This window comes from Sminthopsis crassicaudata, chromosome 3 (genome assembly GCF_048593235.1).
Source record: "Sminthopsis crassicaudata isolate SCR6 chromosome 3, ASM4859323v1, whole genome shotgun sequence".
NCBI classification, from domain to species: domain Eukaryota; kingdom Metazoa; phylum Chordata; class Mammalia; order Dasyuromorphia; family Dasyuridae; genus Sminthopsis; species Sminthopsis crassicaudata.
The window spans coordinates 58,707,444-58,779,532 of NC_133619.1; the positions used below are offsets into that span (position 1 = coordinate 58,707,444).

The window sequence follows — 72,089 nt, forward strand, 5'->3', positions numbered from 1 at the left end:
ACAGAAACAAGATTATAACCCTTTTGGGATTTTCTTAGCAATGACACTGAACTGTTTTGCCATTTCCTTCTCCAGCTTATTTTACAAATGAAGAACTGAAACACAGTTAAATAACTTGACTAGAGTCACACAACTAGAAAGTATCTGGCTTTGAACTCAGGTCTTCCTGACTTCAACTTTGGCACTGCTTCATCCAGTTGTCCCAGTTACCAGCTGGCAAATCACAACTCTTTTGAATCTCTATTTCCTCATCTATAAAATGAAAATAATCATACCCTTGGAACCAGGATCATTATGCAACTAGAATAGAATGATGTATTTAAATTATGTGTAAACTTTGATCTAAAAACATCAATTATTATGAAACACTTATAAAGATAATTCAAACTGTAAGAGTAATGATCTTACCAAAATTAGTTTTAATGGTTTGAATTTTGGCCCCTGCAGGAACCCAATTTTGTCTGCATTGGTTTTGTTTCTATAAAACTTGTTAACTTAATATATTCAAAATTATCTATTTTGCATTCCATAATGTACTCTAGTTCTTCTCTGGCCACAAATTCCTTCTTTCTCCACAGATCTGAGAGGTAACTTATCTTTTGTTCTTCTAATTTGCTTATAGTATCACTCTTTATGTCTAAATCATGTCTTGGTATAGGGTGTTAGGTGTGGGTCAGTGCCTAGTTTCTGCCATACTAATTTCCAATTTTCCCATCTCATTTTCATCAGGCTTAAATTATTTTCACCCAAAATATTATTTTCATGGAATCAAAACATGCAAGATGGTTTAAAGTTGGGAGTAGCAAGGTGATGCTTTGGATAGAGCACTAGAGTCAAAGATCTGAATTCAATTCCAGTCTCAAATATTTATCAGTTGTGTGACTCTGAGCAAAACATTTAACCATTATTTACTTCAGTTGCCTCATTTGTAAAATGGAGATACTGGAAAAGGAAATAGCAAAGCACTCCAATAGCTTTACCAAAAAAAAAAAAAAAAAAAAAAAAAAAACTCCACGGAGTTTGTCTACAGGGTCATATGTTGGCCAGACATGGCCAACAATAAGATTCTAATTTAAAAATAATAATTGATATTATGGCTCTTTAAAAGTTGTGATCTTTAACCTCACTCCCTTCTTTAATTATTCAAAGAGCTATTGCCAAGAACGCTCCAAAGGTAGAACCAGAGGGTACTTTGAAAATAATCTAGTCTTAGAAGTAGGACTTAGAGCTTGGAAAATTTGAGAGATTCTCCAATCTAGAGGTTATTTGGCAGCAGATTGGGAAATTTGCAGACCCTTTCTGAGAAGAATGGTTTTAAATGTATGAAATAAGATACACTAGTTTATAACAGAGACCAGTAATGTTGGAACACAATTCACAGATACCAGGTTAAGAAGTCCAGATCTAGTTTGGTCATGTTAATTTCAAATAAGGGGAAAAAGCCCAAAAGAAGGGGAATGATTTGGTCCTGATTAAATTGTAGTAAGCAAGAGAGTCAGAATTGGAATACAGGTCTTTTATAAAAGGATGTGGTTGGACTAGGAAAACAGTAGTGTTCACAGACAGTTCAAACTGTCTGTGAAATCAAAACTTGGCCATATTGGTTTATGAAGTGGTATTGTAAAGCAGTTAGATCTGAAGACAGAAACCTCTAAATCCTAAATTCTCCTTTGGGACCACATAGATAGTTAATGACTGAGCTGATCATTTGTTTCCAAGTTAGTTATTTGTGGACCACATAGATAGTTAATGACTGAGCTGATCATTTGTTTCCAAGTTAGTTATTTGTGGAAAATGGTGCCTGTTCAGGAGCAAGAATCAGTGATTTTTGTGTATGAGAGAAGAGAGGAGCAAAGACCAAAGGCTTGAAATGGGCTTCAACAAGAAGCTGATACTGGCTGGTATTGAAAGAACTGACCATGTCACAGTAGGGATGTCTTATATATTCATGATTATATTGCTAATGATGCTGATTAGAGTGACATCATTTCTGTACTCTTCAAAGTTCCAAGTAACTGACTAACAAATGACCAACCCCAATACCAAAGGAAATATGCCACTCAATTTGAGACAAAAAGGTAATGAATGAAAAATAAGTATTTTTGACATGACCAGTGCAAGCATTTACTTTCTTGGACTATGCAAGTTTGTTACAGATGTATGAGTTCATCCCTCTCTCCCTCTCTCTCTCTTCCTCTCTCTCCTCTCCCTCTCCCTCCCTTCCTTTCCTTCTCTCCCTCTCTGTTTCTATTTCTCCCTGTCTCTCTGTCTCTCTCTTTCATGCTCTCTCTCCTATTTCTACCTTTGTGTGTCTCTCTCTCTTTCCCTCTCTGTCCCTGTCTGTCTGTCTGTCTCTTCAACTGAGAGGGAATGTTTTTATTAATTGAAGAAAATTACTTGAACTTTAAAAATAAGTTCTGAGTAAAAATGGAGGATATCCCCATAGTTCCTTTTCAGGATGGTGAAAGAACCTTCAACATTAGCCCAAAGCTAAAACTGACCAAAACTTCGAAATAAATTCAAAGAGCATTCCAAATTTAAGTATGCTGAACTGTATTGGACTAGGTTCAATCCAATCAATATTTATAAAATGCCTGCTATTTGCGGAGAAGTGCTGCTAGAAATTGGAGAGTTAACAAATTTAAACAAGACATAATCCCTGTCTTCAAAGAGCTTTCATTCTATTGGGGCAACATGGTACCTCTACAGATAATTGGTACAAAGAAGGGCAAGAAAAAAGGCTGTGGTTTGGAATTGACCCAGAAGATCCCTTCCAACTGCATTAGTCTACAAGCTGGCAGATTGAGCAAGTGAATCCATAAAAGAAGCATCAGAAAATTCCTCCAAGTATCACCAAACAGGGCATCAGTCCCTTAATACAATCTATTTGTGAAGAAAGAACATTCCACCAAGTGATGCTACATCTGTTCAGAACTGGCACTGGAACTTTATCCTCTACATAGAGGGGAGGAAAAGAATAAATACTGGAAACTCTGGGCAACACACTTGGGCTTCTTCCTGTTTAATTAGTCTCGTTCTATTTATAGTTCCTTCTTTTATACTTACATTTCCAGTTATATCATATGGCAGCACATTTAGGGGATTTTGCTGAGTGTTTCTGCATATTTAGCTCCATTGGTTCACATGGGGTGATGACTACTGGGTTTGTTCAGGGGAAACAGATCCAGGAACCCCAGGGTTCCTGGATATTGAGTGAATGAGAACAGAATGAGTAGCAGTCACTTAAATGTGCAGGTCACAGTCTGTATTAGGCTGTATTAGCTGGAGTGCTCAAAAATACTATTAAGGCAATCTAGAACTTCCTCTATGGTGCATATTGGCTATTCCCAGTGTAATAAGTTCAAGTTAAATGCTAATATGGGAAATCTCAAGGAAAACTCTGTGGAAGAATCTTTCATTGAATAGTTGATACAAAAGAGATTAAAGCACTTTGCATAATGATTAATACGGAGGGATACACTAGGTAACTCTCTAGACTGAAAGGATTCAATAATTTCAGTTGCAACTTCTGAGAGGGACCAGGTATGGCATTATCTGAACCCACATTATTACATACAATTTCTCAGCCCTTATGCAATCATATGCTTTGTCAATAAAAACATATTCTTATGAACACAATATCTTTCATGATGTTTTTACATCCTCCACAAAAGCCAATTTCTGATGTTTCACCATGAAGGTGACTCTAGAAGCTCAATGACTACATTCAGTCAAAAAGTTGTTCAATTGTGTTCAACTCCCTATGATCCCATTTCTTAGCAGACTTGTTGAGGTGGCTTGCCTTTTCCTTCTCCAGCTCATTTTACAGATGAAGAATTGAGACAAGCAGAGTTATGTCACTTGCCTAGGGTAAGATAGCTAGGAAGTGTCTGAAGCTGGTGATTTCAGATATTCTTGACTCCAGCCCAGTGTTCTATCTACTATGTCACTTAGCTACCCAATGACTATATTTGCAGAGTAAATAAGCAGTCCAAAATGTTCTGTCTAGAACCTGGCAAAGTAAGAGTTAAGCAATGGATGACATACCTTTTGTGTGATGATCAACCTCAGGATAAGCTAGGAAGGTTTGTCACCATGTTGGGTTTAGAATCATCTGTTGTCTTGGCCATTGCAACTCTTAAAAACCATATACATCATTATAAAAGAATTAAGAGTCATGTAAAATTCATGGATAGAATGTTAAACTCAACGTGAGTCAGGCCAGGTTTTGAATTGTGCTTCAGACAATTACTAATGGTATGTCCCTGGATAAATCATTTAGCTTCAGTTTACTCATCTGTAAAAAGGGGATAATAATACCAGCAGAGCCTTTTTTCCCAAAGGTTACTGTTTGGTTCAAATGAGACAATGTATGCAGAGCATTTTGTAAACTTTAAGAAACTACCTAAATATCAATTATATTTATCATTGTCCCAAAACTAGATAAAACATAATTGTCTTCATGAAACTTGTTGGGGAACAGCTAGTTGGAAATATGACACACATACAAAAAAAGCTAAAACAAAATGGGTGATGATAAATGTCTATGGTTTTGACCAGAGAAATTTATTTTAACTGTATAAGTCTATACAGCAACTACGTAACACAGTGGATAGAGTGCTGAGCCTAGAGGCAGGAAGTTCAAATATTAGCTATGTGACTATGGGCAAGTTACTTAACTTGTTTTCCTTGGTCTCATCTATAAAATAGTAATAAAATAGCACTACTCTCCCCCAGGGTTGTTGGGAGGAGCAAATGAGATAAAATCTATGTAATATCTAGCACAGTGCCTGGCATATAGTAGATGCTTTTTAAATGCTAGCTGTTATCATTATTATTCTAAAAGGAACTTGTGTGCTATTGGGGGAGATAGCCCAGGACTTAGTAGATGCTTTTTAAAATGCTAGATATTGTTATTATTCTAAAAGAAACTTATTGCTATTGCGGGAGATAATATAGATGCAAGTTAATGGGAGAAGGAAAGTATCAGCAAATAAGTGTGAGTCAGGAAAACCTTAATATAGAAAGTGATCCTTAAACAAAGATTTGAATGCTATAGGGGTGAAGAGGTAAGATTGAGGAAGAAATACATCCCAGACATAGAAGATAGATAATGCAAAGAAGTGGAGATGGGAAAGGGAATGTCATATATAAGGAAGAATAGAAAAAGAACCAGCACAACTTGATGATGAAGTGAATGAAGCATAGTGATGTTAAACAAGCCAGGAAATGTTGGCTGGGACCATGGTTATAAAGAGTTATAAATGTTCGACAGGGAAATTTTGATCCTAAAAATAATTAAAATCAATAATTTATAGAGTAGTGGGGTTACATAGTAAAGCCTGTGTTTTAGTAAAATAACACTTTGATGGCTAAGTAAAAGATGAATGAGAGTAAAAATGAGATGAGTCAAGGAAACCAACCAAAAGGGCATCGCAATAGTTTAAAGAGCAGTGATGAAATCCTAAATTAAGATGATGGTTGTATAAATGGACATAAAGGCACAGATGTAAAAAATGTTGTGTTAAGTATAAATGAAAAAAGCAACTGACTAAGGAAAGGGGAGATGAGAGAGAGACAGAAAGAAAGAGAGACAGGGAGAGACAAACACAGAGACAGAAAAGATGACACCATGGTTTCAAATCTAGACAAATGGAATGTGGTAGTACCTTCAACAGTAATAGAAAAATTCAGAAGGCTGCTTGATGACACCATGTATTAAAACATTGGGCCTGGAGACAAGAAAATTTGAACTTAAATTTGACCTCCAACATGTATTATCTGTGTCACCCCAAATATGTCATTTAACCTCTGTCTGCCTTAATGTCATTATCTGTAAAAATAGGAATTATTATAGCACCTACCTCCCAGGATTATTGCGAGAATCAAAATGAGATAGTATTTGTAAAATGTTGAATATTGTGCTGACACAAAGTAAGCATTTAATAAATGCCTGTTTTCTTCCTTCCAAAAAAAGAGGAGGATTAGTGGGGAAAGATAACAATTTGTATTCTGGTGATATGAATCTGAGATACCTATAGGACATTTAGTTCAAAAGGCTCACTAGATAGCTAATCCAGATTACCTACAGAAAAGGAGAATCTTAATGAATTGTAATATCTATTTAGATGTGTTGCTAAAATTGAGTTTAGGATGTGAAGGACAGGAAGGGAAATCCAACTCCAGGAAGTTGTGAGGAATAAACGAATGCTCATTCCCATCTGCCCATATCTCCTATTTATAGCTCCTTCCTTAATAGTACAATTTCTGGTTATAACATATGGCAGCACATTCAGGGAAATTTGCTGAATTAATTCTGCTTGCTCAGCTCTATTGCATCATATGGGTCAGTGACCATTGGGTTTGATCAAGAGAAATGGAGTCAGTAACCCAAGGATTCAGTCAGTCTATTGAGTGAACAGAAACTAAATGAGCAGCAATCACTTTATACCGAAAGCTACAGTCTACAGGATCTAGTTGGAGGTGGGATGCTCAAAAGCAATTTCAGCTTTCTTCTTCATTGTATATCAGAAGATCTTTGGCCACATTGAAGTCAAGGCCTATGTTGGAAACCCCCTTGGCGTTTTTCAGTGGACAATTCTGAAGGGAAATATGAAATGGGTTTGAGGGCAACACTGAATAGAACCAGAAACTCAAGTTCAGGTACAACAATGTACGGCATACCTGCAGCCTGAAGGTTTGCTGAGATAACTGGGACTAAGTGACTTGCTCAGAGTTACACAGCTAGGACATATTAAGTGTCTGAGGCCAGATTTAAACTCAGGTCTTCCTGACTATAGGACCCTTGTTCTATCCACTTTTAGCCTGAGGCTTTGAAGAAAATGAGTGTTGTTCACCATTAGGTTGGCCTTAGCATGATGAACCTTTTGAGACATAGAAATTTCTGAAGACCATCCACTATGTTCTAAAGGGGAACCCAAGTTATATCAGTAGGCTTACTCAAACTAGTGAAATAAATCATGGCACCTTGAGGTACTGACATGGCTAAGTACCAATATTTCTATTACTTTAGGCAAGAATTAGAATCATATAAGGAACTAGGAAAGTGTGTTTTTATATACATTGTATGCATTCATGGAGAAAGAGGAGAAGTGAAAGAAAGGGAAAGGAAAACAAGGCAAGGCAAGGCAACAGAAGCCAAAGCCAGGGAAGGAAAATTGAGAAAAGGAAAGGAGAAGAAGGAGGGAAGTTGAGAGAGGAGATGGAATGGAGCAGAAAAGAGTCAAAATAGAGTTATGTATGTGCATGTTGTCTCCCTGATAGAATTCAGGTTCTTCAAGAATAGAGACTGTTGCTATTTCTTCTTTGTACCTCCAGTATCTAGCACGGTACCTGAAACATAGTAGAAGTTCAGTATATGCTTATTGAAGGACTGGCAAAAAAAAAGGAACAGTTTTTTAATGTCACCCCCAAGCTCAAATAGCTTATATTTATATGATGCTTTAAACTATTCAAAAATATGGATGCAATACCACTTGGTGCATATGTCTGGTATTGATATTACTTCATTGTATACGGTACCTTTTAGCAAGATATTTATATGGTACTTTTACATTTTCAAAGCACTTATCATTATTAATCTCAGTTGATCTCCCCAGATTTATTATTCTCTTTGTTTTGTAGATTTAAAAATTGAGGTTTAAAGAGGTCATGACTTACTGGATCATATGGGATAATGTATGTAAAGTAATTTGCCAACCTTAAAGCACAATCTTAATGGTAGCTACTATTAAGATGATTATCATATCATTAGGCTACCTTACTATCAGGTCCTCCTGACTTCCTTCAAGGTCCATTCTAGTCACAGACTTTGATGCTGCCATGTGGCCAAGTCATTGAGTGGTCCAAATGAACCAAGTTGTCAGATTCAATGATTCACTGGGTGAAGTAACCTTGGCTTGCTATCTCCATGGTAACGGCTCATATAACCATTTAAATCCCTAAATGTCATTGTGTGGGAGGAAAGGGTTTGGTAATGGAGCAAGGAGAGATTTTAACAGTGGTTTTTTCTTCTACTACTATCCCTTCTGCTCTGGCAAATGGTGACCTTTCCCTGACTACTTTGCCCTCTTGAGAAAGCTAACTGGCTATGGAAGGAGAGGATGTTTCTGTGGCTTACTTTTGTTTCCTCCTGGCTGGAATGTACATTTTTTAAAGTCTGAAGTTGATTTTGTTTTCATTTAGCTTCATGCAATATTTAAAGATTCTTAGGATACTTTGCCATGAAATATTTTTAAAATTATTATTAATATCTAACCTAATAAGGCAGGCCAATCTGGTAATCCCTTATTTGTGCTGGAGCTAACCAGTGAAGCCTGCAAAACTGAGATTGCTCTAGCATCCCACTCCAAGTTTGGAGCAGGGATGCTAATGAAACTAAGCTTTTATAGTTCTTAATAAATCAGCTGCAAGTCCTGTTTTTCATTCCCTATCTCCATGCCCTCTCATTCTCCAGTTCCCACCCCAATGCCCCTGCTAGAACCAGAGCTTGGAGTTGTAAAGCAGGGGGTGGCTATTACAAAGGGGAAACAAATCAAGAGATCTCTGCTCTCCCCAATCACAAAAATATTGAGTTTTAAAGCAGGGAGTTCCTGTTCAGCTTTATGACCCAAACCATGGCCTCTCTAGCCCAGTGGGCCTAGGCTGTAAGTCTGAAGATACAAAGCAAATGCATGTTCCATAAAAATCCAGGCATGGAAATTCTATTTTATGCTCAATGTACTCTCTGTTCCACGGTATTTAAGGACAGAGCAGCATTTTGGAGGATGATAAATGATTTATTTCGGCTGCAGTCTGGATCGGTATGCCTGACCGCGAGAGCCTCTAGAAAGCAGCTCTGCACCAAAGGAGGCCGCACGCTTTCCAGCTGAAGCCCAAAGCAAGCCAAGAGCTCTGATTCCTGGCTTGTCTTCCTTATTTCCCAGTAGTTTAAATCCCATGATTCTCTCCATGGAGGAGATCTTTTCTCTGTAGCATCTTTGCCTGGGTCTGACGTACAAAGGTGTAATTAGAACAGCATGGAGCAGAGAGAACATTCCACTTACCTCATCTTTAACATTTAAGCGTGTTTCAAATATGTTTCTAATATATTAGGTGCCGGGGGCCAAATTCTGCCTTTGGTTTTGTCAAAGCATGAGTAGCTCTGCACAGTTTCAGTCCCCTGAGATAAAGGTTATGCTTTATGTGTGTGTGAGAGAGTGAGACAAAGAGGGGGAGGGGAGACAGAAACAAAGAGACGGAGGGAGGGAAGGAAGGAAGGAGAGAGGGAAGGGGGGAGAAAGGGAGAGAGAAAGAAACAGAGACAGAGAGAGGAAGAGAAAGAAGGAAGAAAGAGAGAGATTTTATGAATCTGTGGCAAATTATGCACATGCATTCAGGTGGTCATTCAAAAAAACAAACTTGCCAAGAAAATGACCTATTATAGTCCATTAATATTTTAGATAAACTGAAGTTTGTAATTGTATTTTTTCTTTTGCTTAAGGTGAAATTACCTTAACTAGTTTTCCTCAAATGATTCAATTGAAGACAATTCAACAAGTAGTTAGGAGGGAGAGTAGTACAGTGGAATGGGCAGTGGATTTTCAGGGAGAACATCCAGCTTCAAGTCCTAATTCTGCTATTTACCACCTGCTTGATCCTCTCCGAATTTCAGTTTTCCCCTATATAAAATAAGGGATTTTTTTTACTAAATATTCTTAGAGTACTTCTCAGTTCTAAATCTATGATCTCCTCAAGTCCTTGTCAAGTGCCAGGGATTGTGCTAAGGTGAAGGGAGATCCACAAAAGAAGAGATATTCATTCTGCTTTATAGCACTAAAGTGGGATAAACTGAGAAACCTTCAGCTCTTTGGCTTTCTGGTCTTCAGATGAATGTCCTTGTTTTACCATTGAAACAAGAAGTTATTGGTAGATTTTTATTCCTGTGGCATCTGTATAGCATTTGGGTTCAACCATATCATTGTCAGACTACTTTATAAGTAGACAGTTCTTTTCTTACCAGATGGAATTATGAATTTATGGGAAACATATGATAGGAAAAGCTAAGAGCTACTTCCTACCAGCTTTCACTATGCAGAGATGACCAGAGAAGCACCTGCCCAGACTTCAGAAGAAATCTTAAGTTTCCAGAATAACTTCTTGACCATCCTAAAAACTGATAAGATCTCAGTCTACATCCAATTCTGCCAAAGATAACCCAGAGGGGATGAGCCTACCTTCTGGGGTAAAGGGCAAAGAGGAGTGAAGGGCAGAGATTATCTTTAACTTGCCTCATATTCCTGATCCATTCTCCACACAGATACCAAATAATTAAAGCACATACTACCTTACCACGTCACCTCTCCTGCTCATGAAGCTTCAGTGACTGCCTCTTGCCCTAGCATTAAATATTAACTTTTCTGTTGGATTTTGAAAAGCTTTTACAGCTTCAGTCCAACCTTCTCCCTTTGACTCTCTATGATTCAGTTCAACTGATCTGCTTTCCATTCCTCACACATGATGCTCCATGACTTTAAACTGACTATCTCTTCGGGTAGAGAATGCATTTCTTCTTTACTATACATCTTGCTATCTCTAGTTTTCCTTCAGAGTTTAGCTAAAGTGCCATCTTCAGCATGAGACCTTTCTGGATCCTTCCAGATATTTGTCCCTCTCCCCATTACGTTTTAAATATATGTTGCATATACTTATATACATATACAGAGAGAGACAGAGACAGAGAGACAGACAGTGAGAGAGATAAACAGAGAGACAGACAAAGAGACAGAGACAGAGAGAAGTTACAGAACAGACCTTAAAACCAGAAAGACCATCCTGCCTCTGTTACCTTTTGACTATGTGACCCTGGACAAGTAACTTAATTTCTCAGTGTATTAGACAATTCTCTAAGACTTTACATTTATGAGAAGATGGCAACTTGCATGATAGTGAGAGATCCCCCATCTGATATTTTCCTATACAAATAAAATTCTAGAGCTAGTCCCAGTCCCTATATAAACATTTTCTTTCCCCAAGGGAAAATATTCTCTTGGAGGTCAGACACTGTTTTATTTTTGTCTTTATATCCCCAGCATACAGTAAGTGCTTAATTAGTGCTTGTTAATTAATTGACTGATCAGGGATCTATCCCCACACACACCCCCCAATGGGATTGACTCTAAGCAGAGCTTCTTGGAAGCCTTGTGTTTCTCTCCATCAGCCCACACTGCTGCAGCCACAGCCACGGATAACATTGGCCAGACCAACATTCAGCTCAAACTCTTGCTCACAGCCAAATCTAAAACAACATCTTGGAGGCACTTGCATCTTGGGGCAAACTGAAAGCCAAATGGGGCAGCAGCCAAATGAGAAACAGGGAGGCCATCGAAAGAACTTTTGCAACTTGTTTTCCATCAAAAGCAAAGGATATTGAAGGATGGAAAAGCAAGCTCTTGTTCAGCCTGGCTAAGGGAGAGATGAGATACATGGAAGAGGGGACTGTCTTTGGAAAGTGAGCGAGATGCCTGAAGGAAGCCCCAGACCCTACTTTGCTTTTCTTGGACCTTGGGATTGAGCTAAAAAGGACTGAACAGAAAAAATTCATGGCTTCCCAGAAATAGGAGGAAAAAATGTGTTTATTTAGTTAAATAAAAAAACTTTGTGAAAAATGCAAACTGTTAAATACAAGAGACAATTCTATACAACTCAGTACAATCATAAGTATGTACACCGTATTTGTTTCATAGGCACAGCTAGACTTGCACCAAACCTTAGGGATGAAGCAAGTAATGGAAAATGTGACAACTCACAAGTCTGTCGGTCTCAGTAAAGTTTCAGAATTCAAGTGATTCCAGGCAAGGGGCCAAACTTATCTTGGCTTCTTTCAAACTTAAACAGCCCCCTTTGGAGTAAATCTACCCTTTGCGTTTTAAGTGACCAAGAGAGCCCTTTTTTCCCCTCCCAAACATAAATTTCTTGTGTCTTTCTGACACAGCAGAGTGACGATCCAACTTTTCAGCTGTTAACCCTTGCACAGGGATGCAGTGGCTGCAGCCTGTATCCCCCATCCCTCTCATAGCAGTCTCCTTCCTGTCACTCCTCCCTCCTTTTCTCATCCCCCCTCCTTTCTTTGTAGCTTTCTTGTTCCCATTATTTTTCCTTCTTTCTTTATTCTATGTCTCACATGTTCTCCTTTTCTTCTAGGCTCAGAACACCAGAAGGGAATGGTCACAAAGTTATTTTAACACAAAAATATGTGAAGGCATTTAAGGAGCATTGCTGGACGCCATTCTTTCAAACTTCCAATTCTTTTTGCTTGAGGCACTGGCAGACTCATCGAAATATCAGTCTCACTGTTCTGTGCATACCCCATTCCCAGGGAATATCAGGACACTCTCCAGACCAAATGAATTGTCAACTCCTTAGATTTTTTTCCTGGGAAAACCAAGTTCTCTCGGCATCAGGAGCCTTGGATCTCTATCTATTCCTTTATCCACAGAATCCACGCCCCCCCCCCAAATCCAACACTAACTAACTATGGGAAGAATATTTTGTACTCCCCAAAGCATCCCTCACCCCAGGCAGAATATTTATTGCAGAGCCTTAAAAAATCTAAAGAAATCCTCCCCCATGTCTCTGGGGAGTAAGTATCATTATGAAACTCATTTGCCAAATGAGGACGCGGAGGCTTTGGGCCAATGCCCAGGACCACACAGCAAATGAGTGGTAGAACCAGGAACCAGAGGCCACGGGATTTGGCCCCCCATTCCCGTGCTCTCCGCGTGAGAATGCCCTTCCTGTTCCCAGCTACGTGATAAAGAACCACATTTAGAAGGCCCCTATTACGTCTGTCTTGTAAAGAGAGTTGGCTAGAAAGGCAAAGGGTGTTGACAATAGTGCTCTGGCCTCCATAGTGACAGCCAGGAGGACACATCAAGAACGTTCCCCAACCATGCCGGCCAGCTGCAAAGGAAATTAAGGCTTCCTGGTTTCATGCTACCTCCCCGAAAGAAGCTGATCTCCCAAATCAAAGAACCCAGCCAAATGACCTCAGAAAGTCAGAGGTTACAGGTTAGGACCCAGATGGTAAATTGTTGAAATGGTCTCAAATGGTTTTAAGTACAGACAGAGTTCTTACAGTACATGTGATAGATCATCGGGTTCAGGTAATCAATTTTTCCACAGTCAAACTTGGAAAAGTCTTTCATCTTAACCCTCCACAACCTTTGCAAGAAGTCTGCCCTGGTCTGTGAGTTGATGACAAGAAACACAGAAGAGGTACTAAATAGTTAATCAGCGATCTAGGAGAACAAAGTTCTAGAGGCATTAGGGAATCAAAAGAATCCCTTATATTAAGCAAACTCTCTCCATTGTTCCCAGAGGCTGGGTGGAGTCCTGGATTGGAGGCCAAACCCAGTTTTTCCACTTACTACCTGTTTGATTTTAGACCAGTCACTTTAAGCTTTTCTGAACCTCAGTTTCCTTTTCTACCAAAGAGAAACTTGGATTAATGACCTCCAGTGCTGAAGCTTTGGCCCTAGACATTGCATAGTACTCTGAGCAAAGGCAGATGATGCAATACCTTTTACAAGCATCCAGGGAGATAACAGAAACGTCACCATACCATATTCTGAACAGGTATAATTAAAAACCCAGGTATGGCATTAAATATACAAACGGTGTCTCTTGGCGGGACTTTTTCAATGCCAAGTCCAGGTCTCATGCACATCATTTGATTCCTTGATCCTGCCATCTCAGGTTGAGCCACTATCCTGGGACCCATGACAGGGGTCAGACATGAGTCTCTCTAAAGTGGCAGCTGCACTGGAGAAGTGGAATCGGATGCTAGACATATCTCCTTCCTCGTGCTAAGTGTGCTGGCTAACAGGGCCACCTCTGGAGGTCACCGCAGAGTGCTAGGAATTCTGAGGGATGTTCTCCGAAGACCCCTCGCTGCTTTCGTGGAGGGGTGTCTCTGAGGTCTCTCCTAGTTCGTCATCGGGCACTTCCTCCTGGATGGTAAAATGCACATCAGGTGAGGATGACTCGGAGCTCACACTGCCTGCTTCCATGGAGCAGATGGTGCACGACAGAGCCGGTCCCATGCTCTCCTGAAGCATATTCAGCATCAGGGGCACCTGGGTTGACCTCAGCCCTGACACAATGGGCAGAGGCTTCATGGCTTCTCCCCAGAGCCTCTCTTCATCCTTGTAGAGCAGAAGTAGATTAGATTTCTTCTCCCTCCTCTTAGACTTCATGTAGCCCAGCATGATTCCAATTAAGAAGATGCCATAGAAGGACATGACAACCAGAACGTAAAAGTACTCACTCCCACTCCCACCCACATTGGTGGAGGGCTGGGGCTTGGGCAGAGAGCTGGAGGTTTCAGGTAAGGAAGTGTTAGCCACTGCATCATCCATCTCGGCCATCAAAGTTGAGCTTTCACAATCTGGATATGACAGAGAAATCATGCAGATTAGTTCTTCCTAAAATCCTCAGATAATAAAAGGCTAAAAACAAGTTTTGCTGCTTTGCATAAAGAAAAGGGGTGAGGGAACCCTAGAAAGTACAATTTTAGTATAATGCATTTCTTTCAAAATGAGAAAAGACCATCTCAAGAGAATAAAACTTGCAGACTTGCAAAATTCATCTCTCTAACAGTGCTCTGTGCATCTTGCCAATGTTTCCTTAGATACATTTTTTAAATGGAAAACTATAACAATAATTTGTTAGACATGCCCCCTCAAATATTTTTCCATGATAAATATTACTTACCCTAAGAGACAGGGAGGGAAAATCCAAATGAAATCCTTAATTCCTTCTAATACAAAGTCCAACAGAAATCTTTCTCTCCCAGATGTCTGAAGTTCTGAAAGCTTTTTGCTCCTGCAGCTGGGATATATATTCAAGAAATGTATTGTCACGTGTCCTGGAGGGAAAGTTTACAACAGAAGTTGGTCATTTTGGAGTGAACGGATGAACTCAGAAGTACTGCAGTTCAACTCATGAACTAGACAGCTGTGAAAAGAAAGACTTGGGAATCCGCATTTACTTCTTATTTCTGAACTGTGAGCCAAAGTTTTCAGGTGGCAATGAAAACAAAGCAAAGGGGATAGGGAGGGGTAGATGGAAGGAGGGGGGGGGAGAGACAGACACTGAAAGACAAAGAGATAGAAAAATGAGCAGAGCTAGAGAGATGAAAACATAGAGATATAGACAAAACACACACACAGAAAGAGAGACAGAGAGACTGGGAGACAGACACAGAGACAGAGAAACAGAGAAGGAGGAGGAAGGAGGGAGAGAAAGAGGAAAAGAGAGGGAAAAAAAAGAAAGATAGAGACAGAGGAGGAGGGAGGAAAGGGGAGAGAGAGAGAGAGAGAGAGAGAGAGAGAGAGAGAGAGAGAGAGAGAGAGAGAGAGAGAGAGAGAGAGAGAGAGAAAGAGAGGGGGGGGGGAAGAGAGGAGACACAGACACAGAGACAGCAAATGACAAACAGACAGAGATAAATAGAGATATAGAGAGAGAGACAGAACTACAGACAGAGAGACATACACAGAAAGAAAATAATTAAAGCTGTTACAAGTACAGAGTTGTTTGTTTTTTTTTTACATCTGTCCTTTGGGAGCATTTCACCAGATGTTTTCACCTTCCCTTCTCACAGCATGCTATATATTATAATACACAACCCCTAAAATAAAGTTAGCTCTTGAGAAATAATCACCATGTGTCAATAATGCCACATGAGAGGGATCATAGCCACCTAAACACAGCAAAACTATGAGTTAGAGTCAGTAAGGTTAAAGTTCACCCTTGACACTTACTAGACACATGATCTTGGACAAGATTTTTGCAGCTTCAAACTCCTATCAAATAAGAGTGTAACTGTTCCTCTTCAAAAACAAAAGATGAACAACAATAACAATAATTCTTGCTCTACCTACCTCATAGAGTTGTGAAAAGTATAGAGCTTTGTCAACTGTCCCGTCCTAATAAATGTGAGTATCACAACTAGTTAGTGACTCAAATCTAGGTGTTTCCCAATTCCTGGGCCAGAGTTCTTTCCACCAGACCTCCTTGCCAAAATTCGTGTCACAAGAGTGATGACACATTAAGGTTTGCAGAGCACTTTTAAAAGCATTACATTGGATACTCACAACTCTGAGAAGTAGGTGCTACTATTATTCCCATTATACATATGAGCAAGAGCAGAGAAAGTAAGTGACTTACACAAGATCAATCTAGGAAAAGTTAGTGGTAGAATCTGAACCCAAGCCTTCATGACTTCAAGTCCAAGATATCCACTTCAGCAGACTGCCAGTAATCCAAAATACCCGTGATCTCATTGAAAAACTGAATTATTTTGACAGTGGCTATACTGGGAAGAAGACTGCATGAAGAGTCAGGGAATTGGATCCTAGCCCTAGTTTGGTAGCTAGGTGGCCTTGGAGAAGACACTCAGCTTCGCTGAAATAAGAACTAGAAAAGGCTTTGGATTTGGAGTCTCTGTGACTTCAGGCAAGTTAATTAATGTCTCCAGACTACAATTTTCTCACCTGTAACATAAGTACATTGAACAAATTGGCCTCTAAGGTCCTTTCCCATTCCTAATCCATATTCCTATGATCAAAATTTCCCAATCTGAAAAATAAAAGACTTAAGAGTAGGCTGATCCCAAATGGAAAACTTTATAATTTAAGATTTCTCATGTTTTATGTTCTTCATTTCACCAGGTGATTTTTCACCCCACTTCCCCTTTTTACAACATGCTTTGGGATATAACAAATGTTGCCTAAAATAAACTTTTATTCTTAGAAAGACCTATAATTTCACAAATATAGATACTTCCTCCAATAGTACAAAGAGCAAACCATCCACAATTTCTCATCCCATGTGACTCTCATTCTTGTCCTCCTATGACTTTCTACAGATCTTTTAACATTGGACACAATGGAAGATACAGGTCCTCCACTGGGTTATCCCTCCTGCTTCCTACAAGACTGGTCCAGTTACAGAATGTTAGAGCTGGAAGAGGCCTCAGGCTATCCTAGTTCACTTTCCAAATGAGGAGAATGAGTTTGTTACATCTTTTTCATGGCCATAATTAGGCTCTCAGTTTAACCAAAACTCTATATTAAGGAAGAACATTGGTGTTGGGTTATAATTAGCTATATCCCACTCTGTGTCATCTGCAAAGTTATTAAGATTTTAAGTTTCATATTAGGTACCAATTTACATTGATAGAATTTTCTTAGCAGAAGTTCCTTATATCAATAAAATCATAGGTCCTGACTTTTTTTGGGGGGGGGCCTGAGGCAATTGGGGTTAAGTGACTTGTCCAAGGTCACACATCTAGGATATGTCTGAGGCCAGATTTGAACTCAGGTCTTCCTGACTTGAGGGCTGGTGTTCTATCTACTGCACCACCCTCGACTTTTTTTAAGATAGGAAAATGAAAATTACTTGAATATTAAACATTTGTCTAATGTAATGTTAACTTCATTATAGTATTAACACAGTATAATACATTTATAGGAATATCAAAGCACCAGGAGACTTATTACAACTCTATTTCTATAGTAAATAATAATACTAATCATAAATACTTAACAATTTTATCATTTCACTTCCTAAATCTCCTATTTTCTTACCCTTATCCACATATTTTTTAAAATATTCTATCAATTAAGATGATTCTGCTCATTATACTAATTAAGGGCATCTTTTCTGAATGGAAAATTAGGCATATTAAGGGGAAAATGGTACCCAATACCTATTTTAGTTTAGACTAAGTGTGAAAGTAAGCTTTTGTGCAATTCAAATTTGTGCAATGCATTAACTAAGTGAGAATTCAAGTTGATGCCTCCTACTTATAAGCTATTTTACAAACTATTTATAAGCTAACACAAAAATAGGACACTTTTTAAAATAGTACTCAACATATTTGAAAATCCAAGTGTACAACCAAAGGTATTATCTATTTAAAAACACATCTAGTCATTATACCTAAATATATTTTAATTGTAAAGAAATTGTGTGTGCAGATAGCTAGAAAAATGCTTTTGATTGATAGTATTTGATTTAAACTTCCATCTCTTCTTTAGAAATTTCCTTCAGATGATGCAAAACCATTAAAGCCTACTGCATGCTAAAGCCTCTATTTTAATTCCAATAACCCATATAAAATGCTGGATTATAAATCACTGTTGCACTCTACAAATCTAGTCATATTGTTTACCAAAAGGACTGGAGGATGGTTTTCTGAACAATATTTTTAAAGCTGACTAGTCAGGAAAATTTCCATGAGACTTTTGTAAAACAATGGCTAAAAATGTGAATGTTTCCCTGTCCACCTCAATATAACAAGGAAGAATTATTGTTTTAAAAGCTTTAGAATTACATCTATATAAGACTATCTGTCTCTCTGATCCATTAGATTCGAATGACACAACATATTTGGAAGCACTTTGAAAAAATGCAAGAAAGGGGCAACTAGGTGGCACATTAGATAGGCCAGTGACTCTGGAGATAGAAGGACCTGAGTTCAAATTCAACCTCAGATCTTTATCAGCTGTGTGACCTTAGTTAAGTCACTCAAACCCAATTGCCAAGTGAAAACTTATAGTTTTATGAAAGGAAAAGTATATAATAAATTCCAAAAAGAAAAGAAGAAAAATACCAAAAAAAAAAAACAAACAAACAAACAAACAAACAAACAACAACAACAACAACAAAAAAAAAACATGAAGAATCTTTAATTTTGTCATTGTGGGGAAATCGCTCCATCAACATAGATCACAACTTATCTATAATTCACTTGATAGTCAAAGGAAATTGTCTGAGACATATAGAGCTTCCATGGTTTGCCAAGGTAACACAGCTGGTCAGGATTTTAATATAAGCCTTTTTTTCTTTATTTCAACCCCAGCATTCTATCCAATATATGTAGAGCATAACTGAAAACTGCGAGACATTAGACAATGATCATAGAGGTTATTGTGGGATACAGTATTAAAGACTTTATAACTATTCTAGGATAGTTATATTATTGTTTAGTCTACAATGAAAAGCAATGAGAAGCAATATGAGGCAATAAGAATTAGAATCCAGGAAGAAACCCTGTCCATGCCAGCCTGTAACACATTTCTAGCTCTCTGTAATTGTGAGTTAACCTCTTAATGTTCTAGACCACTCAAAGTGGCAATGAATGGACTGACATAATGAAAGAGGGAGTTTCCTCATGAGGAAAGTCTCTATGGTGATGAAATCACACTGTTATTCCTATTATATGATCTGCCTTGTTTTCTGCATAACTATTACTGCCGTTCAACAATTTTTTTCTTAATCTATGGAGGCATATATATAAGCACAGCCACAGATCATTGCCTTCTTTCTCACTGTATTATCGTGAAGAACAAAATCACATCTTAAAGGAGGGAAAGGGACCCACATGTGCAACTCTTTTTGTAGGGGCTAGGAACTGGAAACTGAGTAGATGCCCATCAACTGGAGAATAGCTGAATAAGTTATAGTATATGAATGTTATGGAATATTATTGTTCTATAATAAACAAACAGCATCATGATTTTAGAGAGGCCTGGAGAGATTTATATGAACTGATGCTGAGTAAAATGAGCAGAACCAAGAGAACATTATATATGGCAAAAAGAATATTATATGATGATCAATTCTAATGGACGTGACTCTTTTCAACAATGAGGTGATTCAAGCCAATTCCAATAGACTTGTGATGGAGAGAGCCATCTGCATCCAGAGAGAGGACTGTGGGAACTTAGTATGGTTCATAACAAAGCATTTTCACTCCTTTTATTGTTGTTTGCTTGTATTTTATTTTCTTTCTCATTTTTTCCTTTTTGATTTGATTTTTCTTGTGCAGCAAGATAACTGTCTAACTATGTATGCATATATTTGTATTTAACATATATTGAATTACTTGCCATCTAGGGGAGGGGTGGGGAGAAGAGGTGGAAATTGGAACACAAGGTTTTTCAAGGGTTAATGTTGAAAAATTATCCATGCATATCTTTTGAAAATTAAAAAGCTTTAATAATTTTTTTTTAAATTCACAGTAGATACTTCTGCACATTGACTGGAATATTAGAGAGCCAGAGACTATTTCCAAAAACTTTTCCGGGATAAGAATATAATTTGTTCTCAGTATTTAGCCCCTTCTTATAGAATAAGGCTATGAATAGATAATGGCATTTAATAAATATTTTTGATAATAAAAAAAACAGAGGCGCATCAGGGAGATAATGGAACAAATAGGAGTATTACAGTCAGAGGACATGGGTTGGCTCTCAGAGCTGTCACTTATTATTTATTACTTTTGTAAGCTTAACCAAGTCACTTAAATTCACTGACCTCCACCTTCATTTCTTCCTTTATAAAATTAAGGAGTCAGATTAAATGAAATTCCCTTCCAACTGAAAACCTACAGTTCTATGAAAGGAAGAGCATGTATTATGTTCACTTCATCTAATTTTTCCTGAGGAATAAAAATTTCTAGTTGCAACTCTGAGCCATAACTTGGGGAAAATTTAGACAACTAGATTTCGAGATGGGAAAGAGTCTGCTGTATTTAGTCTGTAGTTTTGCATCAGTCTGTGATGTATTAGCATTGTGTGGCAAGCAGGGGAGAAGTGGAGCAATGAAGCAGAATAAAACATCGAGATTGTTTTCCACATCCCCTGAATAGTCTATATAATGATACTTTGTCTTGGGGGATGGGACAAGAGGTTCCTGGAAGATCAGACACTGTTGCATTTAACTCTAATTGCAAAACAGCAATGATTCCTGGATGATGTGCTCTTCTGTGTGATTAGACACTGACTCCATCCTACTTTTGCTTGCTCTTGAGAGTATCAAAAGCTAAGTGTCATATCCTTCTTCCACACTTTTTATACTGATAACTCTATGTTTGATATATTTTCAAATGATTTTTCCCCTGCATATTCCTGGAACAAACTTTCTCCACTGCCCAGAGCACTTTCATTTCCTGTCATCTTCACCGTTTTTCCCCAGGGAGCCTGGCCATACATCTCTGAAATTATAACAGTGTGTCCTCTGACTAAACCAATATCGTGCTGGAATGAAGAGAAAGCAGTGGGTCTCACCAGCTAGAACGTAAAGCTGGGAGTCGGGACAGCTGACTCCGCTTGACCCTAACTGGACCAAAATTATGCTGGATGAGTCACTTAATTTTCTTGAGTTTTGGTCCTTGTCTACTAAAATAATACATATAAAGGTCTTTGTAAGTACTATGTAAATGTTAGCTGTCTTTATTATTATTGAGTAACATTATTATTATTATTATTATTATTATTGTTGTTGTTGTTGTTGTTGTTGTTGTTATTATTATTATTATTATTACCTTTCAAGAAAAACCAGAATCCCAGGACACCACAGAGTAGGGAAATAATACAGAGCCCTGCAGGACTACCAACTGTGTCTTTCACTGATACAACTATTTTAATTGTGGAATTTTTTTTTTCTCAGTAGTTGTATCTGGTTAATATTTGACTCTTTCTAAAATTGAACGTTTATCCATCCTGATTACCTATCTTGGTGTGTTGTAGCACTTATTATTAAGAGGAACATTATTATTACTTTTCAAGAAAAATCAGGATCCCAGAGCACCACAGAGTAGGGAAATAACACAATGCCCGGCAGGACTACCAGTTTTCAATGATACAATGATTTTTCTCAGTAGTTGTATCTGGTGAATATTTGACTCTTTCTGAGATTGAACTGGGTATCTATCTGGGTATGTTGTAGCACATTTAGGACTTTAAATGAACCACATTCTGTACTCTTAGGGTGCTAAATAAGTTCATTAGGACTTCATTGCAACCCGCTTTATGATACAGCAGGACTTGGTGTACAGTACATCCTTCTTGGACATTATCCAAGAGGTTTTGCTATTGGAGCCACTTTATAAACTTGTCCTCACTATTAGAGCTGAAATCCAGGGTAGTTGTTATTTCTTTCCCTAGTCATGTATTAACTTCCTATTGTGTACAAGATACTGCCCAAGGTCCCAGAGGGAATATGAAGAAGCTAAAAAAATGTTCTTTGTCTTTCCTATGGTGGATGCAAGACAGATGTCTTAATGTGTATTGTACATCTGGATTTGCTCCAAAAGAACACTGTATGAAATAGTAAATAATGAGTTTTGGACTCGGAGTCAGGATAATTTGGGTACAGATCCCATCTCTTATACTTGCATGCCTGTGAATGACTAGCCATTTGGCTTCACAGAGACTTACTTTCTTATCTGTAAATAGACACAGTAATAAGTCATAGTCTCTTCAAACGTTAAACTGGCTTAAACTAGATTTTCAAGGTACTTAGAAGACATTGCAGTGCTATATAAATGTCAGCTATCATCGTCATCATCATCATCATCATTATAATTTCATTTTGTAAAAATGCCTGCTAGTATGCTAGTCTCAAATTTTCCTTCTCAAATAGAAGATCATAAATGAGAGCATGATAAAAGGCAAGCTCAAATTTCTCTGTAATCTATCATGCTAAAGAATAGCAAAGGTAGTTGTATTATGGAAGATAGTTTGGTAAGACCTTCTTTTTCAAGTCCTTTTTTCTGTTACATTCAGATTAGCCAATACTCTGGGGGGGAGGGGAAGAAAGGGTTCTGTCAGATGCTTCCAGGTGCCCAAAGTTGGGCCAGCACAAAATTCAAGGAGAATTTTCACTTCAATTGAAGCAAGAACAACCTTTATCTGTTTTTTTTAATTTTTCTCATTCTCCTTTGCCAATAGGGCACCATATTATCCTATCTGACACTATCAAATGTTCCTTCAGGATAGAGAAGCTGTTCAGTGATTATCTGAAGATGGGATTCCCAAATATCTGCTGATTTCAGTGAAAATGAATGAAGCATTTTTTTTTACTTCTCATTTATTGTATTCTAAATTGCAGTATGGGAGACAGAGTAGTATACTAGTAATTGGTCTTAGAGTCAGGAAAAGCGGATTGAAGTTCCATGTATTGGCTATGTGACAGTGTCACTTAAATGTTCAATTTAAGATGAGTTGTTGACTGTGTCAGAATTAGTGTTTCCCACACAATGAAACCACAGTTATGAATTTCTTGGTCCAAAATCAGTCAGTAGTATAGTTGTTAGGGTTTTTTTAATGTGCTTTATGTTTTCTACCAGATACTAAGCTCCAAAGAATTAGAGACCAAAATGTATTTTTCATTTTCCCCCAGCACCTAAGCAAGTATCTTACAAGTTCATTTCAATCCAACAAATGTTTATTGATCCCTAACTATACATTGTTGATGGAGTTATGAACTGATCCAACCATTCTGGAGAGCAATTTGGAACTATGCCCAAAGGGCTATCAAACTGCACATATTTTTTGATCCAGCAGTGTTTCTATTGGGCTTATATCCCAAAGAGCTCTTAAAGGAGGGAAAGGGATCCACATGTACAAAAATATTTATGGCAGCCCTTTTTGTAGTGGGAAGGAACTGAAATTGAATGGATGCCCATCTATTGGGGAATGGCTGGGTAAATTGTGGTATATGAATGTTATGGAATATTATTATTCTGTAAGAAATGGTCAGCAGTATGATTTCAGAGACACCTGGAGAGACTTACATGAACTAATGCTAAGTAAAATGAGCAGAACCAGGAGATCATTATGCATGGCAACAAGAAGACTATACAATGATCAATTCTTATGGACATGGCTCTCTTCAACAATGAGATGATGCAAACTATTTCCAATTGTTCAGTGATAAAGAGAGCCATCTACACCCAGTGGGAATTGAGTGTGGACCACAACATAGCATTTTTAATCTTTCTGTTGTTGCTTGCTTGCATTTTGTTTTCTTTCTCAGGTTTTTTTTCCCTTCTTGATCTTATTTTCCTTGTACAGCTAGATAACTATCCATATGTATGCAAATATTGGATTTAACATATATTTTAACACATTTAACGTGTATTGGACTACCTGCCATCTAGAGTAAGGGATAGGGGAAGGAGGGAATGTTGAATCCTTTAAATAGCAAGGAGATAAAATCAATGACTATTTAAAAAATAATAATTTAGACTATTCACTGAAAAGTCAAATACTGAGCTAAAGTTTCAATACTTTAACAACATAATGAGAAGATAGGATTCATTGGAAATTTCCCTGATGTTTGAAAAGAATGAGAAGTGGAAAAGGAGATTGCAGAGGATGGGATAGGTAGATTGTATTATAGAAACAATGAACATGAAGTTGGACAGACTTCAAGAAATTGTGGAGGAGAGAATGTCCCTGTATTATAGTCCTTGAGATAATGAAAAGTTAGATAAAACTGAATAACTGAATAACAATAAATCATATGTGCATATGCATATATACATACATATATATGCATATATATACATATATATGCATATATATATGTACACACACACACCTACCTATATTCAGTTAGACAAAGAAATCTATCTAGCCCAATAGGGAAGTAGTAGGTGAAGGAGATAAGAGTTAGGAACATAAAGAAAGGGTGCATCCAAAAGGAAGTAATCAGAAGGAAAACAGACTTTTGAAGAGGGACAGAAGAAAAAAATAGAGAGAGAAAATGATGAGGAGAAAAAAATAAAATGGTGGGACATACATAGTAATTATAACCAATGTGAATGAAAGCAAGGAACAGAATGGAATAGAGATCAAAATTTAACAATAAACTTGAACCAGAAAGACACACAGAATGAAAATAAAGGGCTGCAGCAGAATCTATTATGTTTCAGATGGAATTTAAAAGGCAGGCTTGACCATCCTAGATAATTCAGGTTAACTATCCCAGATCACATGTCTTTGTGTTCTAGCTCACCCAGATTACATGTCAGTCTAGAAAAATTAAGGATCTTGAAAATCTAGAAAAGATTGGAGATATAGAAAATAATGTTTTCTGGATTGAGGATCTAGAAAATAAAGGATCCAGAGAAGAATCTAAAAAAACTGTTTTCTGGATTGAGGTTCTAGAAAAGAATCTAGAAAATATTTGAGGGTCTAGGTCTAGAAAATGTTTTCTGGATTGACACTCTAGAAAATAATCTAGAAAAGAGTTTTTCTAGAGAGAGGGATCAGAAAATAATCTAGAAAAGACTGAGGATCCAGAAAAGAATCTAGAAAAGAGTGTTTTTTTATTGAAACTCTAGGAAAGAGATAGGATCTAGAAAATAATCTAGAAAAGGGAAAGAATTTAAAAAGATTGAAGAAATCAAGGGGATCATCTGTCCTGAATTGCCTATCTTGGTTTGCATGCCTTTGTTTTCTAGATCATTTGGATTACAAATCTTTGTGTTCTAGATCATCTGGATTACATGTTTTTTCTATTACATTTCCTGAATTGCCTTCCTGGATTGTATGTCTTCCATTCTAGATTGCCTAGACTACATGTCTTTGTATTCTAGACCACCCAGATTACATTTACCTTTAGATCTCTACATCACCTAGATTAACTGTCCCAATTACATATATTTGTGTTCTAGGTCACACAAATTATGTGTTTTTGTTCTAGATCCCCTGGATTACTTGTCCTGGGTTACATGACTCTCTGTTCTAGATCACCCAGATTAGTTAGTTCCTGACTAATTGTCCCAAATTTCATGTCTTTGCATTCTATATCACCTTGATTGTGTCTTTGTATTCTAGATCTTCCTGGTTACATGTCTTTGTGTTCTAGATCACCCAGAGATGCAAAATCCAGATGATCTAGAATACAAAGACAGGGAAAGCAGGCATCTGATCTAGAACACAAAGACCTGGGTGATGTAGAATGCTAAGACAGGGGGGAATAGCTGATCTAGAATTCAAAGACAAGAAATGCAGGGCAGGATCTGGAGCATTCTGGACTGCAAAGGCAGGGAAATTGGGTGATCTAGAACACACATATAGGAGGCACTAGCAATCTAGAATGCAATGACAGGTTAAATAGCTGATCTGGAACCCAAATACAAGAAATCCAGTGATCTGGACTGCAAAGACAAGGAACTCAGGTAATCTTGGACACAAAAACAGGAAATCTGGGTATCTTTGAATGCAAAGACAGGGAAAACATGTGATGTAGAATGCAAAAGCAAGGAACCCAAGTGATCTAGAACTCAAAGACCAGTAACCCTGGTGATCTAGAATGCAAAGACAGGTAATGATCTAGAATGCAAAGACAGGGGAAACAGCTGATCCAGAATACAAAAGACAGGGAAGACAGCTGATCTAGAACACAAAGATTAGGAAACATTTTAGCAATTGGGAATGCAAAGATGAAAAACAATTGAATCCTTTAATTGTTCATTGTGATAATAAAGTGTTTATTATCTAGAGACAATTAGGTGGCTAAGCCTGGAATCAGTAAGTCCAGAATTCAAACTTGGCCTTAGATACTTTCAGGCTTTGTGAGCCCAGGGAAGCCACTTCCTTCTTTTTTTCAGTTTGTTCATCTGCAAAGCAGGGGTTATAATAGTAACTACTTTGCATGATTGCTATAAGGATCCAATGAAATAATACTTATAAAGTTCTTAGCACAATGCCTGGCATATAATAAATGTTCACTATTAGTAGTCACAGAAAAAGCAGCTAGGTTTGAATGCAAATAATTTCATCTGTTGAATGACTTATAACTACTCATATTTATATAGCACTTTATAGATTTCAAACAAATCCATTCAACAACCCTGTGAATCGATAAGTAGTATAAGCAAATTATTCCCAGTTATTCCTAGCTAACCAACAAGGAGGAAAAGGAGGAAAGGAAAGAAAGAAGGGAGGGAGGAATGGAGGTAGGTAAGGAGGAAGGAAGGAAGGAAGGAAGGAAGGAAGGAAGGAAGGAAGGAAGGAAGGAAGGAAGGAAGGAAGGAAGGAAGGAAGGAAGGAAGGAAGGAAGGAAGGAAGGAAGGAAGGAAGGAAGGAAGGAAGGAAGGAAGTTGTAGAATCTTAAAGTCCTGGGAATAGAGAGATGATGCTAGCTACAAACATTAGTTTGATATAATAGAGGCTCCATGCTGGCAGGAAGAGAGCAGAGGTCACTACATTATCTGATTCTGCCTTTGTGGTTGATATAATACTGGCTTACTCGTCAAATAGAAGCAAACTTTTAAAACATTTTTGGTGACTCAAGGGAATAGGATCTCAGATATGGAAGGAACTGGTCCCCCATCAGTACACTATAAACACAATTCTCCTTAAAAGTTGCTGTAGCTTTCATTCAGCAATCCATCTATAACTGTTACATTAAGACTAATGTTCCTAGAGGTTCCAACTATGGCCTTTCCATGACGTATAAAGGACACTCAAAACTAGGAACTTCTACACAAAACTTGTCTTTAAAGCTATTCTCCAAGAATGGTGTGTTTTCAGTTCTGCAAAGAAATTGATTAATTTTTATGTGTCCTCATGACTTCAGCACAGATTGAAACCCATCTATGTCCTCTTATCTGAAGGTAGATGGACTCTTCAGTGGGTTCACTACTGAGCCTGTCAGAAAGACCTGAGTTTAAATATATTCTTGGATATTACTTGCTGTGTGAAACTAGGCAAATCATTTACCACTTGTTTGACCTCAGTTTCCTCAATTATAAAATGGGGATGATAATAATAGCACCTACCTCTCAGAGTTGTGAGGATCAAATGAGATAATAATTGTAAAGTACTTAGCACAATGCCTGGCACTTAACAGGTCCTCAATAAAATACTTCATTCCTTCCTCTTAAATTGTTTCTTGTCTGTCTTCCCAGAAATCTCACATAAAAACTTCTCCAGTTCACTTAACACTTTATAGATTTCAGTGTATCTCCTGGCCTGTTAGTTCTCACTCATTCCATGAATCATCCAACTTTTTTCCCTTTTTTAATTTTTAAAAATTTTTGTTTAATTTCCCCAACTTTCTTCTTTTATAAATATCTTTTATACTATTTTATCCCATTGATGCAAATCATTGTATTTTCCTCTTTTTATCCACCATAGGTCTTTCTATGTTTTCAAAAGGAAGAAAAAGATTCAACTGAAACTCAAACTATTCTACCCCTCTAGTCTGGATACTGAATTGAAGAGATAAGGCCAGTTGATTGTTTCTGTTTGCTGAGTAGGAGAGGCAATGTTTTATTCAATTTGTTAGGTAAGTCTCATCTAGTCTGCTCATTCTAGACTTGACTCTGCTCAGGAACCTTAATCCTTACTTTATTTCTCTGGATTATAATCTCTGGGAAAAGAAATTCCATTCAGTCCCACTCAATTATTTGAAAACCCACTGTCAGAGCTTAGAGTTACAAAAGTGATCCCAAGAAGCCTTAATTAGTTTTCTTTGGTCAGCCAAAAAGGAAACAGGTGTATGACAGTCAACAGAAGCTAATAAACATTAATAAATCCATTAATATAAATACCTACCCAGGAGTAGCTAGGAAGGAGTATAGTGGGTTGCTTTGCAAACAATATAAGTTGAGACTTAGAATAACATTTGTAATTGACATTTTACATGGATCTTTAAAATTTACAAAGTACTTTGCATACATACATATCATCTGACCCTAAAAGCCCATAAGGCAAATACTAAGGTATTATCTCCATTTATAAATAGGTAATTCAGCACAATAAATTAAGCACAGAATTGGGACTATAGTGGAAAGGCATCTACCCATCTCTTTCTTCCCTGGTCCTTTTCCTGAGAGAAAACCCAAATAAGACAATTCATTATCTACTCACATTCTCTCCTTCTCTACCCTTCTCTTTCTAGCCCAGAACTTATCCAAGCTGCTTGATGGCCCTCCCAGTTTAGATGAGATTGGAGTCATCAACTCTATATGTTCTGGTAAGATAGAATACTACCAGGCCCTACCATCTGCCCTGGTACTGCTGCCAAAGGTGCTTTAGACCTTCCCTACACTATGAAACTAGGATAGCACAATGGCCTGAGTTCAAATGTGACTTCAGATACTAGCTGTGTGACCCTGGGCAAGCCACTTAACACTGTTTGTTTCAGTTCCCCATCTGTAAAATGAGCTAGAGAAGGAAATGGCAAACTATTCTAGTATTTTGGCCAAGAAAACCCCAAATGGGGTCACAAAAGAGATAGGAGATAAAAGCTCAAACTCAGAGAGCAGGTAGGTAGAGTTTGGTTGGATGTAAAACAGAGTAATATGAAACAAGCCTAGAAGGCTGGTAGAAGTTAGAATTGTGGAAAACTTTAAATGCCAAACTAATGAGCCTGGATTGTATTTACAGCCAATTGGAAGCCCTGAACATATTTGATTAATATAATCTGACTTTAGTCTTAGGAATAGTACTTTGGCAGTAGTGTGAACAAAAATGGGGAGGGCATGGGAAAGGATTGAAATTAAAGAATTAATTTATTTAGACATTTACAAGGAACTTAGTGTTTCAAGGAATCATGTTTTCATCTACATGAAAACTATCTCCTCAAAAGCAGATCACCACTGCTTCTACAACTTAGTAGAATCACTTCTTGATTTGCCACAGACAAAATAAGTAAATAAATAAATGTATGACCTGAGTCTTTTTGTGCTTAGATTAATTCTCCTTCAACAGACACATGATCCACTTTGAATACCAAAGCCTTTCCAGAATTAGCAAAGCCTTCAACAACCCAAAGTCATTTTTATGACACAATGGCATATTCATCATAGTAGAATTTTACTTATGTAAGAAAAACAATGTTTTGGTTCTAGGGGGGTGGAAGGCAAAGATCACAAGCTTCACTGGGTTCAGCCAGAATTTTTCATTCTTGCTCCTGAGTAAATTTGCATGATGGGAACCAGAGCTATTTTGGGAGGGAGGTAGAGATTGAGGGTTGATGAGAATCTTTTTATACCCTTTCTAACTAGTTCCTCTGTAGTATTGCTAAATGGGAGTCTCTAGGATGTTGAAGTGGACCTTGTTTAGTGATTCAGGAGTTTGATAGGAATTCAAAGGAATTTCAGAATATAATTTGAATAAAATTTTAACTTGAGATAGCCTGAGTAGTAGTTAAAACTAGAATATTCAAAAGATACACTTTTAAATGGCTAAAAGTTTTTCTAGTTATCTAACTAGATAGAGCTGTTGGGAAGGAAGGAAAGAAAGGAAAGAAAGGAAAGAAAGGAAAGAAAGAAAGAAAGAAAGAAAGAAAGAAAGAAAGAAAGAAAGAAAGAAAGAAAGAAAGAAAGAAAGAAAGAAAGAAAGAAAGAAAGAAAGAAAGAAAGAAAGAAAGAAAGAAAGAAAGAAAGAAAGAAAGAAAGAAAGAAAGAAAGAAAGAAAGGGAAGGAGGGAGAGAGAAAGAAAGAGAAAGAAAGAAAGAAAGAAAGAAAGAAAGAAAGAAAGAAAGAAAGAAAGAAAGAAAGAAAGAAAGAAAGAAAGAAAGAAAGAAAGAAAGAAAGGGAAGGAGGGAGAGAGAAAGAAAGAAGGGAAGGAGGGAGAGAGAGAAAGAAAGAAAGAAAAAGAAAGAAAGAAAGAAAGAAAGAAAGAAAGAAAGAAAGAAAGAAAGAAAGAAAGAAAGAAAGAAAGAAAGAAAGAAAGAAAGAAAGAAAGAAAGAAAGAAAGAAAGAAAGAAAGAAAGAAAGAAAGAAAGAAAGAAAGAAAGAAAGAAAGAAAGAAAGAAAGAAAGAAAGAAAGAAAGAAAGAAAATGGAGGAAGGGAAGGAGGGAGAGAGGAAAGGAGGGAAGGATACATAGATAAAGGTATAAGTATAGATATTTCCCCTGAAGTATAAGTTAAAGAGCTGTAAAGTAAGCTTGCTCTCACCATGGGGAAGAAGACTCATCCCAATTGAAGACCAATTCTTGGCAGCAAAAAACATTAACTCAGGGAAAGAACTGGAGCACAATTGAAAATGGCAACCTAAAGAATCAGCAGCAATTCATCAGATACAAATAGAACAAGTCAGCAGAAACACCCAACTGAGAGAAATATGGTTCATATCCAGAGGACACTGACCAACTCCATGACTTCAAAAGTGTAAGTTGCCCACAGGTCAAATATATTACCTTTCCTTATATATTCCCTGTACATATGCTCCCACATATGTTCCCTATACATATGTATATCCCCTATACATCCACCCTCATAGATTTTCTTACTATCTTATGCATTGTACCCTCGTCATGAGAGTTTTCTGGTTCCATGTTTTCCCTGTGTATATAGTCAACTATGGGGAAAATGTACTCATGTATTTCCTTGTTATATATCACTATGCGTTTAACAAAATTACTTTTGCTTTGAACTAATGGGCATTCTGGTTTGCCTACTAAAAGTAATTACACTGATGTGGGTTTATGAGGTATGGTTTTAAGTGGGTGGTGACCTACAAAGATTCAGAAGTAGCTTTCTGGGAAACCACAAGTGAGGGGGATGCCAGGTGCTATATAGCAAATGGTCCCAAAGGTTATTTAGCCTATACTTGGACATTTATAGTGACACAGTGCTCAATTCCCATGATTGAGTTCTTCCTTATAATGAGTTTGAGTTTGGCTACCTTTAACTGCCATTACCTGAACTGGATCTCACTCTGCCGAGCTGCCTAAAATAAAAATCCAATTCTTTCTTTGTATAATAGTCCTTCAAATACAGGATATTCTTGAGGTCTTAGTGCAGAATTCTGGAATATCCTATATATTAAGATATTATTTCATATCAAATGAGATCATGTCTTTATAGTTGTAACAATAAGAAGTTATATAAACGTGAGCTTTGAATCATATCTTCCCCACCAAGAAAATCTTTCCTTTGCCTATCCCTAAATACCTTAAATCAAAACCTAAGTCTAACTCAATAACTAGAAATTATTTTTCCTTCTTTTTTCCTAGTATATGTATGAAAACAATTTAAGCTCATTTCTGGCTTGAGGAAAGAAAAACAGATGGATCTTGCTAACATATAGATATACATCATGTATATATATTACATATATAGATTTTATGCACATAGATACATGCATGATATGTTACGTGTTATATATGTATTATATATAATTACACTTCCTTATACTTTAAATTCCTTTTTAAGAAAGGATAAGAATTTAACTGTGCAGTTAAAAACAAGGCCTAAATTCAAGACATCCTGGGAGAGGTGACATAGGATTCAAGGTCATACTTTGGATCTTCCTGTGATCAGGCTTTGCTATGGAAAATAGAAAAGGAAGAAGGAAACAAAAATTGATGGGGAGTAGTGGCAGAGTGGAAGGTTTTAGTAAAGAGACAAAAGTATACATAAAAGGGACATTGAGGCATAGAAGACAAATTTCATGATTTATCCTGAGCCACTTTTGCAGATCAGCCAGTATTTTCACAGCTCTATATTATCATCTGACCTCATGAGAGATTCTCTCAAGGGTATTAGCAAGAAATCCAGAGTGGGAGAAGGGTCCAAAAAAGCAAAGAATCTGTATACCGTGCTATCGTAGTAAAATGTTCAAATAATGAGAGTTCAATAGGAGGAAGGGGAATGATTATGTAGCTGTACAAGGATACTTGCCTTCCAGGAGATCTCAAATTGCCTGGATCTCTGTGAGATTTCAAAAAGAGATTCAATAGGGTGGTGCTAAGATTTTAGGACCCTAAGGAAAGTGGAATGAGAATCATATGGATTAAGATTATGACACAATACACATCAAGATGGTAGGCAAGGTCATGGAAGAAAGGTTGTGTCCAGAAAGTGCTGAGTGAAGGAAGACATGGTGGCTAGGGCTTTCCTGAAATAGTGGTCTGAAAAAATCATCACCACTCATGATAGCAGAGTCCAAGACAAAACTTTCTCCATGACAACGAGGCTGTGGGTAAGTCTATGAAAGAAAAGTCTAGAGAAAGGGGAAGTAAAGAAAATGATATCCTCAAGATTGGACCCTGTCCATTAAGCTGAGACTTCAAGTTCCATGTTAGTTTCAAATCTTTTATTGAAAAATGATTTAATGATTGTACATGTATAACCTATATCAGATTGCTTGCTGTCTTAGGGAGGACGGAGAAAAAGGAAGGAGAGAGAGAAAAAAAGTGGAACTCAAAATATTACAAAAATGAATGCTGAAAACTATCTTTACATGTAATTGGGGAAAAAAAATTTTGAATTTTTTTTAAAGACAGTTGGTTTAAAAGGGAGAGAGGGGACAGGTTTATAGTAAGGATTGATGTGAATAGAGAATGGAAGAGAGGAGAGGCGTGAAGATAAACACTTTAAAAATTACTTATTGGCAGTCCTGCCTATCATGGACCCATATAGACAGACACACATAATGGATTCAGTTTATAGTTGTTTGTATTGTGTGGTTTTACAGAATAGCCTTAATGGCTTAGAAGGGGTTCTTATTATACATTAGTGCACTAGAAAATGTTCCCAGCATTTCCCATAATGCTTGAGGCTGAGAGAGCTTTACTTACTGGGAGAGATTTTCTCAACTATGTTTCCCAGACTCCTGTGAATAAACTCACAATATGGTGAGTGTACTACAAGATGGGAGATTATAAAAAAAATAAAAGTCAAGTAGCAAGGTGATAAAAAAGAGAAAATCTAATAGTAGTAAAGAAAGGAGAGGCAAGATGATCATATGCAACGGAATAGCTATATGCCTGGCAGCATTAGCAGAGCATGATGATTCTGGGATGATGTAAGAATTTTTAGCTTTCTTCCAATTCTGCACCAAGGGTCTCCCAGGAAAGTCTCCAGGTGGCAGACAGTACTGTCTTCCATTGGGACTGTAAATTGCAAAATGATACAGCACTAACATTATGCAAATAAGCCAGAGGAATTAAAAGGGAATTCTATTATTATACTATGGAGGTATAGGATATGGCATTCCTTTGTGTATGTATGCAAAATATGTTTCACTATTTAATCCTCTTTTGGACTATTTATGTTTTTTCACATCTTAATTAAATGCTTTTACTATTGGATTTATGTCTCTAGTATGATCTAATGATAAAGTGAAAGTCCTAGGAACTGGGCCATGAGTTGCATAAATTATTACTTCAAAACAGCTACACTTGAATTAGGGAGCAAAGAAAGTTAATACATGAGCAAGCATCAAATTATATTCAGAATTCAAGTTCATTATTTTAAAATCCATATTCAAGGAGAAAGGAAAAAGCTTTAAAAATGAGCATATGAAATTCTAAGAATTGTTCATTGCAAAAGGAAAAAAATCAGCTCTAGAATATATCTATCGTATATATCTATCAGAACTGGTCTCAGTTTCAGCCCACTTTATTGGTAAGGATGTTTTTTTTTTTTTTAATCTTATGATTTTTTTTACAAAAAACTTTACAAATATCTTTACAAAAACTCCTTTACAGAAACAAATAAACCAATAGGACAGGAAATTAATCATTAGAGAAATTGAATCCCAAAGACTCCACAATACATGAAATAATGAAAAGCAAGTTTATGTTGCATGTAATTTAATTTTAAGCAGAGACAATGAAATATATTCAAGTTTTCAAGTAAGAGTAGGTCATGTGAGATAGATGATATTTAATTCTCTGCTACTATATGTTTGTCCTTAACATTGAAGACATGGAATAAAAATAATATATCTTCTAAATTCAAAAGTTTAGAAATATAATAACAACATTCATACACCTAAGGAAAACAACCACCCAATTTCCCTATCCCTACTAATTAGATGGTTGGAACCTTTGTATATATTTAGTTCGCTAGAAAAAAGTTATAATCACAGACAATAATGAGATATGCTCATTTTAATTTTCTTAGCAACAAAGAAACTAGAATCCAGCTAGAAAATAGGAAATAGCAAGAAAAAGAACATTATATAAATAAATGCAAAGCAACTATCAGAGCCCACAAGAGAAATATTCTTGAGTTCTATCAGTGCTCAGAAAGAGACTTTTATACCATTAATTATACCAATTTGGAAGTATTATATAGTCCCCAAACCCACACACTGTGTCATTTCCTTCAATGTTTACCTCTTACTTGAACCAGATGGAAACTATGTCACCAAATCAACTATGTTGGTCAAAGCCATTTAGAATTGATTGATTAGCTATATTCTATAAAATAGTCAAACATTGGTTCTTACAACTTTAGTTTGTATACCTTAATGATTTTCAGTACTGAACCCTTCCTTGTAGTAAAGAGAAACATTTAAGCAAAATCAACTGAGATAATGAATGTGTCAAACAATGTACCTCTTTACTAGAAGGAAGATGTGTTTCCTTATCAGTTCTTCAAAACCAAGATTGCTCATTACAATTCATTAGTGTGTCTATTTTGGATGGTTAGCATTATTTATGTTATTGTAGGAAGCCTTTCCAACTACTCTCAACTCCTTACTAAAAATTTCCCCTCTCATGCATGTTGCCTTACATGTATTCTCTGTGTATCTTGTATGTGACTAATCATTTACTTATTGTTTCACCTATTAGAATGCTAGCTTCCAGAGGGTAGGATCTATTTTTGCCTTTCTTTAAAGTCTCAGGACTTAGTACAGTGTCTGACACATAATAGGTATTAATAAATGCCTTAGAATTGATTTGGTCTCTTGATACTATTTTCTTTAAATAGCACCACATTATATATCTTCTCACATTTTCCCAAATTTCCCATATGGTTGTTTTCACTATATATTACATTTTCTTCTCTTTTTTTTTTAGTCTTTTGAATTTGTTTTTAATTGTTGTTTTGTGGAGTCATTAAGTTCTATTTGGTCTTTCCAATTTTTATGAATTCTGTTGCTTAAATTAGGTTTTATACCTTTATAGAAATTCTTAATTATTTTTCCAATCTTTTATTCCACAGATCTTGTTTTTTTTTTCATTTTCCCCTCTAGTGCTCTCATTTTATCTATACCATTATTATAGCTTTAAAAAACTTTTACTTTACCTCTTCCAGGAATTCTGATGTACTAGTTGTGTTAAGTTTGTGTATTTATTTGAGAATTTGTTTGTATAAGTGTTTTGGAGTCACTCTCCTTCCATTCATATCTTGAGCATCTCTATCACAATGATAATGATGATGATGATGATGATGATGATGATGATGATGATGATGATGATGATGATGATGATGGTGATGATGATAGCATTTCATGATGCATTAAAGGTTTATAATGAAGATTGTAAATTATGTCATTTGACCTTCACATAACCCTGTATGGTAGGTATTATTATTATCTCCAATTTACAGATGGGGAAACTGAGGTCATAAAAGGCTAGGTGTTTTGCCTGGAGTCACTCAGATCTTCCTAACCCCAAATCCAGTTCTATCCAACATGACAGCTCTAGCTATCATAGTAGCTCTTTATGTTGAGATTCTTTTTTCTGTTTGTTTATTCTTCTTACTTCCTAACATCAAACTTTATTAGGACCAGACTCTTTCTACTTTTGAATAGAATGTCTGCATTTCTAGGGTGTCTTAATGCTGCTGCTTTCTTGGGTATTGAGTGGTGGGTTTTTTCCAGAATGTCGGGGATGGTTCAGAATGTGATCCTTACAAGTATTCAAAGCTCCCAAAGCAATCTGATTTAGGGCAAAATCTGAGCCTTGAGCCTTGATTTCCTAATGAATATGACAAATTCCTGACCTAGATGGGCTTGGGTCTGAGCAACACAACTGTAGTTTTGTTGGCATTCTAGTAGACTGGCACAGGCACCAGCCACTGTCAACCAGTTGCAAAGTTTTGTAGTTCAGAGTGACACAGATCTGCAGACTCCCTTTCAGTCTGGGATTATTGTCATGGCTCTTCTACTACTAATTTCAGCCTAAGCAGAAACTGAGACTTCCCACTCCCCTCCACTCTTAGGTCCACACAACTGCTACTTGCTTCTATACTTGTTCCTTGCTTAGTACATAGCCTAAAACTCTACTCTGGAACACCCACCTTAAGTGCAGATTCCTCCTTTTCAATATGCCCCAGATCTATGACCCAGAACTGCCAGGTGATTTCCTGGCCCCTGCACAAAGTCAGACTCCTCTGTATAGGTCTAGCCCTGGTGCAAATGACAAGCAGGCTTTGCTTCAGTCCCCATGCTAGAAGGCTCTACTTGGTCACCTTAGGCTCCCCCTCATCCCCAACATCAGAAGAACTCTCTGTCAGTCCTCTTCATACTAACCTATGCTAAAAAAATAATAATAATAAAATGATACATTATGATCCCCCCGCCTTGGATTTCCCTACAGTGACTCAATTTGGTATGTTTTCTAGAATTTTGTGGAGTGGTTGTTGGGGAAAGCTCACCTGTTTTTCTTCCTGATATTCCTCCATCTTGGACAGTCTCACCATATTTAACATTTCTTATGTAAAAATATTCAATTACATTTATATACCAACTATTTTCTTATTGATGGGCAAGCATTTTGATTCCTTTTTTTTCCTTCCATAAATAGAGCTGCTATTTAGTATAGATAAGGCTTTTCTGTCATTAATCTATTTGGGGTAGAATTTAAAAAAAAAACAAAAAAACTTGCCTCTTCTGATGTGTCTGAAGCTAATTAGAAACTGCAAGGTCAGCTAAATAGCATAATTCTAGTTTCCTCAATCCCCAGACTAAATTTCTACCATTTGACTAGGACAGAGAAAAGCTCAAATTTATGTCTTTAATGCAATCCAAAAATTCTTTGAAAGTTTGAAAGGTTTTTTTTAACATGATTAATGATTTACTAGTCATTAAGATATCAAAAACTTTCCATTTTAAACTAAATAAGATCCAGAGCTGCATTTATCTCCTGCTAAAAATTAAGGCTGTAGAATAACAAAACAAATTTGATGAGTTTTGGTTTCTTTACCTCTCTTTGTTCCATTCTAGCTATTTATATTCTGTTTGAATAATGGGTAGAATATATTGAGTACCATAGGGATGGGAAGGAAGGAAGGAAAGAAAGGAAGGAAGGAAGGAAGGAAGGAAGGAAGGAAGGAAGGAAGGAAGGAAGGAAGGAAGGAAGGAAGGAAGGAAGGAAGGAAGGGAAGGAAGGAAGGAAGGAAGAAGGAAGGAAGGAAGGAAAGGAAGGAAAGGAAGGAAAGGAAGGAAAGGAAGGAAGGAAAGGAAAGGAAAGGAAGGAAGGAAGGAAGGAAGGAAGGAAGGAAGGAAGGACGGAAGAAGGAAGGAAGGAAGGAAGGAAGGAAGGAAGGAAGGAAGGAAGGAAGGAAGGAAGGAAGGAAGGTGAAAGAAAGAAAGAAAGAAAGAAAGAAAGAAAGAAAGAAAGAAAGAAAGAAAGAAAGAAAGAAAGAAAGAAAGAAAGAAAGAAAGAAAGAAAGAAAGAAAGAAAGAAAGAAAGAAAGAAAGAAAGAAAGAAAGAAAGAAAGAAAGAAAGAAAGAAAGAAAGAAAGAAAGAAAGAAAGAAAGGAAAGAGATAAACATGGGTTTGGGAGCTAGGAGAGAGACAGAAAGGGAAACTGAGAGACAAAAATATCTCAGAAAGAAATAACATGGTCCTTGTAAACCTAAAATTTTAGGTAGGAGATTAACAAAGCAAATATTGGCACTATTTTCTCTAAACTTATTCACATAATCTCCATGGGCATAGAACAGTAGAAATATTTGGACATTTGCTAGAATCCATCAATCAATCATTTATTGAATAACTACTATTTACTCAAATATAATAGATCCATTAGCTAAGTCACAGTATTTTCATTGAGTTTTTCTGTCTTACAATAGCCTGGTTTTTCTTCATATTGACTTTCCATAACCTTACTGGAAATCCCTCCAGTTTCCAGGCCAAAAGAAAAAAAAAAAGAAAAGTTTGGCTGAGATATTTCTCCCATGATTCATTAGAAGCTTACTGAGTTTCTTCCTTAAGTTGAGGATTTTAAGGATTAAGTTGAGGAATGAAATTTTCTCAATTGCAAATAGTTGGGAAGTTACTCCTACATAAGGAGAATTCATCATGCTATTTCCATTGTAGGATATGGTGGGATGGCAATATGATGGCAATATGTCCATATGTTCAGCAGTACAAGTGTTTTAAGATTTGGATTTTTAAATAAAAAATTTTATTGTCTTTCCATGACCAAAATGTTCTCCAGAGTCATTTTGATTATAAGTTGGAGCCAAAGTTATCATCTGTAACCAATTCATACAGTAGTATGATCAGAGCATCAGACACCAATGGGAAGAGTTAAACCTAGGGATAAGAGTAGATTTCTGCCTACATAGTATTAGTTGGAGGAGCCTTAAAGGGTCTAGGCTATGAATGTGTTGATATAAACCAAGGATTCTCTTAAATAAATGCAACCTGTAGCTCATTACTAATAGTCTTATCTAACACAAACTAAGTTTCTTAGAGATTTCTCAATAATCAAACTCTCAAAACACCAGAATTAGGTTCATATTTAAAAGAGCCTTCAACTACCATGCAAGTACTCAGACCAACAAAATACTGATTTTAGAAGTTTTATTAAACTCATGAAAGGAAATAATATTCATGCTCCTAAAACACTGAAGTAATCCCCTTTCTCCTTCTGGTGTCTCTCCTCATTTTCTCCAAGAATATATACAATTCACCAGATTTATAGTATCACACGGAGTATAGATTTCTATCCCTAGCAATGGAAAAACATTTGGGATTGATAGAGGGTCAAACGATTCTCCTCCTGGTGAGCCCCATCTTTCCAAGGATCTCATAAAATCTGCTAGCCCTCAGGCTTTCCATAAGAGGAAAGAATTTGAATTTGCTAGGAAATCATAAAGGATTTCATATCACATCCCTTTTTTCCCACAGTGGCACCAATAGATTTCTGCCTGTTAAGAACTTAGAAGTCCAAAACAGGAAAAGAACTTGCCACAGCTAGAGAGTGGACTAGCATGCTCTGAATCATTGTTCACATGGAGGGCAAGTTGGATGTTCTCCTCCATATTGTATTCTATGTTACTGTTCTATCTCCCCAAACTCTCTGCTTCAAATAAATGTTTCTCTTGGTCCAGAAACTCCTTTACTTAATCCAAGAGTTCCTGAATTCTCTGATGTTCTACTGGTGCCATCTTAAATTTCTTCCATTCCCAGATTGGTTTTAGAAGCCCCTACTCCACAACACTTTCCATTTATTGCCTTCCTAGTGGCAACTTGATTGTTGAGGTCTCTCTAGATAAGAGTACTCTGTGGGAAGTCCCATTTCTCCTTTCTGACCTCTCTCTCTCTCTCTCTCTCTCTCTCTCTCTCTCTCTCTCTCTCTCTCTCTCTCTCTCTCTCTCTCTCTTTCTTTCTTCTCTCTAGCCCTTCTATATAGTGGCCTCTTAAAGATCAAGCCCAAATATACTAACTGGTTCTGGGACTGAGTCATCAATGGACCTTGTTCATCATCTAAAGGTTTCACTTCTTTTGAAGGAAACATAAGAGAGGGAAATATTCCTCTTGGGGCATGTCTATGAATAACTGCCACCCAGAGTCAGCCAGATAACTCTCTAAAGCTATATAGTTTACTTCAGATTCCACAGAAAGTCATCTTTTCCCAATATATTGCATTCTCGTCTGGATCAAAACCTGATATTCTCTATACAGGATGTCCTCAAAGAGTTAGCATAGTTTTAATCCACTAAAGCTTTTAGGCCACCCTATATAAATTTACAATGAGCTCTTTGATTATGATTTCAGCACAGAACCACCAAAAGGTATTTGCTATATAGTCTCAGAAGGGAAGAGGAAGCAGCAAAGCCATTTTACCAAATAAATCTACATTTCTGTGGAAGTAAAAAGAACAAAAACACCTCAAAAGCTTAATATCATGTGGTTTCATGGAATAAGAGTTCAAATCCCAGTTCTGCCATTTTCACTTGTGTAACCTCATGCAAAACTCTCAGCTTATCTCTGTAAAAGGAAAGATCCAGTCCAGTCAGACTAGATCCTAGCTTCTTAAACTATGGGTAGCGACCCCATAACTGAATGTGGGGGTCACAAATTATGACTTATTATCAGTAAATGTTTGATTTGTATACTTCTTTTATATTATATCTTTTCTACTTAGGATCACGTAAAAAATGTTTCAGGTTAAAAGGAGTTACAAGTGGAAAAAGTTCAAGAAGCCCTGGACTAGATGACTTCCAATTTTAAATCCAATTCAATATCCCTACGTGTTCCTATGACGCACTCCTCATTCTATCTTGTGGCTTAAATTTTTTTCTTGTAAATCTAAATATAATTTATTTTACCACAGTTCTCACACCATAGTCTAGGTCATCATAGCCCCAGACTAATTCAGAATTTATGTTTGTGTGGGATAATAGCTAATAAGATAGTGTTCTCAGAAGCTTTCCCTTCAATTAAATAAAGGACATGCCTTTCTTCCCACAAACAAGTGTCCTAACCTATTTCTGTACCTGTAGAGTACTTGAATTTGAGAACACACATTTTTCAGCCACAACCAAATGTTGCCATCTAGAGGTCCAATAAGCCCCAGTATTCTACTTAGTCTCAAGTGATGAATGGTTTGCTTAGGGTCTCCCAATAAAGCAATGCAACTAATTTGCATAAAGAATTCAGGAGAATGATCACTCCTTCTATAAAATCACACCCCACATATATGGGAAACAGCAGGTAGGTGTAATTGCATATCTGGCTGGGCAGAGAGAAGGACACAGAGACCCTCAAACGGTTTTTAAGTAAATCATATACCTAGAAAGAATATGAGTCATGATGTTTATGTAAATGGTTCAAAAAAAATCATACCAGGATATTTCCTTTTCCCTCTTCAAAAGACTTCATTCTTAAGAACCAAATTTTCTGTGAAATCTTCAGATATACTTTATGTATTTTCATATCCTCTAAATCTCTCTCTTTAGATCAGACTGAGACCAAATTAGAACCTATTAACTTGGATTAAAGATGTGTCTCCGTGGAGCTACCAAATTAAACATTTTGGTCAAAAAAATGTGTTTGAAGTTTGGCTTTTTTGCTTTTCCCTCTCTATGGGGACTGGAGAAAGAAGACATGGGCATATATTCCAGTGCAGTGGTGTCAAATTCAAACAGAAACAGGTCATTAAACAGTACATAAGAGTCACTGTGGGTCTCATTTTGACTTATAAAATCACATATAACATTATGTTCTATTGTATTTCTATTTTATAAAATCACATATTAACATTATCTATATTCTATTGTATTTTAATTTAAATATTTCCTAACTTTAATCTACTTTGGACAGCATTTGAAAGTGTTGACCTAAGGCCCAGTGTTTGACACCTCTACTCTAGTATAAAATATTTAGTTTAGGTACTAAAGGTTAAAAAAAATCCAGTGACATGTGGCCTAAACAATAAATATTAGATTTAGTTAGCTATAGAAATTGTTGACTGGTTGAACTCTCAAGATAGTCTTTAGTGGTTTAATATCAACTTGAAAAGATGTCTCCCTAGTGAAACATCCCAAGAATCCCTGCTTGGTTTTGTGATGCCTAATTGTATACTTGGAGCATAGATGGTATGGTAAGAAGAGACAGAGACAGAGACAGAGAGAATCAGAGACAGAGAAGAGGAGAGAGAGAAGAAGAAAAAGAAAAGGAAAAAAGAGAGAGAAGAGGAGAGAGAGAGGAAGAAAGAGAGAAAGAAAGAGAAAAGAAAGAAAGAAAGAAAGAAAGAAAGAAAGAAAGAAAGAAAGAAAGAAAGAAAGAAAGAAAGAAAGAAAGAAAGAAGAAAGAAAGAAAGAAAGAAAGAAAGAAAGAAAGAAAGAAAGAAAGAAAGAAAGAAAGAAAGAAAGAAAGAAAGAAAGAAAGAAAGAAAGAAAGAAAGAAAGAAAGAGAAAGAAAGAAAGAAAGAGAGGGGGGAGAGGGAGGGAGGGAGGGAGGGAGGAAGGAAGGAAGGAAGGAAGGAAGGAAGGAAGGAAGGAAGGAAGGAAGGAAGGAAGGAAGGAAGGAAGGAGGGAGGGAGGGAGAGAGAGAGAGATGGAGAAAGAGAGAATGTTACATGGATGACTAGATAGATTCCATACATATGTGTGTTTTATGTATATATATATAATTTTTCCATCTAAGTTCATAGACACCCTGAAATCTATCCACAGACACTCCCTAAGAAATCTGTAGATTCCAGATCAAGAATGCTTACCTTAACTACTTTTAGCAAACTGATAGCACATTTAGACCCTAATAGCCAGAGGCAGTACAGAGGACTGACTGACTTAAAGGGGAGAGGACCAGTTCCATGATACTTGTGACCTGGGTACAGGTGATAATAGGTGTGTCAGGCCACTAGTGAAGGGTTTAATCTTTTCCCCATCCTTCCTATCTGGTGGCACAGTGCTGTCCAACAGGAGGAAATGCCTCTGATAGTATACTATCTGAGCAGAACTCCATGTCTGAGGTCAAGATCACTTTGGTTGATTTAACATGTTTATGGTCAACTCATCTTCTCCCAAGAACCTATCACTGTAGAGGGTCACAGAAAGAATTGTAACTTCCTGGAAAAAAAAATTCCCAAACTGCATCTAGATTCATAGACTTTTCTTTCCTTTTATTTCAATTCATTAGGATCCCAACCTGCAAAATCCCAATCAGTTGATGGGAACATGGCTAAAGAATAAAGGGCTAGGGGAAGTTTGAGGATCCCAGTGCTCTTGTCCTCTTAGCATATATCAGCCCCCATGGGAGACTATTGAACTGCTAGGTTGCTGTTGCAAAATCTTTTGGCTCTCACTGCAGCTGTTTCTTGCTTCTCAACTCAAGAAAAACTGGGTTTCTTACTTATTAAACATATTTAGTAAAGAAAAAAAAGAGATCAGATTTCCATATTGAGTGTTGGTCATTTTATAACTTTCTCCATCCCAACCTTGACTAAATATAAGTAATTTGCCATTGAGTCCCTATCTACTAAAGGAGGTATGGCAATCAGGAGCTAGCTGCTGCCACTATTTTAGCTATGTAACTCCCTCCTTTCCTAGAATCACATGGAATCCCCTCAACTTATTCTACTTTGCAGTCATCTTTGGCATCCAGATGATCCCTGGGATAGGGCTGCTTGAATAATCAGACTTTGCTCAACTACTAGGAATCTAAATCTGCCTATCTATGTATTTCTTCTCCTATTGCTAGTCTCTGTCCTTTCTCAGCTCTGTGCCTTCTCCTTTTAAAAGCCAAATTTACAATTATAATTCAGAGTTATGTTACCCAAATTCCATGATGCAGTCAATTATCCTCAAATGCAATCAACTCCATCGGAATCAATGGATCAGTAAGTAACTTAAACAAAAATACTCTTCACATCTCATCAAGAAATCATCCTCAAAATAGAATTGTGACTTCAGTAATAATAATATAAGGGAGTCCTTATGGTGTAGAAGGTCTATGATACCCCTAAACTGTCTCACCCTGGCACTGGAATATATTATCTAACTGCTCCTTCAATGTCTAAATGGTTACACCACTTCTCAAGGTATTTCCTCTACCTGCACTTCCACAGCTTATTTCTCCAAGTTCCCTTACTCTATTTCTTATCTTTAAATTTCCCACTGCTTCCCAGTAATAGCATCACCCTGTGGTCTCAGGCACAACACTGGGCAATGTGATCCAAAGATTCACTTTTGGCCCCAAATATTACAGGAAATAAAATCCTGAGACTATCCTCTGAAATGAGAACTCTTCCATAAAATGCAAGATATGATATTTATACATATCCATAGTGCAAATTCTAAATTTTCTTGTGAGTTTCCAAGATCAATAATTAGCTCCCTCACCCTTTCTGATCCACTACCCCTCATGAAAATCTCAAGTCAGTGAAGGTTCCCATATCTAGATTTGTAATTGATAAAATAATGTAAATGAGGAATATATAGGTTAATGTCCAAATCTCAGGGCTCATTTCTATCCTAGATTTGAGTAACTTAATGTGAACTTCCTATTGGTAGCATTTTATGAAAGATACTCTTAAGCAAATGGAATTTACACCTATTGGCATAGATCCCTTTCCTGTATCTGTCAGTGACTCTCCCTCTACTTCATTCCTCAAACTATTCCAGTAAGGAATGAAATGCATAAAAATGGTTTTGTTTAGTGTGTGTTCTAACACCCACCCACCTTCCCTCACCATTAGATGCAACTTGAGAACTCTTAAAAACAAATAAAATATAGATTAGCACAGTGACTATTCCAAGGAACGGCAAAGCCAGGAACACAAGAGTCATTTTCTTTACTTCTTCTATTCCCATTTAAAGCATTTTCATTTCAAGGAGATGTTACTTAGAATATAAGTTTCACAAGGATATTTCTCACATGTTTCATTATAAGCATGAATGTTCTCAGTAAATTTGGAGTTTTTCAACAGGCACTCAACTAATTATTCTGAGTTAAATAAATGTGACCTTCTCTGCTGTAAACATTCAGAATCCTACTGTTTAGAGATCCCACAGAAAACTTTCATGTTGTTTTTGATATAAGAATAACAGTACAGATATGTGTTCATCTGCTCAACCTTCCAATTCCTCAGAATCATTCTGATTATAACTGGGTCAAATGATGAGGCTCAGTCTGATCATACAGCAGCGTGATCATAGCACACTTCCACTCATGAGTAAGGTAGGACTTGAATATTGGTAAACTAGGCAACTGCCTATATTTTCTATGTTATGCAGAGTTTGAAACATGAACAGAGTACCTCTAGCAGAGTCTACTCGCATGGAGTCAGTATAGTCCATGTGCAAGATAGTATGGAAATAAAATCTACAAGATTCAACATTTGATTGGATGTGAGAGGTGAGAAAGTGGGAAGATGTACAAATGACTTCAAGGTGAAAATGGTAGTATCCTTTAAAACAGAGTTTTTAAAAAAGGGAAAGCTTTTAGGGAAAGATAAGAAATTCTGTTTTGGACATGTCCCATTTGGGAAGCCTATGCTATATCCAATAGATAGTTGATGATGCATGAGAGGAGATTAGGAGAGAGATCAAAGAGGATCTGAGAGTCACAATTTCTTGGTCATAATTGAACCTAACATTAGAAGGTCATAGACCTGGTTTTTATTGGCCAACTAGTCTAATCCCTTCATTTTACAGATGAAGAAATTAAGTTCAAGGGAGGTTACTGGGATAACCAAGGTCACACAGAGACTAAAGCGGTAGATTAGGGATTTGAACTCATCTGACTCCAAATCTTCCTCTCTATCTACTGTGCCAAAATGTGTCCCTTATAGTTTTTCCTCACAAACTAATATTCCAGGTTTTTTATTATACTTATATTTTTATTTATTTTTATTATACTTTTTTATATTTTTATCATATTTATATTTTAAACCAGGACATAATATCTCAAAATTTATTATTGGAACATGTCAGAGGACAGCTTGTCAACACAATCACTGAGTGACCTAAACACAATCTTTTTTGTATATACTTTGGGCTGCCTACCATTCAGCCAATGAATACATTCAAAAAGATATATCAAACCTATATGGGGTGGTACCTTGTAGGAGGATCCTATTTAAAAATCAAAGGTTTTCATATAATTGAATACTATTGTTCTATAAAAATCATGGGCAGGCTGATTTCACAAAAGCCTGGAAAGACCTGCATGGATTGATGCTGAGTGAGTAAGTAAAACCAGGAGAACATTGAACACAGTAACAGCAAGATTGTCTTAATCAAATATTATAGACTTGGCTCTTTTCAGAAATACATTGATCCAAGATAATTCCAATAGACTTGGGATGGAAAATGCCATCTTCATCCAGAGAGAGAATTATGAAGACTGAATGTGGATCAAAATATACTATTTTCACCTTTCTTTGGTTTGTTGCTTTGCTTTTTCTTTCTCATGGTTTTTTTTCCCTTTGTTCTGATTTTTCTTTCATAAAATGATGCATATGAAAATTTGTTTAAAATCATTGTGTGAATATATATATATACATATATTTATATAATCTATATCAGTTTTCTTACTGTGTTGAGAAGGGGGAGGTAAGGGAGAGAGAGAGAAAAAAAACTTGGAACTCAAAATCTTATGAAAATGAATGTTGAAAACTATCTTTCCATGTAATTGGAAAAATAAAATACTACTGAGTTCAGGGGAAAAAATCAAGATTTTCTATACTAAATACCCATAGATCATAGTTTTACATATATCCTTAGTTTCTAAATCACTAATGCCCTTTAAACAAATAATAGACACCTGGGCACTCATGACTAAATCAAGATTTTTTTTTAATCTTTGAAGCCCATTTGTTTTTAACTTCCCTTTTCCCTATAGACTCATCAAGGGAGTCCATCTAAACAAAAACCCATGGAAAATGTGAGCCAGAATGATGACAGCTTAGAGAGCAAAGACAGCAAAGCAGGGCCAGAGTACAATGTGAGAAGTGATGCTCCTATCTATTCCCACTCTGGAGACATTGCAAGCTTGTGTACCAGAAACAATATCATTCTCAAAACCAGAAAAGACTTGAATATGAATCCTACTTCTATTATTTATTACCTGAGTAACTTTAGAAAATTACTGGATCTCTGCTACTCAGTTTTCTTCACCTGTGAAACTGGAATGATTTTAATACCTAAAATATTGACTTCACAGAATTATCCTAGAGATTGGATTTAATGAAGTGTATAAAAGCTTTGTAAATATTGGCTCTGATTATGGACTAAAGAATAAGATGGACCAGATGAAGAAACTGAATATCTTTTGATTTACACTGTAAAAGTTCATTAGAGATGTACTTCATTTATGTATATGCATTCTTTTCCTACTAAAATTGGAGAAGAATTTAATAGATGTGTCCCTAAAAATGTGTACAAAAACAAAGCAAATCTTAAATGGCATAGAAAAGTAAAATAAAGAAATCATGTGTTATTTAAAGAAATCTTTTTTGAAATAGAATGTTCACAGAAAGTATAATTTTTTCCCTTTATCTGTTCAATATGTTCACAGAAAGTATAATTTTTTCCCTTTATCTGTTCAATATATTTTTACTCAAAATCACTGGATTTAAAATTAGAAGATCTGAATTTGAGTCATTTCTGTCACTATGATCTTGATAGGTCACCTCAGAGGTGTTAGATATACAGACTACACCAAATGACAATTCCAAGGAAATCTTTTGTAAACTTTCAAGAACTATTCAAATATGAACTATCATTATTATTTAAAATTAGCATGGAAATGTTGTTATTTAGCTATTTAGTCTTGTCCAATTTTTCATGACCCATGGACCACAGCAATCCAGGACCTTTTATCCTCCCCTCTCTCCTGAAGTCAATCCAAGCTCATGTTCATTGCTTCCATGACATTATCTATCCATCTCATCCTCTGCTATCACTCTACCGACCAGATCTAATTCCTTAAATCTATTTATCAGCTCCACTTTATTTAGGTCATATTTATATGGTCTGATGGTTTTTCCTACTTTTTTCAGTTTACATCTGAATTTTGTAATAAGAAATTCATGATCTGAGCCACAGTCAGCTCTAGATCTTGTTTTGACTGATTGTATATGGCTTCTCCAACTTTGGCTACAAACTATATAATCAATCTAATTTCAATTTTGATCATCCAATGGTATCCATATTTAGAGCTGTTTTTTGGGTTGTTGAAAAGAATTGTTATGATAAGCAAGTTATTTTGATGAAACTTTATCAGTCTCTTTCCTGCTTCATTTTATACCAAATTTTGGCCAGATTTGCCTGTTATTCCAATTGTCTTTTGATTTCCTATTTTATCATTCCAATTCCCTATGGTGAATAGGACATTCTTTTTTGATGATATTGCTCGATGTTGAACGTCTTCCTAGAACTGATCGATTTTGATCTCTTTGGAATCAGTGGACGTGCTTGCGATTTTGTCTTGTATTTGAGTAGACACTAACCCTTTCAGTGACTGTGAGGGTAGTCCATTTCTTTTCAGGCATTCTTACCCAGAGTAGTATATATAGTGATCACCTGAATTATATTCATCCATTCCAGTACATTTGAGTTCACTGACAATCAAAAAGTCGATGTTTAATTTTTCCATCTCCTGTGACTATATCCAGCTTACCTTGGTTCATAGATCTGACATTCTAGGTTCCTATGCCATATTGATCTTTGGCACTGGACTTTCCTTTCATCACCAGATTCATCCCAACCGAGCTTCCTTTCAGCTTTGGCCCAGCCACTTCATTACTTTTAGTTATTTTTAGTTTCATAGCACTATATGCAAGCCCCTCTGCCATGACAAGGCAGTGAGGTATTACAAAACTGGAGAAAATAAAACATTGTCTTCTCCATATCCTTTTAAAAAAAGAAAGAAAAAGAAAGAAAGAAAGAATCTGCCAACTCTAGGCCAATAAGCTTAATTTCAATTCCTAAGGAAATTCTAGAAAGAATCATTAGAGAGATGATTGATGAATAAATCAAAAGGAAGCAGTCATTACAAAAAAATCAGCTTGATTTCACCAAGAACAGATCATGCCAGATGAACTTCATCTCCTTTTTATCTTTTCTTTTCCTTTGGATGGGATTACTAACCTTGTAGGTAATGGAAATGTAGATATATCTTACCTACATTTTATTTGTTTGAGGCATTATGTATGTTTGTTTTTGAGACTATCAGTCTGCCATCTTGCACAGGCTGGAATTATAGGACCTTTTCCCACTACTGATCAGCACAGGAACTTTGACCTAGTATATTTGCATAAAATCCCCTCCTTTGGTGAAAAGAACAACTGCTTGACTTTACATATCTCTCTTGGGGCAGAATTGTCATGAGAGCTTGGGAGAACAGAGACCTTTTCTTCTTTAGTGCTTTGAGAGAGTGCACTCATGGTTCTAAACCCTCTTTGGAGAGAAATCCAGAGTAAAAGAGAAAAACTTAGGAAATTTGAGAGAAAATTTGCCACTGTTCCCCACCCCCAATATGTTCCTGATTTCCAATTTGTTTCTCTAGGGGTTTCAGGGGATTTCCCAGTGGGTAAGATTAAAAATTCTCTCTCAAGCAAATTAAAATATCTTATTCCCAGGAGGAAATTTAGTTAATTCTAGTATTTTCTATTAGATTATCTTCCATTCCTTTTTGATGTTTGTTTGGACAAATGGATTTTTATACTATTCACTATTTGTGATGACCTTTCCTGTCATATCATTAGTGAGCAAGACCTCAGCTTTTGGATATAAGCTACATCATATTTAAGTGATTTAAGCAGCTTAAATCTAAAAGGCATTTCTTCTAGACTAATATGTTGAGGGGGAACAGATAGATATAATTCTAGTCCAATATTTTCTCCCTATGGAGAACAGTGTTACTAACCTAGTTGCCCCCATTTCTTGCATACCTTCAGGTAATAATAAAAATCTTTCATGAAGAATAGTATGGACAATAAGATTTCTGAGATATCTATTCATGATTCCTCTTGAAACACATTTAGATTAAATTCAATTGGATATACATATAATCTACATGAACAACACACACCTTGTATCGGGAAAAACCTAACAATTGAAACTACCCAAAAGTAAAATAAGAGGTAACATTCCCTAAAAGGTGATATGTTCCTCCTCATTGGAGCTCTTCAAGCAGATTCTAGATTCTCATTTGTTATATATTATAGTGGGAATTCCTTGGATACATGGGTTGCACTAGATGATCACAAAAATTGCTGGGAAAATTGGAAATTAATATGGCAGAAATTAGGCATTGATCCACTTACCACCGTACACCAAAATCAGGTCAAAATGGGTTCATGATCTAGGAATAAAGAATGAGATTATAAATAAATTAGAGGAACATAGGATAGTTTACCTCTCAGACCTATGGAAGAGGAATGAATTTATGTCCAAAGGAGAACTAGAGATCATTATTGATCACAAAGTAGAAAACTTTGATTATATCAAATTGAAAAGTTTTTGTACAAACAAAATCAATGCAGATAAGATCAGAAGGGAAACATAAACTGGGAAAAAATTTTATAGTCAAAGGTTCAGATAAAGGCCTCATTAGAGAATTGACTCTAATATATAAGAAATCAAGCCCATCTCCAATTGATAAATGGTCAAAGGATATGAACAGAAAATTCTTGGATAAAGAAATTGAAACCATTTCTAGTCATATGAAAAGATGCTCCAAATCATTATTAATCAGAGAAATGCAAATTAAGACAACTCTGAGATACCACTGCACACCTGTCAGATTAGCTAGAATGACAGGGAAAGGTAATGCAGAATGTTGGAGGGGATGTGGGAAAACAGGTACACTGATACATTGTTGGTGGAACTGTGAATATATCCAGCCATTCTGGAGAGAGATTTGGAACTATGCTCAAAAAGTTATCAAACTGTGCATACCCTTTGACCCAGCAGTGTTGCTACTGGGTTTGTATCCCAAAGAGATCTTAAAGAAGGGAAAGGGACCTGTATGTGCAAGAATGTTTGTGGCAGCCCTCTTTGTGGTGGCCAGAAACTGGAAACTATGTGGATGTCCATCAATTGGAGAATGGCTGAATAAATTGTGGTATATGAATAGTATGGAATATTATTGTTCTGTAAGAAATAACCAACAGGATGATTTCAGAAAGACCTAGAGAGACTTACATGAACTGATGCTGTAATGCTGGAGAAACTGAGGCAAGATAGAGATTAGAGAGTTTTTTAAATATTTTATTAATTGAAGAGTTTAATTGCCTGGATAAGACTCTCGTCTCAAAGTATCCAGTAATGAATGGGGAAATGTTAAACACTTTTATAGCTCTTCAGACAAAGGGAAGGAAAAAGAGCGGGAAAATCAGGATGGGGGGAAGTTAAAAAGTTTTACTAAAAGCCAGAGTCAGGACGTTTGAATAACAGAAGTCAAGATGTCAGTGAAGTATCCGTGATAGTCTTATCTTTTGGAATATCTTAGAGGGACAGTGTCATAAGTTCTTGGGGGCAGAAGGAGCTAGGAGTCAGGAAGTCTGATCTGCTCCTCATCTCCCATTGACAATTTATAACTTTAGAGCAAATGGTCCTCAATCTTAATGAACCAGAGGGGTTTTATGACTTAGGGGACTGAGGCAGGACAGTTAAGGAAACTGAGATAGAACAATTCATGGAAACTCAGTCAGGACAATGAGGTAAACTAGTGCAGGGAAACTGAGGTAGAACAGCTCAAGGAGACTGTGGCACAACATTGCTGAGTGAAATGAGAAGGACCAGGAGATCATTATATACTTCAGCAACAATACTGTATGATGGATGTGGCCATTTTTAACAATGAGATGAACCAAATAAGTTCCAATAGAACAGCAAGCAATGAACTGAACCAGCTACACCCAGGGAAAGAACTCTGGGGAGATGACTATGAACAACTACATAGAATTCCCAATCCCTCTAATTTTGTCCACCTGCATTTCAGATTTCTTTCACAGGCTAATTGTATACTATTTCAAAGTCCAATTCTTTTTGTTCAGCAAAACAACTGTTTGGTCATGTATACATATGTTGTATTTAATTTATACTCTAACATATTTAACATGTATTGGTTGACTTGCCATGGAGGGGGGAGGAGGGGAAAAATTGGGAAAAAAAAGTTTTGGCAATTGTCAACATTGTAAAATTACCCATGCAAATATCTGGTAAATAAAAACTATTATTACTTTTAAAAAAAGAAGAAGAAAGTGACCTAATATTGTTCATTTTTGAAGATTCAAGTTTCTTTGCATCTGTAGTCCCAAGACTAAGAAATTTGTGGGCTAATATTTGCTAGATAAATTATAGAATTTGTGGCTTTGTGGAAAAAAAGTTCTCTCAACACAGAAATGGACAATTGATTTTCCCTATTAAGAATGTTTTCTATGCCCAGAAACCTCACAAATTTCCAAAATGGCCTGACGCTTGCCTAGCATGCCAAGTACCAGAGTATGACTGATATTTTATGTGCTGTAGATATTGCAGAAACAGAAATTAATAGCCAGGAGTTCTTGCAGAGTTTTTTTGTCAGTTCTAATGGCTTCTTTTCACTGGCTGTGAGCACAGTTCTACAGACATCACTGAGTGAATACTTGATTAATTCAGGTAGGTCACCAAAATGACCGAAAAACCATTCCATGTCCAGTTTACATTCAATCAATGCAGGCTGGGCTATTCTGGTCAATTTAACAACTTTAATACCAATTACTTAGCAATCACCTAAATCAAAATCTGTCATATAAACACACATAAACTATAAGGAATAGCTTGTTTTATCTCCTCACTGCCCCCCCCCCAGCTATTTGAGCAAGTTTGACAATGACAAGGAGCAAGCTTTGATTCTTTCAAGCTGTATGCCATAATTCATGCTGTTTCTTACATTTGGAATGTCATCTTTCATACATCCTGCTCTTGTCCTCATCCCCTCCCCCTGAAAGTTTACCTATTCTTTAAAGGACAATTCAAATGTTGCTTCCTCCATAAAGACTTCTCCTCTCCCTCCAGCTACTTTACTCCAGATGACCTTACATAGCATTTCATTTGCATCTCTCTTGTGTATTTTTAATATTTTTATTATGGCCATTTTTGACTGGGCTATGACTTCTAACTAAAACATAAACTCCATGAATATAAGAATAGAGTTTTATCTAAATTTTTATATCTCCTCCAGCACCTAGTACAATGTTCTTCCTGTAAGTACTTAATACTTACTGTATTACTTAATATTTTAAGTACTTAATACATGTTTGTTGATTGAATACAGTTAGGATTTTAATACAGATCCTCTGATTCTGGAATCAACCTTCTAATTGAATTAAATTGTCCAAGATGTCCCAAGATCTTCCTTCTCTTCCCCTTCCTTGCTTCTCCCTAGATAATAATGTTCACTTGCACATTGAAAATGCAACCAGCTACATCCTAAATAAATCAGAAGCAGTCAGGCCATTATATTAAGTATCTGCACCCTAATGGATTACATGAATTCATCCAGATTCTGAGGAAGATGAGCCTTCAGGTAGACTTTCTTTTGAATGTGTTTTCTCTCTTTCTGATCCTATCAGGAATTGACAGCATCAACTTTGCAACTATTCCAAGAAGAATCCCTTCCTTTTGCAGATAGATACTTCTCTTTTTCTCACGCTGTGCAATAGTGAAAATGGTGTCAACGCATAACCAAGCCCTGGACTTGAAATTATCCTTGCTTTCCTTTGGTCTTCCTTCTTCTCAAAGTCCACTGAAGTCTGTTCTGTGACTTTGCTTTTGTTTACATAATAGATACTTCAGTTTTCAGTCATGTCTCAGTTTTTCCTAAGGGGGGAAAAAACCATGCTACCACCTCCAGGATTCATGAGAAAAATTAAAAGTATAAGCCAATTAGCACTCATCATACAGAAATACTGAAGAGTCCAAGTCATCAGCAAGGGATTATGCCTGAAAAAAAAAAAGTCAGTCGTGCAAACTATATAGACTAATAGAATTAAAAAGAGAGAAAGGGAAAGAAATTATAGCCAGCATCCTAAGGAAATAAAAGGAAAAACTGACAATGGGATAGGAGCACAGAGGTGAGAGACTTAGCCCCAGTGAAAGAGAACTAAGTAGAAGTAATTGAATAAAAAGCACGAGAAGGAAATTGGCAATTGCAAGAAGACAAAGCATCATCATTTCCTACTTCATGCTGTGTCATCCTCCCAGAGAATTGGAGCACTGTTATTATCTTCCTAGTATTTCCAGAGGCTTTGTGAATGGAGCACGTTAAGGGTCACAGGAAGGATAAAGAAAGACTGAAGCACAATATAGAAAGGATGTGTTCAAATATGGAAGTCATTTTGGTGCTTGGTTGGTTTTTTCAATTTTTAAATGACTACATGATATCCACATTTCTTTTATAAACATTTTAAAATTTTTGATTTATATATTTTGTTTTAACTCAAGATAAGTATCAATAAAGATGCAGACAAAACTCCTCAAGAAAGTCTATTCCACAAAAAATGTTGATACAAAACTTTCTGAAATGCACTCACTATTTTCCACTTTAGTAGTTTACCATTGGCTGACTAGAAAAAGAATGTACATTTTAACTTTAATAAGTCAAGCCAAAGATCCATATTCTCTCTCTCTCTCTCCTCTCTCTCTCTCTCCTCTCTCTCTCTCTCTCTCTCTGTCTCTCTGTCTCTCTGTCTCTCTGTCTCTCTCTGTCTCTGTCTCTGTCTCTCTCTCTCTCTCTCTCTCTCTCTCTCTCTCTCTCTCTCTCTCTTTCTCTGTGTGTGTGTGTGTATGTGCTAAACATAATGCTAATATCTGGGGATACAAAGAAATGAAAAATAAACAGTCCCTACTCCTAAGGATTTTACATCCTAAGAGTACAGACAACATGCAAACAACTATGTACAAATGAGATATGTTCTGGGTTTATTGGAGGAGGATCTCAGACAGAAGATGCTATAATAAAGAGGAACAGAAATGACTTCTTATAAATGGATAGAGTCCTGGACCTGGAGTTAGAAAGACTCATCTTCCTGAGTTCAAATGTAGCCTCAGACATTAGCTGTGTCACTATGGATAAATCACTTCACCCTGTTTGCCTTCGTTTCCTCATCTGTAAAATAAGCTGAAGAAGGAAATGGCAAACCACTCTAGGACCTTTCCCAAGAAAACCTCAAAATGGGGTCATAAAGAGTTAGACAAAACTAAAAACAACTGAAGGAATCCAGAAAAGCCAGGGAATGGATAATAATTTAGTACCAACATCACCCATTAAAATTTCCTAACACCTTCACACAGTTTCTACTGATAAACCAAAAAAAAAAAAATTGCCTATTAGGGGAAATGCAAGGAATATCATCAATTATAAAAGTCATTCAAAAGTTATTTGTATATAATTTCTGGGATTAGCTATCTAAATAATAATAGGAACCCAGAAGCTGAAAGAGTCCTATCTCTGTGCCTATGTTTATACTGCTTGACCTTATGTGAAATGCCTTCCCCTCTGACTACTCAAGACCTTAACACTCAGCCTAACCCTAAACCAAAAAACCTTCCATGGACAGACACTAAAGCACTCAGCAAACTCACTCTTCAACAAATTCTCATTACTTACTCACAAATTCCTTCAGTTAAAGCTGTCATCTGCTACTCTAGCTTCTTTTTCCACACAGGGGGTATATTAGTATTCTTTTGTGAGATTGTCCCAGATCAAATTGTCTTGGGGTAATTGATCAACACATTTTCAAATCTTTTTTAGAAAGGTTCATGTACTCTCTCTTCCCCTCCCCCTCCCCTTTCCTTTCCCCTTCTTACCCTCTCCCCCTCTCCTTCTTACCCTTTCCCTCCCCTTCTCTTCCCCCTCCCTCTCTCCCTCTCTCCTTCTCCCTCTCTCCCTCTCCCTCTCCCTCTCTCTCTTGTCCCTCTCCCTCTCCCTCTCCCTCTCTCTCTTGTCCCTCTCCCTCTCCCTCTCCCTCTCTCTCTTGTCCCTCTCCCTCTCCCTCTCCCTTCCCTTTCCCTCTGCCTCTGCCTCTGCCTCTCCCTCTCCCTCTTCTTCTCTCCCTCTCCCTCTCCCTCCCTTCCTCCTTCTCTCTCTCTCTCTCTCTCTCTCTCTCTCTATCTCTCTCTCTCTCTCTCTCTCTCTCTCTCTCTCTCTCTCTCTCTCTCACACACACACACACACACACACATACTCACACACACAAAGCATTGAGTCAAAATTATAAATTCAGTTATAAGTTATAAAGACCTCATATATTCAATCCTTTCTTCCCAAAAGGAACTCAGTCCCTTGGGTTACAATTCTTCCTGAATCTCTCTGAGGCTGATGATCATCACATTCACCACTTTTCATTGCCTTTTTCATCATGCTGCCAGCTATGTGAATTGCCTTAAAACTTCTATATGCTTCTAGTAGCTCTAAAGGAAGGGTCAGTGATAGCAATATTTGTCTTAAATTACAGTTATTATGGCAAAAAATCTTTCTCTCCCTTATAGCGAAGTCTCAGAATATCTAGTGAATGAATAGACAAAGGGTACAAGTTTCATACCTTTCTTAACATATACAGATTCCTTCTATATAAAACTAGGCTAATAGCAAGTTTTATTGTCTCTGAGTAGCAAATAGACTATTTTGGCAGCAAAAGGGGAATATCTCTTGAAAATCATCACTTCAGTGATCTAATTCATATTTTGTCAAAAATTTCCCCTGCTAAATCTCCAAGGCACTAAGCCTAAAAACATACTTTGGGACCAGTACCCATTGCCACATAGTGATAACTCATTTATGTTTACTGGGTTGAATTAGGAGTTCTAAGGGAATATTCAATTATATCAACCTAATCCCTCAATTATCTTTAACTATAAATAACATGAATGCAGATATAAGGTGCATGTATTACCCATGTAACTTGTGTACATTGACATGCGTTGTTTATGTAGCCTACAGTGAGGAATTGATAGCTATCTCTAGAATCTTGCCCATCCCTTTTCAAAGGATATTTTTACTCTGACGTGGAAAGGAGCAGAAGAGGGATCCACAAGGCTGATAGCTATGTTCTCTTCTGAGAGAGGGGATGCTGAACTGTTCACCAAATAATTGTAGGAGAACAATTTTTTTTATATTCAAAAGTATCAAAGCTGCCAGTTTCCCTAATTTCTCTCCTCATCTCCCTCTCCAGGTTTCTCTGGCTTTCATCACTTTCCACTTAAAACTTTACTTTCCATAAAATTATATTCCTGATCCCCCTTAATGCTAATTTATTCCTTCTGTTAATTGTCTCCAATTTATCCTGCATATATTATGTTCTACATAGTTGTTTTCATATTGCCTTCCACATTAGGTTGTAAGTTCCTTGAGAGTTGGTCTTTAGTATCCCCAGTGCTTAGCACAGTGCCTGGACATAGTATTCAATAAATGCTTGTTGACTGACTACTCACTATCACTTAAATGGAAGAAATAATCTCAAACTTCCATCCATAAACTTGATTCCTTCCCACCAAATTACACAAAAGACCATCACAAATAGTGCATAACAAGTAAACCCATTTTTCCAAAGAAATCGTGAACAGAAAGATGAGAAGTTTTATAGATTAGACTGTGACAAGATATAAACAAAGTGAAGGCACTAAGAGAGAACCCCTGATCTTAGCCAAAAGGAAATTCCCTGAAATCTCTAGGGAAACAAACTGGAAATCAGGAATATATTGAGGCACCAGCTCCTCTACATGACTGCCACTTTCCAAAGTCATTTTTTTCTCTTCCAGGGTCTTTCCATGAAGAAAGTCTGAATCCCATGAGTCTCTTTTGAAGAAGTAGTGAAAAATAGTGTTTCGGTTATCCAGTGCTCTCTCACCAACTCTTCATGCCGGCATACAATACTGAATCATCATTAATGTGGCCTAAACATCAGTTCACAAAACACCTCATACTTGAAACCCCAATTTTATAGAGATAAATATACAAGAAGTATTGTCACCAATGAATGCCTCCTTTCGTGAATGAGACAATACTGGAGAAGAAACCGAAATTCACAAAATGGTAGAGAAACTTTCCTGTAAATTATAGCTGCAAGTTCACCATTTTATGAGGAAAATAACATCCTGATCACCACATCTCATATTACCGTCCTAGAATAGCAAGAAATAATAGAGAGAAAAAATCAGGTACAAAAGCTTGGTAAGTGAATATAAATAAGTAAAATCCCCTTGACTGTTAAAGGTGAAACAAACTAGATAAAAATTTTTAAAATCTTCCATCAGAGAAATATATAGTTGAAAAAGAAGGTTGGCCTGTCATGTAGTAGAAGAACAGGATAAAACAAAAATAAGACCACTTATTCCATTGATATCCATAAAATATCCAGAGCTCTACAAATATTTTCAGTCTAGTAAGAAAGACACTAGTTATTTGGGATGAGCCAATGATGAGACAGCATGGATTGGGTGCTGTATCCATAGAATCAAAATCCATCAAAGTGTCCAAATAAATTTCAAAAAGTTTTAGAAGAAGGGATCATAACACTTCCAGGCACTATCTGTCAAAGTATAATTCCTGCTTTTCCCCAAAGTTCCTGGATTCCATTAAGTTGGACTTATATAAAACTTTCTTTCTTCCTTGCCACTGTTGAATCAAAAAGTAAAGACCATGTTTGCTATAGCTTGCACAGACAAGCTGGAACTGAGTTAATCCATCCTAGGGGTACAAATGCTAAGTACTCATTCTTGGTTCTTTCATTCTCTCCCTTAGAAAACAGCTACAAAACAGATTTTCCCACAAACCTACCATTGTACTAAATATGCTCAAAACTTCTCAAAGATCCACTTAAATCTTATTCCCTCTCCTGAGGAGTTCAGAAAACAGAAAAGTACCATTAAGTAGGGTTTCAAAGTCAAAAAGATCAGACTACTCCCTCCCCAAACTCTAGGGAAATGTGACTGCAAACAACTCGTTAGGAAGGCTGAAGCAAAGCCATCTTGAGAGAAATCCAAAATACTCAATCATTATTTGAAATTTGCCCTTCAATGCTTTTTTTTTCCTCTGGCATTATGAAAGTTGGAAGAAAAGAGAAAAGGATTTACATATAGAAGCATCCTAGGTCTTAAGCTCAAATTTAGCATATCCTCAGAAATTCCTCTGGGAAGGAGATAAGTAGGATCTACCTGATCCTTTACCACAAGAATATCTGTCACTGAGCTGACTTCTGGAATGATCTATTTTAAATTAAATCTAGTTATTTTTTTCCTGATCCAAAATGTGTCTAATTGCCCCCTAGAAATGTTGACATCAGCTGTCTTGTGAGTCCTGAAGGAAAAAAAAGTAACCCAATTAATAGTCATTGACTATGCTGTCACATCTCCAGCTCCCCAGCTCCAGGTTTGTTGCCATAGTTACCTATGAGATACAGCAACAACTGCTACTCTCAAAATTAAAGTGTCACGGAACACAGACTACCTGCATGTCATTTTTCAAGCCATCCCCCATAACAGGCTGCTTATTAGAAAAGAATTCTCTATTCCTTCTGGCTAAGCCAACAAATACTTACAAAATCTAGTCAGGGAGATAAGAGCTTGTGTCTGTTTCTTTCTTTTAGATCCTTTCCGGTGGATAAGTTGGTCCCTTGCTGATTATATAACAGCTACTCTTCAGCCTCTGCCTCTGGAGGGCACTACTCTCTTGTGACATCACAGCTATGGGTCAATCCAGCCAATTAAGCTGAGACAACAAAATGTCAGCCATAGCTGAAGATGGAAAAAAGTCAGACAAACAAAATGGTCAGTTGAGATGACCATCAACTGAATCACAAAGGTCATGCAGGAAGATCTGACCAAAACTGGAGAATGCTACTGCCCTAATAAAATATGACATACATAAAGCTGTCACATAAGCCTGAGACAAACCAATTATTTCTATTTCTTATACTCTTTGTCCTCAATGGAGTCTCTGATTCCTCTTTCCCTCTCAGACATTCCAGTGCAATGAATCTGTTCTAATCTCACTTTTCTCCATCTACAATCTTCTGATCCTGTGATTCCAGAGAAACTGAGGCAAGCAGAGATTGCTTTTTAATCTTTAATGTGGAGAGTTTAAGCTAGCTGACCGGATGGAACTCTTGTCCAAAGCATTTGGTACAGATAATCTGAGGCAGAGAACTTATATAGGGTTTTAGTTAACAAGGGTTCTCAAACAGAATACATAACTGAGTATACAATCTTATAAAGGAAATAAAGGCAGATAAGGAGAGGGAGGACATTGGGAAGATAGAAAAGCCATAATTACAAGAAAGGATCATGACTTAATACTGTAAGGATAGGGGTCAACATAAGAAGGTTGAGGGCAGGAGACAGTGAGGTGTGGTTTAATACTCAAAAGGAGGGGGAATTATCCTAGCAAAGAGTGAAATAAAGCACCTGGAGTTTATGACACAATGATATGTAAAGGTGGTCAGAGCTGCAAGGTTTTTCATGGGCTCTTTTTTTAAACTTAATTTCCAGTCCTAATAGTAAGGAAAGGGGAGGTGGCTATAACCCATTATCCAGCACTCAACAACCTCATCTATAGTTTAACTGTTTCCCATCTTTCCTTTATCTCTTCCCTTGTCCTATCTCCATTCACAAGCTGCTCATCACCTGTCCATCCTCTGCCTTCTCTGATCATACTCCTAAACCATTGAATGTTACTAAAAGAAATCACATGAGAGTCCACTATAAGTGTTGCCTTATCTCATTTGTGCCTCATTATTGCATAATAAATCTTTTGATCTTCATTGATCAATTCCCAATCATAATCCCTTCAGTTTATCTTCTCTCTTCAAATCACCAATGCATTTTCTGCACCTTCTTCTCAACTGATGTCTTTTCAATATATTATTTTGAGAAAACAGAGGCCATCTTCTATTCCATTCTATAATTTAAGCCCTTTTTGTCTTTACTCATCTTCTCTTTTACTCTTTTCACTAAAGAAGAGATGAAATCTTTGCAAAGGTCAAATACTACTACAAATAATGACTTCAACTCCTTCAAGAGCTTATCCCATTATTATCAATTGTCCTTCTCTTATTCTCCTCTCTTTCTCTGTCTTTCTCTCTCTTTCCCTGAGAGTATTTCTCTCAGAGAGTATGTGACTCTCTCTGGCTTTGTTGACTATATACTAGTTTTTTTTTTTTACTTGGCCATTCCTTCAATAAATTGTCTTATATCTCTCAACCCTTTAACTTCTTGTTGTTCAGCCATTTCAGTTGTGTCCGACTCCATGACCCAGTTGAGATTTTCTTGGCAAAGATATTGAAGAGGTTTGTCATTTCCTTTTCCAGCTCATTTTATAGATGAGAAAACTGAGGCAAATAGGGTTAAATGACTTTTCCACAGTTACACAACTAGTGAGTGTCTAAGGATGGATTTAAACTCGGAAAGATGAGTCCCAGTATTCCCACATCCCCTCCAACATTTATCATTATCTTTTCTTTTCATCTTAGCCAATATGACCTCAATCCCAGCACTCTGTCCTAGTTAATTATTTAACTACCAAACTACTAAAAAAAAGTTAGTTTATAATAGCTGTTTCTATTTCTTCAACTACTTACTTACCTCTTTATACCTTGAAATCTGGTTTCCAATTCTAGATAGAATGAACACGTTGCATAATAAGAGAAGGACAGGGTGTCCCAAAAATCTTAGAGCAATTGGAGTATTAAAGCTGTATGAATTATTACAGGACTTCAAAGGATGGGATTCCTGTGCTGCTTTTGCAGATATTTTGGGAGTGTCATGACTCTAATACTTACTAAGTGACTTTGGCAAGTCACTTAACATCCATTTGCCTGTTTCTTTGTCTGCAAAATGGGGATAATAATAGCATCTACCTCCCATTGTATATTTTGAATCTACTTTTATTACTATGCTACTTGCTTTTACTACATGATTTTTTTTTAACAATAGCTTTTTATTTTCAACATACAGATAGCTTTTAACATTCACCCTTACAAAACCCTATGTTCCAATATTTCTCCCCCCCCTTTTCCCTCCCCCAGGCATCAAACATTCCGATATATGTTAAATGTGCATTTTTCTTTATATATTACCACATCCCACATGCACATCATGCTATACAAGGAAAATCAGATCAAAAAGGGAAAAATGAGAAAGAAAAAAAAAGCAAATAACAAAAAAAGGTGAAAATACTATGTTGTGATCCATATTCAATCCCTACAGTCCTCTCTCTGGATGTAGATGGCTGTCTCCATCATAAGTCTATTGGAACTGGCCTCAATCATTTCATTGTTTCAAAGAGCCAAGTCTATCACAGTCAATCATCACATGATCTTGTTGTTACTGTGTACAATGTTCTCTTGGTTCTACTCATTTCACTCAGCATTAGTTCATGGAAGTCTCTCCAGGCCTCTCTGAAATCATCCTGTTGGCCGTTTCTTACAGAACAATTATATTCCATAACATTCATATACCATAACTTATTCAGCCATTCTCCAACTGATGGGCATTCACTCAGTTTCTAGTTCCTTGCCACTATAAAAAGGGCTGCCACAAATATTTTTGAAGTGTTGACAGTTTTAGACCTTGAAGTCCAGACAGAATTTTGACATCAACAAGTAATACAGAAAACATTCCAATGAAAGAAAATTACACGTTAAAGGCACAGAGATTTTTAAACGTGTCAAATATGTTTGGTGAGCCCTGAGTAGTCCAGGATGACTGAATTATTGAAGCTCATGTATACAATTTTTAGAAAATGAGGATTCAATGGACAATTGAGACAAGATCATTGGAGCCTCAAAATGTCAAGCTAAGAATTCTTCCTGATGGGAAGTTACTGACAACTTTTAATTAAGAATGGGATCTGACTCAGCATCATTAGATGGGGAGTCAATATTGTGGGATGGGAGAATGAGACAGAATATCAAAGACACATGAGCAAACAGGAGCAAGTACCAACACCTACTTCAAAGTGAGACAGACTAGAAGTCAAAAATGAGGATGTAGCAGAGATTTCTGATGGTTGAAGTTACCTCATGAATAATCAGAGATTCAGTCATCTTGTACATTACTCCATTGAACATAAAAAAACACAGATTATCGTACAAAAGTACATGCCTTTAAATGATTTCCTCTTAATGAGTTGGAATCTGGCCTTTCTTATAATCAGAAAGGTTATCTTACTGATGCAAAAAAAGATACAATAAAAGTGTTTAGTAATTTTAGGAAGATGAATTCAACCTACTTTTGCACCAATGGAAACACAAATCCATTTCCTAATTTGGCCTAACAGTAAATAAAGAATGGTTCTCAATCAGATTATAACAGAAAATTAAAGAGACAATCTATAGAGTCCATCCATCAATATCTTGGATAGACACTAGAAAATAAGCAATAAACTGAACAGAAGAAAAGGTTACTGGAATGCTTTGGGGAATCTGCAGAATCCTTTTAATGATCAGACAAATGTATAAGCAAAATAAAGATGGGATCATCACAAGGGGAAAGTGAGGAGCAATCCATGTATAGCCAAAGGCTCCTCTAGTATGCTTTCTATGTCAAAAGAAATGGAAAAATATTCTCAATTCATAGGTAAAGCCCTAATGGTGAAGATATAGCAACACATGGAGAAGGAATCTGTAAGGATAAATCAGAGTGAGGGAGTTCATTTAAGAGGTTCTGGCAATAGTAGAAGAGAGATAAAGAGCTGGATTTGGTGACTGTAAAACTTCTGGTAACTTGTGAAAAGTTGTTTCATACTTCTGATAAGGGCAGAAACCATATTTCAAAAAGGTAAGGGCTTTGGGATAAGTGCAAAGTGAAGATGTGAGGAGAAAATGCATATGAAGGGAAGGAAGGACTTATGATAGTATCTTTAGAGAATAACAAAATCAAGGAGACAATATTTTTAGAAAGGAAGAAGCCAGAGCACATACATATTAAGAAGAGACAACAGAGAAGTAAAGATTTAAAAAGACTTAACTAATGAAATAAGGTCACACAGAATATAAGAGAAATTGAATCAAGAAAACAAGTTAACAGAAAGGAAAAACTTTTTTTTTTCTGAGGCTGGGATTGAGTGACTTGCCCAGGGTTACACAGTTAGGAAGTGTTAAGTGTCTGAGATCAGATTTGAACTTGGGTCCTCCTGAATTCAAGGCTGGTGCTCTATCCACTGTGCCACCTAGCTGTGCCCGAAACCTTTTATTCTGAGGGGGAAAAAAAAGATAAAGAAGATTGATGAAGATAAATATTTTAAGCAGAGAAGGAAATTAAGGGAGTTAATGTCAGATTGACTTAATATTCTCAATAAATTAAGGACCAAAGTCATCTGCAGAGAATGAAGGGCTTGAAGGGAGACTGAAGGTTGGAGGAGTAAAGATAAGATTTGAAACTCTCCCACTGGGAAATAGGAAATGGGTCCAAACAACATGACTGCTTTTAGCACTAATGCAGAGAAAATGAATAGTGAGATTTATCCAAACTGGGGATTGTTAGGATAAGAAAAAATTATGAGATTCTATTGGGAATATGATGGAAATAGATGACCTTGGGGGTCCAAAATTAGGTAGTGGGACAAACAATATAAAAAAAAGCTATAATTATAATAAGAAATGAAGTTAATGAGATTAAAGGGCTAATGTTCATAACTGAGGCAACAACAGATTCTGTATCGATGAGAAAAATAAAAAGGTAGAAGGAGAGGCCTTGGATAAAAGAGGTATGTGGGCAGTATAGGTGGGTAGTATAGGATAATGAATAGGAACTATTCTTAAAGTCAGAATTCAAGCCTGACCTCTAAAACTCCATGGCTTTATGACTTTTAGGCTCTCTAAGACTTGAAGTTGCAAAGCATTGGCAGAGATGTTTCATGGCAGAATGTTTCAACATTCCAGGTTCCTAGGCCAGTGAAATTTCAGGTTCTGTCTAAATATATGGGGAAATATGTTACATATTATCAAATACAAAAAGACATATATTCTCTTATTCACCTCAGGAAAAATAGCCATTTCTATGAAATAATTCAAGAAGTACTGACTTCTTTGATTCAATTGACTTGAAAAACTTATTTCAGAGATCATTTAGGAAATGGAAGGTATTTTGTAATCCTATTCTAAGCATTTAGCATCTATCAATCTGGAAAAAATAAAAGCAGAATTTATATAACATTTCAAAGTTTACTAAGCACTTTGCATATGTTTTCATTTAACCTTCACAATAACCCTGAGACACAAGTATTTTTATTATTTTCAATTTACAGATGGGCAAGCTGATGCAGACAGAAGTTAAGTGGCTTGTCCAGAGCCTCAGAACTAGAAGGTATTTGAAACAGGATTTAAACCTGTCTTTCTGACTCCAGATTCTACTCAATTTATCACTTATTTGCTTTGGGAAAAAATACATATCATGTCATTCATTATTTATCACCCTTTTAACTTACTTAGATTATATCACTTTAATGATCAAAAAGAAAAAATCCCCAGAAATGATCAGAAGAAAAATTCAGTTCATCCTACAAACAGTTTGATCAAATATTGCCAAAATTCACATTAATTTTCCAATCCCCAAAATCCAGATTTTGGAAATAGCTAGATTCCTTGAGACTGAATAATAAAAAAAAGATATAAATGAGTTATTGCAAATAAAATGTTGGGTCACTGTGTGACTGATTTTTAGTCAGAGGAGCTGGATTTAAATTATAGACCCAACTACTCACTCTATCTTTGTGATTTTAAATAATCTCTTTCCTCTCTGAAATTCCGTCTCTGAATCTATAAATGAGAGGTGACTCCTAAGGTTCCTACCAGTTCTGATTCCTACAGTGTTTTGTTTAGCAGTGTCTTACAGTGCTCCACAGGGACCCAAGAACTTTAGAGGATGTATTGCAGGGCTATGGACCCAGTGTTTGCCCAATTCACACTAATTAGATTGAATTAAATTATAGCTCTTCTGATTAGTTGTTCCTGTCCAAGCCCTAAGGAGGAAGACTGAGCCTATTTTATTCCTTTGAGAGATAGAGAAATGAAGACCTGGGGTTATTTAGAAATTATCCAAGTTCACCCAGCAGGTCAAATGACAAAGATGGGATCAGACCTTTAGTTTCCTGACTACCTCACCCCAAACTCAGCTTGTGACCTTCCCCTTGGTTAGAGATGAAATTGAAGCTAGAAATGGCAAAGGAAACTCTAATTTAATTGGTTTAGTTAGGCTGGTCATGAATGATTAACTCTTATTTAGGTTTCTTATATAAAAAACAAGGAGTGGACTCACCTTTAAATCCCCAAAGCTTTTGTTAGAAACCAGAAAAGACATATGTATAAATAAGCTCCCATTAAAAGAAATACTTTACTGCCCACATGGTGTTGGAAAGCTATTGGTACAACAGAAATGGTCATACAGTAAAATAAAAAATATACCACTTATGTGGCATTGGGATATGATGCTCTCAATTAACATTCTTTTACAATCCAGATGAGGAATTCCTGCATGGCTATTCCAATCCAGACATTCCCCTGCCTTGGAGACAGAGTCGGTTTCAGTTCACACCAGCCTTGAACTCAAACATCCCACAGACCTGTGGTCCTGTCTAGATAAAGTATTTAAGGTGCTCTGGGGCTGTTTTTATGATTTTCCTATTGATCCTAACAGTCTACCTATAAAATAGCCTTGAGGCCAGTGTTAAGCAGTCAGATGACTAAACTCTTGGTAGTAAAACATAAGTTATTTCAGAGAAAGAAATTGTAAGATGTCTAGTTGTAAAAAGAATACAGGCTCTGGCATCAAGAGAATCTGGATTCAAATCCTACCTATGATGCTTATCATCATTGTGATCTTGTCATTTAACCGCACTAACCCTCAGTTTCCTCATCTATAAAATGGGAGCAGGGGAGATTAGCTGATTTCTGTTCCTTTCACACTCTAGATTTGTGGTTTTGCACCATAACAATAAAATGTACATGACAATGTTGAATATCCATGACATCAAGAAATTTAAAACCAGATGAAACCCTAGAAGCCATTGAGTCCAACATCTTTTCACAGAGAAGCAAACTACAATCAGAGAGGAATATGGTGCTTTGGGGAGTTCATAAAGCATTTTACATTTGTAACTTCATTTGATTTCATTTGATTTTCACAACAGCTTTAGGTAAGTGTTATTATTACCCCCATTTTACAGAAGGGAAAATTGAGATCGAGAGGTTAGTCACACATTTAGAAAGTATCTTAGGCAAGATTTGAACTCATGACTTCTTCCTGACTCCATATCCCTATCATAGGTGGCCTAGTGGGTGGAATGCTGGACCAGGATTCAAGAAAATGGGGATTCAAATCCTACCTCAGACCCTTCCTAATTGTGTGATCTTGGGCAAATTATTTAAATGCTGCTTCTCTCAGTTTCCCTAATTGTGAAATGAAGATAATAATAGTATCTATCTCTCAGAATTGTTGTAAGGCTCAAACTAGGTAAGTTTATAATGCATTTAACACAATGCCTGGCAAGTAGTAAGTATTATGTAAATTTTAGCTTTCATTCAGCACTTAACTCAATATATGGCACACAGTAGGTTTATATTTATTGAATTAAACATCAGTTATTGTCAGATGAGTCAAATTTCATGTTAATTAAATTTCCTGTTGGGCCAGAACCAGATAAAAATGTAATTGGGAACTGTTTAACTATATATATATATAAAACTACAACATGGATAATGTTAATCTGTGGTTTTTCTAAAGTAGTATGCAGCCTGCAAGTATTCCTTTCTATTGACTTTGACACCAATGTATTGTCATGCTCCCTCTCTGAAATCAATCTTCAGTGAATCTGGTTAAATTCTAGAGCTCCAGAAAGAGGACATTTTATCAAATGAACAGTCTTCTCTGGTCTTGAGAATGCTTTGTGACTTGGTCTTCATATATCTCTTTATCAATCCCCCAAAATAAGAAGAAATGCAAAAGGAGACATGGTGAAGTTTATGTTCTGGCTTCAGGCAAGTGCTGGAAGCTAGAGTGAAACCCAGAAACAGTGGAGTAAGGACTATAAACAAAGCAACTAAATTATGTAAATGAAAAGAATCGAGGATTTTGTGAACCACAGGAGATAGGATACAAAAAATGTTGTTGACCAAATGACAAAAATGAAGTAATTCTTGTCCTCAAGGAGTTTATATTCCATCATCTATCAAAAGCATAATTTTGGGGAGAGCAAGGCAATTGGGGTTAAATAACTAGCCCAGGCTTCAGAGGTAGTAAGTGTCAAGTATCCAAGGTCACATTTGAACTCAGGTTCTCCTGACTCTAGGACTGGTACTCTAGCCATTGTGCCACCTGACTTCAAAGAAGAAAGTTGCCTAACAATAACTTGCATTTGGGGTTAGAAGCCCATGACCAATTTTACAGGGATAACATGATGGTCAAGGTCCCCTCACTGATATTCCAAATTACTGTCCAAAAACAGAGTCAAAAAAGTATCATTCCACACAAGGGTTAAAATGGTGTCTTCCTCTCTTATCCAAATAGAGAAAACAAAAATATGAAGGAATATATGCAGCTATGCATGTCTCTCCCAGTAGCTCATTTCATAGATGAAAAAACACAGAGAAGGAAAGTAATTTGCCCAAAATCAAAGAAATAGTTAATATCAGAGAGAAAACAAACCCAGAACTACTAGTCTTGCTAGTAAACCATATATGTAGATGCATGAATAGATAGATAGGATAAATGGGATGGGTAAATGGATGAATAGAGTACATAATTAGATAATGCATAGAAACATATATGATTAATAAATAAATCCAGACAGACAGAGATAATATCATGTCCAATATTTAGCAACCCTAGTTTCTGTTTGTTTGGTTGATTAGTTGTTTGGGGTTTTTTTTTCCATGATATTTTAATCCTTCTCAGCTGCCTGGGATCCCCTGAAAGTTTCTCAGCTACATTTCCCTAGTGTCCTTGTGTCAGAGGAAATAACCAGACCGGAAATGAATATTACTTCATGCAGACACACTGAAAGGGAAGGCAGAGAAATCCCATTCTCAGGCTGGGCAGAGAGGAAAATTACCAGAAATCTCTTTAAAGTGACTAATAGGGGCCACAAAGTGCACAGGCTGCTCTCTCAGCATCTGAAACTGCACAGGTTGAATCAAGGCTACTGTGGGGCTCAACTGAGATGATGAACATGGAGCACTTTTCAAACTGAAAGTTATATAATATAAATGCCAGTTATTATTATCATCATTATTAGTAATCACTATTATTGTTGTTATTACTAATTACTCTCCAATCCCCAGGCTTCCCATGTATGATGGTAACTCTTTCCCTGTGTCTTCTCCTGAAGTCCTATTGAGCTCAAGTAATATTTTATAGGGCAAGACAAGAGGTGCTAGTAAATACTCATCAGCCTCTCAAAAAAAAGGGGGGAAATGTATTCAACACACACATTTAAGTTTAATCTGAATTATTAACACTTTCCTACACTTGGGCATTCAATAAAACAATAAACCAAGTTCTGAACTAAGGCAATCTCTTCTCTCTAAGGTAAAATGAAAAATTTAACTGAAATAATTTAGCAATGGGCTTTTTCAAGCCTGGGGAAAATGTGAACAATACTCCTGAGTTCTACAAGGATTGTAGAGATTTCAAAGCACTTTTATGGGGATCGTCTCAGTGGATGAACACATGGATCACAGGAAGTAAGAAAATAGGTTGCACAAATAGCATTATGGTTATTTGTTCAAATGAGGTAAATGAGGTAACATACAACCAAAGTAATATAGCTAGAAGGAGACAAGGCCAGACTTTTCCATTTCTACATCAATCAAAAAACAGTCCTTCAGGTATAATGGTTCCTTCCATTATGTCTGAAGGATTGTTTTTCACTAAAAGGACAGAAACAGAGATTAAAGACAGTATTATCAATGCTCCTTAATGTCACATAACAACGGTCTCCAAGCTGGCTTGAAATAGCTAATCTGTTTTCAAGTTTTATGGACGTAGAAATTGCAACACTGAAAAACTGGTTATTTTTCCAAAATCACATAATAAGCCAGTGTTGGAGGTAGGTCTGGGTCCTGACTCCCAATCTAAGGGCATTATAGACTCCCTTACCACTATCCCCAGAGGCTTCCAAAGTGAGTTGGGAAAACCTAACAAGGATGTTATTTAATCTCTCGGGTCCCCAGGCAACTCTTTAAGACAATAAACAGCAGAACCAGTACCTATCTCCATTAGCAGAGGAAGCATCTCACCAGAATCTACCTACACATATATATATACAATCACAAGTTTGGTCCAAAAAGAAAACAAAACAAAAAGATACTAAGTGAGATTAAATGTATTTACAAATGAATTTTTCCCCAACTTCAAAAAATAAGTAGTATGTATGTATGTATATATGTGTGTGTGTATATATATATATATATATATATATGTATATATATATACATATATATATATCACATGGACTATTTCTAAATATAAAGATGGGTACCCAATTCTTTTTATGAGACAAGTATGGCTTTGATTGTCAAACCTGCAAAAATGAAACTGAAAATAAAATTTTAGAGTGATATCATTAATGAATTAATTGTAGCAGTGATTTAATGTATTTTTAAACTATAAGTAAATATACATATTCTTAAAAGTCTAGATTTCTAAAGCTCTCTTTAGCTCTCAGTAGTGGACTCTTTATCACCAAACTATTCACATAATTTTCCCATCTTCCTCAAACTCCAATACATGACATTTATCCCCTTTGTCAATGGATCAACTCTCTAACAATTGATCTGAACAGTTAACAACTTTCACTTGTATTTATGACACAAACACTTGTTTCCATTATCCTTAAGACTTCTTTTTGCAAATACTTCCTACAATCCATGAGAGATTTGAGGGGTTAAGGAGGCAGATATTGGCATGCACTTTCCTTGTACCTGGAAAGTTATTCTGTGCTTCCTATTTCATGTAGGTTCAAAATGACTCTTAATCACCAAATCTAAGTTTAAAAAAAGACCTTATGTTCTATCTAGTCTAGTGCAACATGAGCTTAAGTAATAATTTCTTCTACAACTTCCCCAACAAATAATAATCTAGCCCTTATTTAAAGTAGGAGGGCTACTAATTTATAAGAAACCGAACCATTCTCCAATTGATAAATGGTCAAAGGATATGAACAGACAATTCTCAGATGAAGAAATTGAAACTATATCCACTCACATGAAAGAGTGTTCCAAATCACTACTGATTAGAGAAATGCAAATTAAGACAACTCTGAGATACCACTACACACCTGTCAGATTGGCTAAGATGACAGGAACAAATAATGACAAATGTTGGAGGGGATGTGGGAAAACTGGGACACTAATACATTGTTGGTGGAGTTGTGAAAGAATCCAGCCATTCTGGAGAGCAATCTGGAATTATGCCCAAAAAGTTATCAAACTGTGCATACCCTTTGACCCAGCAGTGCTACTACTGGGCTTATATCCCAAAGAAATACTAAAGGGGGGAAAGGGACCTGTATGTGCCAAAATGTTTGTGGCAGCTCTTTTTGTTGTAGCTAGAAACTGGAAGATGAATGGATGTCCATCAGTTGGAGAATGGTTGGGTAAATTATGGTATATGAAGGCTATGGAATATTATTGCTCTGTAAGAAATGACCAGCAGGAGGAATACAGAGAGGCCTGGAGAGACTTAAATCAACTGTTGCTGAGTGAAATGAGCAGAACCAGAAGATCACTGTACACTTCAACAACAATACTGTATGAGGATGTATTCTGATGGAAGTGGATATCTTCAACATAAAGAAGAGCCAACTCACTTCC

General features: G+C 36.6%; 1 protein-coding gene across 4 annotated transcripts; it reads right to left on the reverse strand.

Annotated features, from left to right (window-relative positions):
- Positions 1-11,615: 11,615 nt before the first annotated feature.
- Positions 11,616-60,059, reverse strand: KCNE4 (potassium voltage-gated channel subfamily E regulatory subunit 4). 4 transcript variants are annotated; one of them, XM_074298606.1, is made up of 4 exons: positions 59,823-60,041; positions 50,565-50,602; positions 14,773-14,926; positions 11,616-14,446 (listed from the first exon to the last, which is right to left on the reverse strand). In XM_074298606.1, the coding sequence occupies exon 4, from the start codon at positions 14,424-14,426 to the stop codon at positions 13,914-13,916; it is 513 nt and encodes a 170-aa protein (XP_074154707.1). In that variant the 5' UTR covers positions 14,427-14,446; positions 14,773-14,926; positions 50,565-50,602; positions 59,823-60,041; the 3' UTR covers positions 11,616-13,913. The 4 variants fall into 4 exon arrangements, with proteins under 4 accessions (XP_074154707.1, XP_074154710.1, XP_074154709.1 ...); XM_074298609.1 differs by lacking the exon at positions 50,565-50,602 and having other exon boundaries at positions 59,823-60,059; XM_074298608.1 differs by lacking the exons at positions 50,565-50,602; positions 59,823-60,041 and adding an exon at positions 28,737-28,898.
- Positions 60,060-72,089: the final 12,030 nt, after the last annotated feature.

Excerpts from the sequence above, each read along its gene's own strand:
- KCNE4 (XM_074298609.1), bottom strand. The coding sequence starts at position 14,426 with ATGGCCGAGATGGATGATGCAGTGGCTAACACTTCCTTACCTGAAACC.